Genomic DNA, 72,089 nt, shown 5'->3' with positions numbered 1-72,089 from the left:
TTGTGGTCTTAATTTGCATTTTCCTAATGGCTGGTGATGTTGAGCATCCTTCATGTACCTGTTGGCCTTTCATAAATCCTCTTATGAGAGATGCCTATTTAGGTCATTTGCTTATTTTTTATTTGGGTTTTTTTTTTTCTTTTCTCACTATTGGGTTATATGAGTTCTTTATACATTTTAGATCTCAATCTTTATCAGATGTATGGTTTGCAAATATTTTTTACAATTCCATAGGCTGTCTTCATTTTGTTGATGGTTTCTTTTGCTGTGCAGAAGCTTTTTAACTTGAGGTAGTCCCATTTGTTCATTTTTTATTTTGTTGCTTTTTCTTTAGATGTCATATCCAAAAAATCATTATCAAGACCCACATCAAGGAGATTTATTTCTTAGGAGCTTCATGATTTGGGGGTCTTATATTTAAGTCTTTAATCCATTTTGATTTTTTTTTTTCAAATGGTGCAAGATATGGGTCCAGCTTCACCCTTTACACATGAAAATCCAATTATCCCAGCACTGATTACTGACGAAACTGTCTTTTCTGCATTGACTATTCTTGGCTTCCTTGTCAAATATTAGTTGACTGCATATGCTTGGGTTTATTTCTGGGCTTGTGATTCTGTTTCATTGCTGCATTTGTCTGTTTTTACGCCAGTACCATATTGTTTGATGACTATAGCTTTATAGTAGAGCTTGAAATCAGGAAGTGTGATACCTCCTGCTGCATTCTTCTTTCTCACAATCTTTGTTGGTTTGGGGTCTTTTATAGCACTATTTTATTCAGTAGTCATCTGAAACCTTATACAGGCATATGTAAACATAATTTTTATCCTACTCAACCCCCCATCTCTCATATCCACATTTCTGAGAATTTTTAATGTGATTAAATATCAAGTTTTTTCATCTCCAGAACAAAATATTATTATATATATATAAAATATTATATTTTCTACACTGAAGGAGTCCATACCTAAGGTTAAATCCTACTATGACACTGGCATTCCAAGAAAAGAGGCCCACATTTCCTTCAAGTTAACACCATCTTTTTCAACTGTAGCTGAACTGTCAGAAGTCACCAACTGGAGTCAGCAGAGGAGTGAGCACAGTAAGCACAGTAGCAAAGACACTGAGACTAGACTTTATTCATCTTCATTATTTATATATAGGTGGTCTCATTATAAATATGGTGTATTGGCTATTTTTTAATTCACATGTATAAACAAAATTAATGTACCACTTCCCCTTCTCTAACACATACCCATAGTTTTTTTCTGTAAGGTGAAAAAGATCCAAATATAAGTAAGATGCATTCCCTGATTTTCTGGAACTCATACTTAGTAAGAAAGGTAGACATATAAAGTAAGGTAATTTGGCTTTGCTAATGGCAGAAGATGTGCATGTCACATCTCCTCAGTTAGACTGCAAATTCCTGAAAATTAGGGCTGGTATCCTATACTTATATTCATACTCTATGCCATGGACACAAAAGGGACTCGATAAATTACCTTTAAATTTATTCATATAGCTCACAAACAATTGCATCTTGCGCTTTCCATTGGTTTGTCTTGCTCTGTGAAAACTGTTTAGTTATTTAAAAAAAAATACTGAAAGATGTGCCTCACTGGGGATATTTTATGTCCACAAGCATTATGTTTTAATTCCACCAACTCTATAATCCAAATGAAATATCTAATATTCATGCACATATTAGATGACACATCCTTAGAGTCTGTCCCCACAAGGAAATTCTTCCCTATGAAGTTTAGAATTTTTCTCTCTTCCAACTGAAGCCTTGTTCCTAATATTTTTCTTTTAATAAGCAACTGAAGTCAGATTTAAGGTACCCACGTAATATGCCCCCCCAAAGAGACTTGGAATTATTAAAATGTTTCACATTATCATGTATAGCTGAATAGTGGCTGCACTAACAAAGGAGACACAGGACTTTTTTGTGTGTTCCACGCAATGAAAGGCATGTCACATTCTGCTTTTTCAATTGAAGCATGCCGCAGCCCAGAGGGTCGGTTACTGTCAGAAATCCGACTTGAGAAAGGCGCTCAGATCACTGGGAAGAATGCTACCTGCCAGGAAATGAATCAAACCTACCAAAAAAATTACTACAATTTGGTCAGAAATATCACTTTGGTGGGCCGCATGTAATTTCTGACTGCAGTAATCATAATAAGGGTATAGTAAAAGAGAACAGAGAAATACGCATGAAGTATAAATGAGAAAAAATTGGTTAAGTTCACTCTTAGGTAAAGGTTATTTTTTCCTTCTCATTCTCACTAGAAATAAGCAGATTCTCAGCTGTGCCCATTTCCTATGCATCAGCCTACACAGCTACCCTAGCAAACCAATAAAAAACAAGCAAAAATAATAAACCACAAAAGAAACTGTGTTCTTTAGCCTGGAAATGAGAAGGGCGAGGCAATTTCATAATGTGTATGAATAGTTGTAAAGTGGAAGCAATCCAGATACGCTCCATCTTCACAAATGAAAGACATATGGGATTCATTTTGTAACAGATGAGATACAGAGAGATCTTCCTATTTTACAGGTTTTTAAAGTAAATATGTTCCTGAGAGAAGTCATGGAAAGTGTTTTAAGGTTTTTTGTTTTTTTTTTTTTAAGAGATAATTCATGCTGGTATTTAGGGGCAAAATTAATACATAGATGAATGGCCTCACACACACAGACTGATGTGATGCCCTGGAAGGAAACTTGGCAGTCAATACAGAGAGGTAGAGTAGAAATGTTCCTAGTATGGGTTCTAGCCATGTCCCATATGGTGGCCACCCCCTGCACAGGTGGCCATTAAGCACTCGAAACATGGCTAGTCTGAACAGAGATGTGCTTGTAAGTGAAAAATAACTTTTTCATAATTGATACATGCTGAGATAATATTCTAGATATATTAGGTTAATAAAACACACTCTTCTTCAACTTCAATCCCTAGACTACTAGGGAATTTAGAATTGCACATGTGAATTGTATTTGCAGCTTGCATTCGATTTCTATTGAGGAGTTCTGCTCGTAAGCTCAGACTGCCTGAGCGCAGATCCTGACCAGAAGCAAGGCATTTACCATTTCTGCAACTCTAAAGTGGGAGGAAGAATAATCCAATCAGATTTAAGCTTTTTTAGAGGATTTCATAAATTAATATATGTAGAATAATATCTGGCATGTAGTAAATGCTCAATAAATCTGTCATTAATGTCCAATGCAGAATAAATACCCTGGGATGTCTTTGCTTCTCTGGTTTGAAAACCTTCAAAGATAGGGAAGTCATATTTCCTTGATACAGTCTATGGCATTTCTAGGCATCTCTGAATGTGAAAAAGTTCAATCGTGGAATAAGTAAAAATCTCTCTTTACAACTTTGAATCTTCTGAGCTTCTTTATATATGATTGTGCCAGAGGCAAAGAGAGAAACTGGTCCAATTCCAACACTGTATTTCTATGAAAATTGTTAAGAGACTTGGGTATTGGAAATGGGATATTATATATTCCCATGGAAGTTCACGTCAAGAGACTTTATGCTGACCCAACAAAATGCTGTTAAGGAACCGATCTTCAGAAATATGATTTGTCCGTACATGCTTACCCAAAGAACCAGCCTCCTCTTCTTAGCAGTATTGCCTCCTTGCAACCAAGGATGCATATGGACCAAGGAGAGTAGACACAGGCTCTCACCTGACCAGACTGCTCAGGCTGATCACAGGAGTGGCCAAGGCTACTGCCAGTCCACCCACACTTTTTTTTTTAATTTTTATTTATTTATGATAGTTAGAGAGAGAGAGGCAGAGACACAGGCAGAGAGAGGGAGAAGCAGGCTCCATGCACCAGGAGCCCGACGTGGGACTCGATCCCGGGTCTCCGGGATCACGCCTTGGGCCAAAGGCAGGCGCCAAACCGCTGCGCCACCCAGGGATCCCCACCCACACTTCTACGTGAAAACTAGTCGTCCCTCTTTCCTGCTCTCTGTGCTAATTTTAAGAGCCAATATTTTGCACATTTGGCAGAACAATTCTGTCGTAATGATAAGCCATTAATGAAAAGGAATATGATGTGGATGTCCTAAATATGCCTGGATCTTCTGAATCTTCCAGTGGCTCCTCAGGAAGCCCACACTTTTACATATGAATGTCTTGAGTTCTTTACAATTCTGAGACATTACCATCTTCATGCAGAAGATCTGTGTCAAATCAAAATGCAGCCTTTCCCAATATTTCCAAGTGACACTTTCACCTCCAGGTAGAAGTAATTCAGCAATACTCTTCCTGTGAGTCACCTCTGTTGTGTGTGGCAACTGGCAGTATGAGTGTGCTCTTGCCTTGGGAGAAATATCAGCTGAGGTGAAAGCTACATTTGTTGACCTGAACTTCAGGCTCTAGGGCAATGTAGTGTATGAGGAGCAGAATAGGCCATGTAGTCCAACAGATTGGGATGGGAATCTTGGCTTGGCGGTTTTACCAGCTGCATTAGCCTCACACCAGGTACAAAGGTCCCTCAGCCCTGTTTCCTAGTATGAACAAATGATACTAAATAAAAAAACCCATGCTGCAGCATTATCATGAAGATTAGACCTACTGAATCTAATGCACCTAGTCTGGTACACAGTAAGTTGTAAATAATCAATAATTAGGAGTCCCTCTTGTTGCCTACCAGTATATTATTAAGCCGTGCCTCAGGGATGCTCAAAGGGCTGTTACTATGGACAGCCCTACCTTCTATCACACCCTGCTCTCCAACAGTTTCTAGAATTCTCAAAAAAAACAGTGCCCTTTCTCATTCAAATCCTTTACCATCAGACCTCCACGAGTAGATGCTAATAAGAAAACTGATTCAATCAAACATTAAAATTAGAATTTACCACCTGAGTTGCTCGGACAGGGAGAGGGCTTTGTGAATTGGCAATCAGAGAAAGCTCAGTGGAAGTATAATTAAAACTGGGTCCTGATTGATAGGTAGAATCTGGATAACTGGAGTTTGGGAGTGGAGAAGGCAGCATTTGGGGTCTTTTTAAGCAGGTGTGGGTCTTGTAGGTGACTTAAAGTGGGCAGACCTTATAGAGGAAAGTGGGTGGGAGGAAGTTAATGGCTGGCCTGAGTATATTTGTCGTACTACCTCAACACTATTTTTTCTGTTCAAGAAGGAAGCCTAGTTTGAGTCGTGTTTTTTAAGGGCCCAACTAGCAGTGTTTGTTTTTACTTTTAGCTAGAAGAGATCTAGAAGAAAGTCCCCCAAATTTTTCCTTATGGAGTTTGTGAAGTCGACAACAGCCTATTCCTCTCTGTGATTGGCCAGAAGACATTCCAGTTTATGGAATGGGTCAAGTCAGGTGAGATTAAGCTGATTAACAATTCTGAATCACAAAAATGAATGGAAGTCAATATGAAATAAATTGAGTTAATTCTGAGGACTAGAAATGGAGATGGAAAAAAATAATTACTTTTTCTCCAAAAGAAAAAAAGCCTGTTGAACTACTCCCACATACATACTTTTTTTTTTTTCCACATACATACTTTTTAATTAAAAAGACTGAGACGGTTGTGTGGTAGCAGAAAGTACAGCTGTAGCAGACAAGCTGGGTTGAAAATCTAGTTTGGCCCCCTTAACTAAGCTACAGTATGACTTAGAATGTGTGGTTTATGTTTTGGTGGGAAACAAATTAAATTGAAGGCACAGTGGCTTTATATGCCATGGCAACTCAATTAAAAGGGATCTGGGTACCTTTGAGCTCTTTGGCAATCTAAATATACGCAGATAATACTTAAGTGTTTTTAACAAGTATAAATGTTAGACATAAAAAAATTAAAACGTAAATTTAAACAGAGTTGAACTTCAGCTACTTGATAGTGCCAATGGTTACATTTATTCATGTTATAAGAAAAAATATCAAAGGATGATAAAGAATGTCTGCTAAGTGCTAGGGCTCAAGCACCAACTGATTACAATAAGCTCGGACAACAGCCCTGGAGCTGGACCCAAGGCCTCCCTGCCATACGTACTAAGTGGTGACTCTCTTAGTGACTAAAACAAGAGATAACTTAAGAGGTGTTAGGGGAGTGGCCTATAGGCCTTCAGGGAGCTTAGAACAGTAACCATTTACCAAGTGGTACAGAGGTACTTCAATATTTTTACTACCAGTAAGGCTGTCTCAGTGTACACTGACTAAATCACCTTGAATACATCTAATGTAAGCATACAGGGTAGAAATCAATAGAGGAGAGCCCAGAAGGAAACTCTGCAAGGAGAGATTAATGCAAGCTTTAGTCTTATTATAATTAAAATCTTCCATTTATATGTGCTACTTGGTATGGTTTTTAAAACACCCACTTGAAAAAAATCCTTAAATACACATTACTACAAAACGATAGTCTAAGACAAGGAGATGGTGCCTAACTGCTATGAAGCTGAGAGCTTTTCTCAACATTATGATTCTTCCAGAAGTAATGAGCTGTTCGCTAATATAACACTACGGTACAAATCTGCACCCAACCTTCATGCAGGCAGGTGGAACATGGCAGAGTTTCTCTCCAGTCCAGGCACTGAAGAGTCATTTGTACATTAGTTACTTAGGATTCTGTTTTTAGCTACAACATATTTAATTACAAGAGGCTCATAATTAAAATATGTCTAGAGAGGCAAAATCAAAAGCAAGCATCGTGTCCCTTGCTACAAAATACCTACATTCTACAATCACAGCCTTTTGTTCTTCATAGGAAACAGTTCCGCATTTTACAGATCCTTAAGTGTAGGTCAAATATCCAAACTTTCCTGATATGGGAACCTCTCCTTTTTTTAACTTCAAAAAATTCTACAGATTACCCCATCACAGCAAAAAGTTGTACTTTTAGAATCCACAAATTGCAAACATACCTAATGACCAAAACCTAGGATGGATAGTGACGCCTTTAAATGTGCTAGGTTTTACTTATCACCAGAGCAGACACACACTCTTAAAATACAGTAGTTCTTATATATCCTGGATAACTTAACTGTCAGATTACAAACCAAGACTTGGACTGAACTCTCTACCTTGCAAGAACTCTGAGTTCCTACCAGCACTGAAACTCTATTCTGCAGCACCTCCAGATCTGGTTTCAGAAGCCTAGCAAAGGACATGGAGAAAGATTTCACGAATATTCTATTTTCCCTTACAAATGAATTCCTTGATCTAGTAGCTATGGAATGCTAATAATAAATCATGGGTGGGTCAACTGAAAAAACTAAGTATTTCTATCTTGTATAACTGGTCCACTCCAGGTAAGATGGCTTAGAATGAAGGCATCATCCTAGGAATTCAATGACTGTAATCCCTACTTGCTCCATAGCCCAGAGCTACATACAAGCTGACCGGGAACTGCACCTAATCCCCTTTGACTTGCTTTCATCAATAGCCATTGTTAACTATTGTAAGTAACCACCCATGAGAATACTAGTAAAAACATCAACAAAATAATCCAATTAATGGAGAAATTTTAACAGGTGAATAAAATGTTTATCACTGAAGCAAGCATGCCACAGATTTAACATCTGCTAAAACACTGATCCCACTCAAACTCACAATCTCCAAAATTTCTAGAATTAAGAGTTTAAAATCTTTCTACTTTCACAGGTTTAACGTGTTAATTATCACTTAGATATTAATCTTGTTAACAGCTCTATATTAAGGAACTGTGTTATATTTAGGAAGCTGCCTGGTGTTCAAAGTCAATGCAGCTGCTTCTTTTATAGCTATAGACTGGAAAAGTGTCTCCTTTTAAAAATGTAAAGCATTTATGTGTAGTTCATATTCAATAATCCAGAAGTATATCTAAACAGCTCACATAAATAGTTCTGAATACTGTAATACCCGCTAGTTAGTCGGAGACCAATCCTTCACCCTTTGTCTGTAGAGTATCTCTGAAGCTGTGCTGTTAATGGTGCTGTTCTTTTCTCCACCAAGTGGTATAGCTGTTACTACTTAGGATCCTTTAATCTGTTTGTCTTGATCGTGTACTTAATACATTGTACCATTTGTCATTTTGACTCTTAATTCAATAGGACCAGTCAACTATTCTTCATCGTTCTATTCAAACTTCTGAAGCAATGTTATTACTTTCACGCCTAATCTTTATAAAGGTGTGCAGAACAGTGAAACTGCAGTTTGGGCAAGATTGTTTTCCTTTGAAGAAATCACACGACTTCAGCTTCAGTTTGTGAAATGTAATTAAAATGCGCTGATGTGCTTTGGAATTTTTCATGTTTGAACACTCCCTTCCACTAACTTAGCTCCTTTTCATGCTGCTTTGTCAGTCTGTTATTTAAGGACAAACTTTTCTTTTATGGGTATTAATAAAAGAATCATTGCTTCCAAAACAAGAGCTGCAGCAAAGTAGACAAGGTTCTTAATAGCTTTTCTGATAAGGTACATTATAGGAGTAACATCTTTCTTTAATTCTTTGCTTTCTTTCTCTTGAAAGGCACACTAAGCAGAGACCAGAAAGGTGCTTTATTTGCCAATTTATTAACATTAATACTCCAAGGGTGGAATCTGTGTTCGTACTTTTATTGTGATCAGTAATTTTGTTCACCTGCCTCAAACTTCCTGTTTCTTAGCCCTTCAAACTCTTTAACAACCAACCAACTTTGACTAAAACAATGGGGGGGGGGGGGAGTGGTGGCACAGAGGAATAAGAAACCTTGTAAAGATCATTTCTCAAGTATTGATATAAATAAGGTAGATATGAAGTCTACTTGTTCTGAACCCTCAAAATCTGGACTACCAGACTCCATCAGCAGTAGGCAGTCCTTTCCTAGATGATACATCTCCAAGCACTTGTCATGGATTAATCTCAAAACTTCAGAACTCTGAATGGTTTGCAGGTGTTCAGCAATGCGAGAACTGGTTGGTGCTAACGTGCGAGACTATGCCACAATTTTTAAGTCAGCAGTTATATTTGTGTGTGTTGTTACATGTCAGGGAGATTATCTTCACAATTATTTTTTTACTTAAATTTGAATGAAGAAGAGTCCTTAACTTACAGCAGTTAGGTGGGAAAAAAACCATAATGCTCGGGCATAAGAAGTCAATTACAGGGAATCTGCCCAGTAGGCTCATCTACCCAGAGAAAGCTGAAAAAACTGGTCACATTAAGTTTTAAAAGAAGATTACTGGTATTAATAGCATTGAGGTTTAAAAACAGCAGTCCTTGAAAGTGAAGTCTCAAGACAAGGACTTTATATAGCATTCAACCCACAAATACATGAGCTTTTCACTCACTACTATATAGGACTTCTTGATTTGGTTAGTAATTCTAAGGGGCTTTCAGGAAGCCTTAACCAATGGCTGTAGTATAGACCAGAGTGCAAAAAGGCTTCCCTGGAGATCACTGCCTCCCAGTTACCTAACAAACGCAGACTGTCCTGACAGTGCCTGAAAGATAAATGTATCATCTTGACATCCAAAGACTGTCAAAAGGAAATCCCAGATGCACATGTGCACAACTATACACACACACACACACACCACAGCCTAGCTGACATGCACCCTACCATTTGCACGATGACAGACACCCACAGGTGCAGTCCTGAAAAACACCAACAAGACTCCTCCAGCCAGGCTGTCATTGCAAGAGCACAAATGCACTTAAAGCAGACCACCTGGCAATGAACAGCACACCGAATAATGCTAGCATCTTCCACAGAACACACCCAAGTACTATAATCTTAAACCAAACTCCGCCTTGACCATAGGGAACCAAATAAAATTGTAATTGCTCTTAAGACATACTCAGAATATTTCCAAGAAAACATACCAGACACATCACACACTTTTCCCCTGAAATAAAGTGTTTTTCCCCTTGTATTTAAAAAGATTGAGAGAGCTTAAAGCTCCCTTCCCCAAACATGCACACCCCAAGCTTTCCAACTTCTAGACTCCAAACTCTGCAGACTTGGAAAAAAGGGGAGGTTCATTTGCATATCCGAATAACTTTAATACCTTTCCTTTCGAAAGGAAAGAGGACGGAACACACGGGTGATGCTTTAGGAATTACTTGAGTCCTCTTTCTTGTCCCTCATTCTCACTGTCTGTTCCCAGTTTTGTCTTGGTAAACTGCGAGATGACACCGGCGGACCCGGGAGTCCCATTCTCCCCGGCTCGCCCCCGGCCCCCAACAGGGGCAGTGAAAATGTAAACTGTTGCTGCAGCCTCCTGACACTCCCCTGAGACATCAGAGGAAACTGCAAAACTTCTGGCCTCGCTCAGCCGGTCCCCGGGCACCTGAGCGCCCCCGCCGACCTCCCGGTCAGCACCATGGAGAGGGACCCGCAGCCCACCTGCTCCCGATCAGCACCACGGAGAGCGACCCGCAGTCCACCTGCTCCCGGTCAGCACCACGGAGAGCGACCCGCAGTCCACCTGCTCCCGGTCAGCACCACGGAGAGCGACCCGCAGTCCACCTGCTCCCGGTCAGCACCACGGAGAGCGACCCGCAGCCCACCTGCTCGCAAAGCCCGCAGGACTCCCCGCGCTCCGAGGCTCCCGGCGCAGGACCGGGACCCCCGGTTCCCTTCACCCGTCAACCCTACAGCAAGCTGGAGAGGGGCGTCCACGGACCCTGCCGGCCCAATCCGACGGCTCGGTCCTGTGGTCGAGGTCTGTGCCCGGCTCTGCTCTCCGCGCGGGGCATCTCCGACCGCCCCGCACCCTTCCCGCAGCCCCGACCCGGCCGGAGGCGACGCAGAAGCTCCGCTTCCAAGTTCCCGCGTCTGGCGGGGAGAAGGGGCGGGAGGCTGCCCCCCGCCCCCCGCGCCCCCCGCGCCCCGCGGCCACCCCTCCCGCGCCGCCTGGAGGGCCACCCCGCCCGGGGCGCAGCGCAGCCGCACTCACCCGCCTCGCCCGCGCCACCGCCGCAGCCGCCGGGAGCCGCCGAGCCCCGAGCTTCCCGAGCGCAGGAAAGATGGTGCTGCGCGTCGGGAGACCACCCATTCCAGCGTCTGGCAACCTCAGCACTGAAGGAAGAGGAGGAGGACGAGGAGGAGGAGGAGGAAGGAACGGCGCAGTCGGACGCCATCTGCTGTACACCTCTGCGCAGCCATTGGCTGGCGGGTGCGTCCCCGGGAGCCGCGGGCGCGGGGCGCGCGGAGCCACCTTGCGCCTCGCCTCCCCCCCCCCCGCCCTGCTCCCCCGCCCGCCTCCTCCCCCTGCTCCCCCGCCCGCCTCCCCCTCCCCGCCCGCGCCCCCGCCCGCCCGACCCTCCGCTCCCTCCTCTGCCCCGGGCCGGAGCCGCCAGCGCGCCGGCCTCGACCTCAGCAGCCCCCGGCTCCCCGCGACTGTTCCCCGCAACTTTGAAGCTCCGGGGTGCAGGTGAAGCCGGGTGACGGGGACCTCCCCGCGGGCCTGAGCCCGGGGTCCCCACGTCGCTGATCGCCTTGGACAGGGGCGAGCGCTTTGTGCCTCGGGATCCACGAAGTAATGGGGGGGGGGGAGGAAGAAAGAGTGGGGAGGGGGGAGGCGTTACTCATCATTTATAGCCCCCCCCCCCCCCAGTACCGAGACGCGTGCGAACACGGACACACACACCGTACAGCGCGCGCACGGAGAGCCAGGCCGCCCGGTCCGATGGCCCGGGTTCCTCCGCAGTCCCGGGCACGACACGGCTTTAGTGTTACGGGCAAAAAGACAAAGAAGACCCCAGCGGGATATGCAGAAAAGAGAGACAGGAAGAAATTGGGGTGACTCCCGGGGAACGCCTGAACCCGGGTCCGCACCTGCCTGGACGTCCCCTCGTGGTGGGGCTGTCAGAGGCTGTCAGCTCCTGCAGACTGGAGTCTGGAAGAACCAGCCTCTGTTTTAAAGGGTTTTTTTTTTTTTTTTTTTTTACGCCTGGAGCTTGGGAGGAGGGAGGGCGGGTGCCTCGGAGGCAGGAGGATCTCGGAGGGCAGGTGGGAGAGTTGAGTGGGTCCAGGTGAGCGGGGCGCAGAGCACGTGGGCAGGCCAGGCGCACAGGCTCCTAGTCATTTGCTTACTCTCCGACACTTGTTCCAAACCCTACTGGTTTTTGACACCTTTGATCTAAAAAACTTCTTAGGCTCCTTCGGAGAGAGGAACAAGTTTCTTCAAAAGGGAGAAAGGGGGGAAAGCACGAGGACCACCTATTGCCAATTACAGGATATTTTGCCTGTCATACCTCTTTAAACGTGTGAGCCCAGGGACAGCAGGGATTGTATCTTTCCGATTTTATCCAATGCTTGGCACACCATGGGTGCTTAAAAAGAAGCAAAATAATCATGAGAAAATTAAGGCTTGGTGTCATAGCGCAAATTAGATTAAAGAGATAAATAGAGGAGCTAGGGTTGTCACAGGAAAAGAATCAAAAGAATGTAAGTGCCACTGATAAGGGAACCGTGAATGTTATGGATGTAATGGTGAGGGGTTCTGATCCATCTTGCTGGAATGCATCAGATCCCTTCAGAAAGTGGAAGAGGGAACCCACCCTACTTAATATTTTAAACAGCGATCTCTATTCTCCCAGTGAGCACTGCCGTCACACTCTGGGTTATGCTTTTCTTTTTGACATCACTGTCTTAAAAATAAATCAGCTGCCATCCAGATCCTAGAATATTTCCTCAAATCCAAGACTGTGATTTATTACTCTCAAGAAATAAAATGCCAATTCTGTGAGCCAGGGGAAAGAGAAACGGGTCCATTATGTTTTATTGTAATCTCAATATATACAGATCAATAGCCAATGAGTCTCATTTAAGTAACTTCAGGAACAACAGCCAAAGAAAAACATTTCTGTTTTCCTGAACTGTTACATCCAGCCTTCCCAGATTTCGGTCTTCCCAGAATCAACGAAGCGTTTTCAGACCACATCCCATGTACGCACAGCCATATGGTGGAAAGATCTGTGTTTGCAATCCTTCTGGAAAGAGGCCATCAAGGATGACTTCTGAATATGTCATTTATGGACATCTTTATAGCTATGTATCCCCCTCCCTCTTCGGAAGTAGTGATATGTATATTTTTCTTTAGGCTGGCAATTTGGTTTCAACATGCATTCTAATTTAATGTTAGCCGATTCTCACTAGACCTGCCTGCTCTAAGTCAGTGATCACTTGCAGTACTCATAAGAATACTTTGATTCCTAAGATATGACTTTCCTCCTCTGTCATTAGTGCTTGCCTGTGGTCCCCTGTGTTTTGAATCTAGATATAAGAGATAATAGCTACAAGGCAACTATGTCTTAGACATTGGGCTTCTTAAAATCAAAACCAAGTAATTCAAGAATGAAATCTAAATGATTTCTAAAATACAAACAGCTATGAGCTTTAAACATCGCTAGATTTTGCTAGCTTACTGACTCCTTTCAACTACTAAATACTTTTTATTAAGGTGCTATGCCAACAACAGGTTATTTCAGTATAGTCAAATAATACAAGGTGCCCGAACATTCTCTAACATTCAATTGCATACAAATCTAGTAAAAAGAAAAGGCTGGCATTTCTAACCCAAACTCCCAATTTATGTCTTATATACATATATTACTAATAATATGAGTTTCTTGCCAAGGTAGTCAACTTTAGTCCTTACTAAAAGCACTGCCCTTTAAATCTAGATCAGGTTATAAACATTAAGAGAATAACATAGGCAGGAAAAGAAACATTGTCAGTGAAGACTGATGGGGGCTGAGAGGGAATTTTACAATATAATTGACCAAAGACAAGATTTGGAAGAAGTGGCCATGAAAAATAGGTGACATTATTATATGTAAGGAATAGATCAGTGTTTTAATGTAGAAAAATAAGCTAGAGATTATTAATACCCACAACCCCACACACAGAGATTCCAAAAGCTCCAATCACCTCCAGCTTCCAGTGAATAGGGAACAAAGCAATAGAACAATGGAAGAGGAAAGGGGGTGGGAGGAGAAGGTCTCTTGGGACCAAGTCACTAGTGAGAACCAAGAGGGAGCCACAGAGGAAAGTAACCCTGTACTATCCAAATACTGCTGGGGTTTAAATGTTCATTTTTGTTGTTGTGTGTGTATTTGTCATTATTCTTTCTGAACATGATATTCTCCATACAGCCTAACAAGCTTAGGATGGGAAAGTGCTGTGTAAATAAAAGAGAGAGGCATTGGCATTAAATAACTAAGAGATAAAGAAGGCATATAGATAAAGAAGCCCAAAGTAAAATAGGAGCAAGAAATGCAAGCCTGAACCAACATCTTGGGCCAACTAGCCAGAAGTCCTTGGATCTACACTCACCCAACCATTGAAGCAATGAATTGAGTCAAAAGTTCAGTCACTTTGGTAGGCAACACCAGAGTGGGGTGAGGGGGAGTATCCATGATTGTCAAAATGTACACAATTCATTCAGGCCAATTCCAGGTTGGGTGAGATGCCATGGCAAATCTGAACATTTTTTCAGCCAAAAAAGAGCATTTAATCCTGGCATACAAATGTAAGTTTTGAGCTTGGTCCAGTAATTTGATTTTGATGTGTCAACATCTTAAAATACAATGTAAAGATAATGTATTGAAAAGTAGTGTAGTGGAACTCCACTGGCTTCTGGCCCAGCCCAGTCCTTCTGAGGTGCCAATGCTTTCCCAGCAGACACTCAGCATTCACAAACTTAGTCCTGAACCATTAGCTTTAGTCATTCATTTAGCAAGATATTTGTTGAATGTCTGCAGCACAACATTCATTATACAGTGATCTAGTAGGCTGGGTCCTTGCCCTCATGGAGTTTATAATCTAATGGGGGGAATCAGACAATAAATAGACACACAAACAATTATAAGCATATAAAATGAGAGTGACAAGTTTTATGAAAAAGAAATACAGTAGAAAGGAATTGAAAAGAAGGATCAGACTCAGTTGAGTTCTCTCAGAGGAAATGATGTTTAGGCTGAGACCCAAAAGATAGTAAGAAGTAATATTATTTATTGAAATTTTTCTAGCTATTAGGCATTGGGTTAAGTCCTTTACATGTATCATTTAAACCTCACAACTAGCCCATGAGGCAGGCATTATTATCAACTCCAGTTTACAAGAGAGGCAGCGGGAGTATAAGCAACTTCTTCATCACACAGCTGGTAAGTAGAAAAGGTAGAATTTGGCCATGCAATCTGTCACATGTACATGTTTAACTGCTAAGATGCATTGAATCTCATATAAGTAGACATCAGCCAAGAAAAGGAGAAGGGGAGAACATGACCAAAGACCTGTGGCTAGAAGACTTTGGTACATAAAGAACCTATGAGGGCCCAAAGCAGATAGAGACTAGTGAGCCTGGGGGGCGGGGGGGAGGGCAGTGATATGATGTGGGGCAGGAGGGAAGCGAAGACCAGAACTTGCAGGTCCTTGCAAGCCAATGGCTGGTTTTAACTCTGTGGAGCAATATGATCTAATTTAGACTTTTAAAAGATCATCAGCATGCTGTACAGAGACAACAAACAGCAAGACTGGAATAGTTGTGCAGGTAAGAGATGATGGGGTTCTTAATGGAAAGGGAGAGAACAGGCTGATGGATATTTGGAAGACTTTGTTCATCTCCTCATTTCTACTTCTGCCTTCCCAGATCTCCCCAAGTCTGACATGCAGTTTTACCTCAGGATCCAAAATCCTAAATTCTTTATATCAGTTGCTGGATCTTAGGTCTGTTTTATTGTCGTGTGTATTTGTATTGTAGATAGGATGAGTGGCAACGAGCCCCCTCATTTGCCCAGCTCTGGGACCTTTGCTTCTGAGCACTATCATAGTATGCCCCTTCCAGACCCAGTATTATCTGAGTTCTTTGTTCTACTGTTTATCCGCCAACAATATTTATTGACCAAGAAATCAAGAGTATGATGGCCTCTTTATGATGGCATCTTCTTCCCCACTGCTCCCTAACATCACCAAGCCATAGCAGAATCAGGGGAGGCAGTCACACAATCCACACTAAACAAGAGAACTGGGGCAGGCAACTTCAATATATATAAGAAACAACTCCGACTAATTTGAAAATAATAAAACCCCTGGAGTGACAACTTGGATCACATTCATAATGACTTGGTTTGTAAAGACCAGGTGTTATGTAGATTGGAGCTTGTTATTATCCAAAGATTTGGCAACCCTAATCCTCTTCTACTGGGCACAAAGCCATGCAATACTCACAGGCCTAAGTTTGACAAGATGGGCATGAGAGCCTATATCTTCTATTTTGCTGTTTTTCAAGGACACCAGTATATCTAATGGGCAGCAGGTCCCTCTGTAATTAGGAAGGATAGAAAACACTGGAAAATGACCAGATTGTTAATAGATCGCAAGCTACTGTGTTTGTGAGTGTGAGACGTGGTGTAGAACAAATAGAAGAGGTTTTTCTCATTTCTTAATCATTTAAGCTATAATATCCACTTATTTAGATTACAAAAAGTCCCCAATACAATGTAGAAAACAAAATTTATATAAGAGAAAATTTCTTAACTAAAGCTTTCTAGCATGTTCTTCATAGATTCTGAATTATGCGATTTTTCTTGCTGCTTCTACATTGACTTTCCACCTTTCTCTGTATGATATGTTATCTTCCTGAAATACCTTTTGCCACATCACTGTGATTCCCAGGAATCTACTATTCTTTTCATCTTCTCAGTTGGTCTCTTCATAAATATCAGCTCCTCAGAAAAGCCTTCCCTGACCCTCCCCTATAGAAAATGGCATGTTCTATCTCTCTGTATCTCCTTAATCTGCCCGACTGTGCTTCATAGTGTTTATCACAATCTGAAATATAGCTAAATAGTTGTTTCAATGTTTTTATCATCCTCTCATCAACAAATGTCATCTCCATGAGGTCAGAGACTACCCATGGAAACACACACACACACACACACACACACACGCACGCACACCATACTTACAATAGTGGCTGATACATGGTAGGGACTTAAAAAACGTTTCACAAGTGAATGAATATGTTAATAAATGAATTACCAGTTTGCTGATTTTGAAATCCTGCCTAATCTGACCCCACTCTATCTTTCCAACCATGGTTGTGGCCACTGCCTGCCTGATAAACACCCTTTCTCTGGTTTCAGGGGTCTCCTCACTTGCCCCTTCACAGTCATCATCTCTGATTCAGCACCTCTCTCTGTGTCCCTCCCCAGCCTTGCAGATCTGACCTGCCCTCAAAGTCCCACCTTCTCTATGATATTTTCCTAGATCTAATTTCATTTCACATTCATTTATTTCTTCCCCTTATCAAACTCCTATAATGCTCATTGCCTGTGGCATTCACTTTTTCAATTAACTCTATATCATCTCTTACTATTCTCTGTTGCGTTCATAGCCATTAGCCTCATCCTCTCAACTGCACTGTTACTTCTTTGAGAGTAGAAGCTAAGATAGATACTTTCTATCTTCCCTTTAATGCATAATTTTTGGTACCCACCAGGCATTTGGTAAATACTTGTTGATGGACTAGGTATGTGAAGAATCTGAACAAGAAAGTTAGGTTTCCTTTGGTCATAGGACATTAACAAAAATACTGCCTTACGTTTGTGACAACCAGCACCCTTACTTATCACCTCATGTTTGTAGGAGATGACCTTGCCAGGTGCCAGGAAAGACTGTCCATGCATTGAACAAACACTGACTGAGAATCTGCTTCTTTACAGATACCTTCATGAGTGCTAGGGGGAGTCCTAGAGGAAATGATTATCTGAAAAAACAAGACACCTAAATTGTAATATAACAAGCCTCAGAGACCTCCTGTGGACCTGGTGGAAACCTCAGGAAGGAGCTTCTAGCATCACCTAGTGTGGGATGAGTCAGGAAAAGCTGTCCATGTTGGATCTATCTGCATCTGCCCAAATCCAGAGCCAAGAAAAAAAAAATCCTCCAATCTTGTGACCTGCTGGCTTGAAATAGTGTACCAAGGTAGCCTTTTACAGTATGCTATGCCCCACTTGGATTGCATTCCAAGCAATCACAGCCCAGGCTCTCTCCTACAACCAACAAAGTAGAGAAGACACAACTCCCATTGCAATGTCTATGCATACTGCAAAATCATTCCTTATGCTCACATGCTCAGGATTCAGACTCCTATTTTTACACTTCATCTTCTCTTAGCTCTCGAGATACCACACAACTCTGGCTTCTCTGCTCTTGTTCAAGCTCATTGCGTTAGAGTACATTAGAGTTTTAGATTGGACTCCCTTTTCCTCTTCATCTGCACTTTCTCCTTACATGAAATATATATATGTTTTTATATATATAATTTTTTTTTTTAAACTGGGCAGCTCGGGTGGCTCAGTGGTTTAGCGCCACCTTCAGCCCAGGGCGTGATCCTGGAGACTTGGGATTGAGTCCCACATTGGGCTCCCTGCATGGAACCTGCTTCTCCCTCGGCCTGTGTCTCTGCCTCTCTCTCTCTCTCTCTCTCTCTCTCTCTCTCGCTCATGAATAAATAAATAAAATATTAAATATATATATATATTATTTTTACTGAAAATGCCTAAATGCATTTATCTGGCTGTCCTAGTCAGTACAGGCTCAGCTGTGCTAGAATAACAAATGAACCCCCAAACCCAGTGCCTTAACACAAGAAGGTCACCCCTTGTGACCAATACAGATTAGCAGAGAGAATAGTGATTCTGCTTCAACATTCATCAGGGACCCAGACTGAAAAGCACTCTTCCATCTGGAACACTGCTGGTTACTCCGGCAGAAGTAGAGATCACAGAGAACTTAAAATTCCCTCTTCAGTGCTTCAGCCCAAGGTGACATAGCCCGTTGACCAGAGTAGTTACATGACCCTCACCGAAATGCAAAGTAGTCAAAAATATAGAAACGCACATGCATGTAGAGTGAACAATAACTCTTCCTGCCATACTAAAACTGAGCATCCTTTGTGCTCCAACTGTACATCCAAGTACTTGCTTTATATCTTTTTTGACATCACCGGTATACTTCAAACTGAGCATTGGTTTTTCCCCCAAAACCTGCTTCTGTTCCAGTCTTAGTATATACAACCATCTGTTAAGCTGTTCAACCCAAGCCCTAAGAATTACTCTTCATTCCTTCTTTCTCTTTATCCACATGGAAATAACTAATTATGTTATTTCTATCCTCAAAATAAATTCTACATGCATCCACTTCTCCTCATCTCCACTACCAAAATAGTGAGCTAAACCATCAGAGTCTTTCAGGGTGGGTGACAGTAACCACTTCCTAACTCGCCTGCTTTCTTACAGTCTTGTCCTTATGCATTTCATTTTCTACAGAGCAGCCAGGGTGATCTTTAAACAGTACATTGATAAAATCTTTTCCTGGCTTAAAAACTTCCAATAATTTCCCAATACTGTTAGGATGAATTCTGAATTTCTTATGTCTGGCTCCTACTTTTCCCTTAGAAGCCATCTCTTACTTCTCTGTCATCACTAAGCCACAGCCTTTAATGCCAATTTCAGTGCTGCCTTGGGGCCTTTGAGCCAACTCCGTGCTGTGCCTGGAATGCTCACTCCTGGACCTGCATGGGCTGCTCCTCTCTTGTCATTCAGATCTCAGAATTAATGTCATTTCTTCCAGGAGGCTTTTCTGGGCATCTAAGTAAACTAACCTCTAGTCATTCTCCATTGCACCCACCTACCTCTTTCGTTGTGTAGTGTTTGTCACTATTTGATATTTTTCTATTTCCATATTTGTTTCTGCATAGGAATATAGGCTTGATGGGAGCCAAACTCTCCCTTCCCACTTACCCTTGTACCCCTCAGTGCCTAGAGGCATCCACAACAGGTGTTCAATAGACATGGACTACAGAAACGCATTCATCAATGCCCTTAGAAACTCTGGCGCCATTGCTAAGTCTCACCTTCATCTTAAGAGTGAGCACTGGCCTCTTTTCCATGTATCCTTTTGATACAAAAGACTCAGGCTGAAATCCTTATTTGAACTGATGGAAACAAATCTAAAGGAATAAAATAGTGAAGTGATCATCTATGCGTTGGTGATTTGCAGTCTTCTCCTTGCCAATCAGAAGGTGGAAGTTAACTACAGAGCCAGCTACTTGTCACATCTAGAGGTCCTTTTGACCCCAGTGATTAAGATGATGTGCCTGATGTGGTGAACTTATATATTACCTTGCCAGAGAACTGTGAAAACAGCCCTTTTGTCACACTGAGTTCTCAATTTTGGTGATGGCTTGTCACTGTTCTGGAAGGAGATGGCTCACCTAGAATAGGGGGTGGGAAGTGGGGACAGTGACGGGACAGGAGACAGGACCCATCTGAGGGTCTGTTTCCAAGCCCACTGAAATAAATAGAAAATGAAAGTGCCATAACACACAGGCACACCTTAATTTAATACCACAACATTATAGAACTTTGGTCCAATTTCTAAAGCCCTCAAGGAAAGAAAGATAACATCCCTTCTTTAGTTAGTAGTGTCCTCTCACTAAAATAAGGATGCCCAGAGACCAAAAGCAGTTTATCTTCTAGTGTCTGGTTCTTTTTTTTTTTAAGATTTTATTTATTTAGTCATGAGAGACACACAGAGAGGCAGAGGCAAAGGCAGAGGGAGAAGCAGGCTCCCCATAGGGAGCCAGGGAGGCCCAGGACTTGGGGATCCTGACGGAGCCCAAGGCAGATGCTCAACCACTGAACCACCCAGGCGCCCCCTAGTGTCCAGTTCTACCTGGATAATAGATATCTATGGGTAAATCCACCTAGACTATGGTGTTCTGTTATAGCAGCCTGAGCTAAAACGATATTCATCTTTCCTAAAAGTCTGTGCATTAAAAAAAAAAATTCTATTATCTTGAAACCTTTAGAGTCAGTCAGGGAGAAAGGAGGTCTTCCATATTTCCAGTCTAAATTTCTCAGGATTTAATTTAATTAGAGCTCATACCAAAATGAAGATTTTGACCTCATGAAAAAAAAAAAGCTTCTTATTTCATTCCTATAAAGAGAACTTTTTCAATCTTTAAGGAACCTTATTTCAATGGTATTTGATCTATCCCTGATTATACAATTATTAGCCTTTTGGTGATCTAACCAATGACATTTAAATGGCATTTATGTGCAGGGCTTGAATTATAGAATCCCAAAACTTTTGAGCTGAAAGATACCTCAGAGAAAATATAGTCCAATTCCTGAATTTAAAAGATAAGGGAAGTTGAGCCCTAGATAACTGAGGTGTCTTGTACAAGGTCACAGCTTGTCAAGAAATAGAAGAGGAGAAAACATGTGAGATGGCCTTCTTACCACTCCACCTGTAGTGGAAGAAAAGTATTTAAAAAGATAAAAAGGAAAAGAAATGGTTTTAGATTCTTATACAAAAAAAATAAAAAATAAAATAAAAAACCCACACTGAACGGATGTCTTCCCAACATACTTTATCACACTTCAAGGATGGTATGTCATTAACACAGAAATTCTTCTGAACATAATTTTGAAAAGAGGCTAATTCCCAGATCACTGGGGTGGAGGGGCAGGGGAGGAGGTAGGAGAGAGGTCTTAAGAATACCAGCTTAAATCAGAGGCCCTGGAACCGGTTTCCCCTGCTCCTATCCTATTGGGAGCCTGTTGTAAGAGAAAACTGGAAATTTTCAGCTGCACACAAATTGCTTTATTTAGCAGACAATCTCAAAAAAACAACATGTCCTCTTGTGATTTGAGGCTTTATTATCTAGTTTTCTCTTTGTGGTGTTCCTCCACCAGCAAACACCTGCTAAATGGCCAGAACAGACATGACTACTCTGTTCATGGTCCTGGGCTCTCTAGGTTTCTCGTTCTTCATATTCTCCCTGGGAGTGTCCATCCACTCCCACGGGTACCACCAGATGGGCCCAACCTCAGTCTCCAGCTCTGAGCTTCCCTTGGAACTTTAGACTCATTTCTAACTGCCCATGGTGTATCTCTGCCTTGATGTGGCACAGGCTCTGCAAACCCAGCAAGTCTAAAGATATATTACTTTCCACGCGACACCGATTCAATCTCTCTTTTATAATCTACTCAACCTATCTTGGTTAATAGTGTCTCTAGACATTTGGTTGCCTCAGAAGCTTCTCTGATTCTTCCTTCCACCTCACCCACTACATCCAGCCAATCACCAGTCCCTCCTGTCCATCTCTGGGATCTGCCTCCTATTCTCTATCCCTTCATCATGTGCCCAAAGTCCAACTCCATAATCTTTTGCCTAGACTCTTATAATAATCTTCTCACAAGATAATCTTATTTTCTTTGCCTTCTCCAATTTCAGTACATTCCTGCTGAAAACCCTTCTGTGGCTCCCTACTACCCAAAGAATAAATTCCAGACTCTTTAGCATGGAAAAATAGATGATTTTAAATTTACTTACTTTACATTTAGTTATACTAAGCCATATAAATATGCCATACAGAAAATTTTATCCATTAGAAATACATCTGTTCTTAAGGGCCAAATGTGGCATAAGAATATCCAAGCCCTCACTCACAAAGAAAACTATGTATGAGAGAAAGGGCACCAAAAGAAGATAGAACTAGATGAAGTCGTGACTATGCCATGAACCTCACTGTGATCTATTTCCTTATTTGTAAAATGGGGGTGATAATAATTCTTCATGCTTTGGGTTGCTGTGGGAATTACATACAATGTGACTAACACCTAGAGGTATCAATATCATTATTATTACTAATATTATTAGTCGGTATTGTTACTAATGTCATCGTTACTACAAACATAGCATCTCTTTAAATATTTTAGGATAATTATGATAGGCTCCTCATTATTCTCTTCTTCAAATGAAACATCGCACTTCTTACAAAACAGTCCCAAAATCATGTTGTTTTGAGAATGGCTCTCATTCTGGTCACCTCCTCTGGGCCATTAAGAAACTTAATGACCTTACCCTAAGGCTTGAAGATAAAAAGGAAATCATCCTTCTGAACAGGTGAAAGGTAATTAATAAATACAAAGTCTCTTTTCCAAAGGTGTTTTCTCTTTTAATCATTATGATTCTAGAGGCTTAAGCTCCTCTATACTTTAGTGTATACTTTTGCTTCCTAATTGAGGCTTTCAAGGAAATTTTAGAGTGACTACCTCAGACCACGAATTAGTCTCTCCTTCCTAAAAATGCACCCTCCAGGTTTTGGTCAAAGATTATTGGCAGGAAGTGAGGGGAAGGTTTGCACTTCCTTTCTGTGGCTTCCTAGAGCAGTACTATCAATCTCACACTTTTCATCCGCTCTGAATTTACAGTTATCTTCATAAGTAAAAGAGGATAGTTGGTAGAGCAGCAAATTGGTCTTCCCTTGCTGTGAAAATGAAAACAGATAGCAAACACAATATCCTATGAAAGTAAGAGAAGTACTCCCAAGAAGTCAAGATATTGTTAGAGATGTCTTCAAAATATCCACAGATAATGAGATTGGGCAATGAGCCAACGATATCCAACCAGAATATATTTATTTGTTTTTTATGTGAATTAAATGATATTTCAAAAGTACCAGGGAATTTCCATTTAACACATTCACAGAGTAGTTATTGTCATCCTGGGTGTGAATATTGAAGTCTTACAGCAAAATCAGTGCAATAAAGCTTGATGGAGGTAGCATCATGGGAGAGAGTTCTTAAGTCTAAATATTTCAGTCTTAAAGCCATTACTTACTAGCCCTGTGACCTTGGGCAAGATACTTAATCTCTCTAGACCTCTTTTTACTTACCTATAGAATGAAGAGGGGGAAAAAAGAGGACCCCAACACATTGTTTTAGAATGTGGACCAAGTCAGATAATGCACATCATGTACTAATACAGAGAGTACCACACAGTAAGTACTCAGCTGTTGGTCAAACATGACTGTGATTGGATAGAACTGCTATTTGGATAAAACTGCTATGAATCTCACTTCATTTTTGCTTAGAGAACCAATGCAATGATACCAAGTGAAAAATTCAGTCAACAGTTTTAACTTTTTTCCTCTTCATCCAATTGTTTTCAATCTACATAAAATCAAATACCGGTGGCTCTTATTCCCACTAAAATGACCAGCTATGGGATCCCTGGGTGGCACAGTGGTTTAGCGCCTGCCTTTGGCCCAGGGCGCGATCCTGGAGACCCGGGATTGAATCTCATGTCGGGCTCCCGGTGCATGGAGCCTGCTTCTCCCTCTGCCTGTGTCTCTGCTTCTCTCTCTCTCTCTCTCTCTATCATAAATAAATAAAAATTAAAAAAAACACAACAAATAAAATAAAATAAAATGACCACCAGGTAGAAATGCCCTAAGTGAATTTTTCCTCTGACACACTGCACTTTCTTGTTCTGTAAATTTAGGTGCTTCATAGAAACCGATAAAGTCTACGAAATTTTATTCCTAAAGTTCTGTGCAAGGTCAGGGAGTAGCATTTGATTAAGAAAAAAATCTTTCAAATATCTTGATTGAGAGTATTCTGCAAAGTAAACTATTATCTTGGTGTTGATAATGAAAGATTCAAAAAAATTATAATAAAAAGTCCACCAAGCACACCAGTGGCTTTAATTAGGGTTGAATATAGCAACATGAGTAAACTGAATCAAGTCATACTCCTGTCAGCCTGGAAAATATTATTATATTTATTGCAGCCAGGAGAGGTGTGGGCAACAAGTTTTAAGAGATGTTTGAACAACTGCAGGACCATTATACAAGTCTCAGATTTCCTTGGATTCCATGGTGATTAGGTAAGCTGCTGCTCTGTTAGGAGTCCGATACAGAGGCACTCTATATACACTCCTTCTTGTTAGATAGTGTTCAAGTGATATTCCTAGGTGCCAAATATGAGATCACAATTAATTACATTAAATCAACATAAAATACCACAATGTATGTTTAATAAGCTGTTTTCCCAGTATTAATCTAGTTAAGTAAACAAACCACATTGTCTTAACTCAAGAATATGTAAATTTTTTTATTTTTTTTTGATTGAACAAAATATGTTCATAGATAGTAAAATAGCATCCCTTAATGAAAATTCCAGTGCAGAGCAAAATGTGAATAATATTTGCTGACATTTATTGATTTCTAGACATACACATGCATAGAGTTCTAAGCACTTCATAGATATTTAATCTTTTAATCCCCATAGTAATTATATGAATATTTAATGTAGACACTATTATTAGCCCCATTTTATAGAGTGGAAAACTGAGACACAAAAAATATTAGCTAAATTGCCCATTGAAGCTCATCTAGTAAATTGGTAAGCCAGAATTTGTTTTTTTGTTTGATTTTTTTTGTTTTATTTAAATTCAATTTGCTAACGTATAGTATAACACCCAGTGCTCATCCCATCAAGTGCCCTCCTTAGTGTCTGTCACCCAGTCATCCCATCCTCCCACCCTCCTCCTCCACAACCCTTTGTTTCCTAGAGTTAGTTGTCTCTCATGGTCTGTCTTCCTCTCATATTTTTCCCCACTCAGTTTCCCTCCTTTCCCTTATAATCCCTTTCACTGTTTCTTATATTCCACATATGAGTGAAACCATATGAGGATTGTCTTTCTCCGACTGACTTATTTAACCCAGCATAACTCTCCAATCCCATCCACATTGAAGTACATGGTAGGTATTCATCCTTTCTGATGGCTGAGTAATATTCCATTGTATATATAGACCACATCTTCTTTATCCATCATCCATCTGTTGAAGGACATTGTGGTAAGCCAGAATTTGAATGCAAACAGTCTGGTCTAGAGTCCTTAGTAATAACCTCTATATCAGTGAATCTCTGACCCAGGGGTGATTTTTACCCCAAGGGATATTTAACAGTACCTGAAGATAGTTTTGACTGTTACAACTAGGAAGGGAGAACTACTTGGCATCCAGTAGAGAGAATCCAGGTATATTGCTAAACACCTATAATGTACAGAACAGCCCTACAACAAAGAAGTGTCTGGTCCAAACAGTCAACAGAGGAGAGGTTGAATACACTGTTCTATATCATACTGCCTCTGGGGTTAGTTATACCCTTCCTACAAAAAATACCGTCTGCAGACCAGCAGCATTTCGTCACCTAGCAGCTTGTTAGAAAAGCCTCAGATATACTGAATTAGAATCTGCATTTTAATAAGATTCCCAGGTGATTAATCTGTACATCGAAGTTTGAGAAGCCATGAGTTATTACTATTAGCTACCGTACTGCAGTCTTTAATAAGACAAATACACATTTGTCCTATACAACAACCTCATTTCTGTGCACAGGCATAGAGTGGGAATGCTAGGAAGATGACGGAGCAAGAGAAGAAGGGAGGAGGATGGACAGACTCAACAGGGATGTAATTTTAGGGGCTGGAATTCAGCAGATGTTTACCTGAAATAGCAATCCGAAGACAAGAAGTACAATCTGAGTTTATAAAAGATGGACAAAAACAACACTCAGAATCTAACTTCGTCCTCAGGACTAAGAGTAGAAGACATAGGCAGATGGCCAGGAACCATCTGGAGGGAAAAGTGGGACATGGGGGTGAGCTGCAGGAGAACTGTCACAAATACACAAGCCAGCCAGGATGCCATCAAGCTGCCATCAAGCCAGCCAGGATGGCAAAGTTCTTCACATCTGGATACCAACTATGTGGACTGAGGATTGGCCTGGTTTAAAGGCAGTAGGACAAAGAAGGCCCATTCACCTGATGAGATTTGGATGTATTTCCACCATGAAAATTAATTCAAGGAAACCCCACAAAGTGAAGCCGGGAGGACAGAAGAGAAGGCTACAATGAGGAGCTGTACCACTCAACATCTACTACAGGAAGAATTATCATTTATAGACCACAACAGAACAGTCAGCAGGGAAGTATTATCAATCAGAAGCCTGAACAGGGCAAGATGGAGGTTGCACCTCCTATAGGAAATTAACCAGCCCCACAACTAAGCCAATGGAAAACTGTCATCACCCAGAACTCCTCCTTTCTTCTAATGGACTTCCATTTAAAACAAACTTGTCCCTACTTCCTCCCCCCTATCCATAAAATATCATTCCTCACTTTTGTTATTGGTCTTGCCTGTGCTTTTGCCATAGCTTGCATGTCTCGAATTGCAATTTTCTGTTATTCCCACATAAACTCATTTTTACTGGTAAAAGACGGTTTTATTTTTAAGATTAACACCACAGAGTGAGACTTTCCCAGAGTATGTTTTTAACAGTCAATAAGGTAAAAGCGCTGCCGAAACACAAAGCTCCAGCAATAATGCATCATTCTTTTAGGAAAAGCAAAGACTCCTGTCCTTTTAAGAAATACATGCACCGCAGCTAATGAAGAAGAGATGCAGAGAGAGCTCCTGCTCCCAAGTGGCCCGCAGAGTTGACCACAAAGTCTTTTAGAAGGACATTGATGCATAAACCCTTACACAGTTTCACATTTGGAGATTTAAGACGATACTTTTGTCAAAATATGTTTCCTCCCCCACAGGCTTCTCAAAAACAATAAGCAAAATAACAATGTTTTGTGAACTTTATCAAATGTTAACTGGGAAACCCTACTGTTTTTAATTGTGCTTGAATGAATACAGACCAGGATCTGTGAATGCAAAGAAAGTGGTTTCTTACCCCCTGCCCCTGCCCTCGCCCCCACCCCCTCCACTGCCCAGCCTCTAGAATCAGCTTTGTACTGATGGGTGGCTATTCCCAAAGGCAAAGGTGAGGTAAAGGCAAGATTGAAGTAGAATCCTCAGAGCCCAACCACTGTGAAAACCATTTCACGGTAAACCGAGAATTTAAAAATACTATTATTGTGGTTATCCAAATAATTTCCCTTGCCATCATTCTCTATTCTGAAATCAGCACTCTCGCTATTGCATTAAAATCAGAGGATTTGGAGATGAATGGATTGGAAAAGATTTTCTAGCAAATTGGGTTCCAAAAGTGGGGTCTTCATACTTGGGGAGAGAGGGCTACATGAGCATCAGCCAAGATCCTTTCCAAAGTCCACAGTTGCTGGGCCCCACCCCCAAGAGCTCTCCTTCAGCAGGTTTCAACACAGCCTAAGGAATTTGTGCATCTAACTCCTCTTATCATTCTGATGCTCAGCAGGTTTAGGGAGCACTGTCAAGTTTAACTTCCCCATTTCACAAATCAAGAAAGTGAGAACCAGACAATGAATTCATTATAATGCCAGAACTAGCATCTTGATCTCCAGGCTTAATGTATTTTGATGACCTAATCCTATCTTTTTTTTTTCATTTGATCAACACTGCATCATAGTAAAATACAATGATTCAGAGTATGATCCACCAAATGCAGAAGAATCCAGAATTTGGAGCTAGGATCTCTTCTATTTTTTTCTACTTCCCATTCCTACTCATTTTAATCCAGATGAAGATGAAGCAACCTCCCTGATACTACTAAACACCAGCCTCCGGGACTTCACAGGATGAGGAAAGGAATGCTTCTTAAGAAAGTCTGCAAATTTGTTGTGTAATCAATGATGTTCCATAACTGTATTTTCTCCCTTTTGATCTCTTATGGCTTTATTGTTCTTGAATTCTCAAGGAATCTCCAGTTATACCCCAAAGGAAAAAACCGGCATCATTATAACTTGGGGACAAAGTTACCTCCATGGCCATATTGACTGGTCAGCTCCAACTATCCTAATTGCCTTTTTACCTACATATATACATACTTTTCAAAGAGAAAGTTGATTTTAAGAACATATCCACTGTTTTCTTTCATTTCCCTTCATGATTTAAGAAGCGACTCATCTAACTTATTCACAAAACAAATAGCATTAAGAAGGAAAAGGTGCAAAAGTTAAGATAGTGGTATTGTTTTGTCTTCTTTGAGAAGCAAAGGATAAAACAAAGAAAAACCCTAAAGAGGTTGTGTGTGTGTGTGTGTGTGTGTGTGTGTGTGTGTGTGTGTGTGTGTGTGTTTAAGAAAAGGCTCACTCCTGTTTGTGAAAATATGTCCAAATTCTGGCTGAATTATTTTAGCTCACTGCTTTGCTCTGGGATACAGGTGCACTGTCATTATGTCTATTTCTTTTTCGGGCATTAAGATTTAAAGAAGGGCAGGTAACCCTATGAGCCATGGCTTCCCTGCACAATATGCCTGCTGTTTAGTCCAGAAACTTTATACTCTCTTTTGGTATCTTAATCGCCACATTATTTTCCCTGGTATTATCACGTTAAAAATGTGTTTATAAAACATTCAAAGCATGTAATACCTTGTTTTCTCCATCTAGCAAAACTGTATAAGCTGTAGGGGCTACACGGTGTCCTGCCACCTCTGGGAAGCACTCTAGAATCTTCCAGATTCTATTCTTCCTACATATCTGACATCAAACTTATCTATGCCTTTTCTACACAAAGTGTAGCATCAGCCTCACCTGGACACTTGTTAGAAATGCAGAATTTGGGCCCCACCTTGGACCTACTATATCAAATTCTACATTTTACTAAGATCCCCAAGTGATTCATATGTTCATTCAAGTTTGAGAAGCAGTGCTCTATGCCATGTAAGTCTTTGTTAGAGTCTGCTTCAAATCTTTTGTCTCCTCCAACTCAATTCATATACCTTACAGAGAGCAACTTTTGTGTTCTCTCAGCATTTGGTACCATGTAAGTCTATGATGGAGTTTCAGATAATACTTGTGTAGCAGATACAGGTGGGGGGCCTCTCCAGTAGCTCTTTCTCACCTCAAATCTTGTTAATAGTACCTAGACTTCAATCAGGTAAGCATGTTCAGGTGCCCCTAAAGTAAGTGGGGTCCAGCCCCAGGCCCACTGACAAATCACAATTCATTAATGCTGATCATGGTAATCCCACTTCTTTTCCCAGGGACTGGGGAGCAGAGAGTATGGGAATGAAGTGTAATTCTAGCCAAGGTACTTTTGAAGAATAGGCCCTGGGAAAGGTTTTATAACAATGACAAGGGATAAAGTATTAAAAAGCCCCATTTTCTGATTCGGGATATTTCTTGATGAAGATGTGCTTAAAATTAAAGAAACCATCTTGTGAAGAGGGTTAGCCCAAGAGAATACTCACAATTGTTGAGTGGGAAGTTGGAAGGACCTGGATTTCTACTGCATCACCATGCCACTCAATTCATCAACCTTAGACTTGCTTTACCTCCAGACCTCCTGTCATGTGACCTATAAATCATCTTATTAAGCCATCTGAATTGGATTTTCATTACCTGGAATGCTAAATATTCTAACTCATAAAGCTATTAACTAAAATAATGACCAATAATTAGGCATGTACAGTAACCCTTTACAATATTATCTCATGTGATTATTATGTCAGTTTATGCTAAAGACACCATTGTCCCCAACATACTGACATGGAAACTAAAATTCAGAGAGATGAAGAATTCCAAGGTTTAGAATTTGAACCCAGGTTTGCCAGATCTAAGAGCTCAGGCATCTTTTTCCATTCTCCTTCCATGGTTTGACTGGTTAATAGCCATGATAATGTACCATGATCTTTGGGAGGATTATGTGCCAGCTTGGATGGGAAGGGGAGTCCTTTATAGGTTTTCTTGAGAGTGGTTTATTATTTGCTTTACTGATGACGCTGCATGGGTTATTTAAAATGGGAATAGTCTCATTCTACAAAACTCTATTCCCAAAGAATCCTGCAGCATGCCAAGCAGGTTCAAGATGAATAAAATGAAGCTCCTAGTTTGCAGAACTATTCATTGCAAAGAGATGTTGTGTTATAAAATTAATGAATCCTTCCAAGAGAGTTGATAACAATGAACTGATAGCCAATTCCTGACATGTACACATGGGTCTGAAGGGAGATGAAACCTCTGCAAGTAGAGCCAGAGGGAACCATAAATACTGTACTTCTTTTAATCTTCCAGTTCACTTTGAAAGTATGTGGCTCAGCTTTCAAATTTGCCCAATTTAGGAGAGCATCTGCATTCATTTGTTCAGATGTTTTGTCAGAAAGAGGAGATAAAAAATATCCAAATATGTGGAAGCTTCCAAAAACACTTCCTAAATATTTCATTCACCATTCCCACATGATGGAGTGGTAAAGACACAGTCCTTGAAATGAGGCCAACAGTTTACTCAGGCTAGACTCCAAAATTATAAAAGATGAAAGGCCTTTTGACCATTCCTTAGCTCCCAAGGTAGTATCTTATTCTTAGAAATGTCATTTCCTGGGTAAATACAGATACATTATGAGCAGCAATGTTTTTGAAATAAAAGGAGAATACATGCTTAGACACAATTACCAACATTAAAGGGAAGCAGCTACCTTTCCACCAGAACAAGGCCCTGTCCTCACACAAAATGAATGTCTTGGGACACTGGCCCTCTACTCTCCATGCGCAAGCTATCCTTGGAAGGTCACCCTATGTGAACAGAACACTAAACCTAGCTCTTAATTAGGTTATTTAGTCAATACAGTGGAAAATTCAGTCCCTGTGGTTACATAATGCATGTAAACAATGTTTGTCTTTTTTTTTTTTATTTTGATGTTAAAATCTCTCAAATTTGTTGTTAGAAGTGACCAATTATTTCAGTTAAAAGAAACGAACTAATAATTCTGTGCAGACACAGGCATTGCTAATTAACTCTGGAAATGGTGTTAATTCACTCAGCATTTTATCCAAAAATATTCTACTTGAGCTTCTTAAAATAAGGATTCCAACTCATTATTGTGAGAATCAGAAAACTGTGTCTCTATCTCAAGTCAATAGAAAAGAATGAGAAGGACTTATTTCAGTATTTCATCTTCTGATTGAATTTCTGAGTTTCACACAGGCATTTCTAGTAATTAGGAGGAAGACAAAAGATGTCCAGGAATAGAGGAAAATGAACCACCCTAATTGCTAAAGTTGATCATGGACTACCAGTTTGTTGTTAATGCAACTAAGGAATTTTAATTTTTCTTCCTAATTAAAAGTTGATTTAAACCCATCTTTTTTGATAGGTCAATCTGTCCAGTTTGTTAAAGAAAACCTATGATATGATTGATGATTTTTATATATTTTTAGAAGAGAATCTCCAAAATATTAAGCAATCATATCATGGTCAATTCTTTTAAACTATAGACATTTAATGAAGTTAAAATCTTGAATTTATAGTCATTTTTTAAAAATACTTATTCATTACTGTACTGAAATCATACTAATAGACATTTTTACTTAAATAGAATATAAAAATGTATATTTTTTATAAATGCATATACTGCATTTATTTTAAGTATAAAATAAAAGTATTTTAAGTATAAATGCATCTTATTGAAAGTAAAGCATGTTATCTTTAACATACACATACCTATGACATTATAATAAAAATGTAACTGTATGGGAATTAAGGAGTACACTTGTTGTGATGAGCACTGGGTGATGTATGGAATTGTTGAATCATTACATAGTACACTTGAAACTAATTTAACACTGTATGTTAAATGGAATTTAAAATAAAATATAATTCTAAATATAATTCTAAATACGTTATATGTAAGACACAAAGCAACCAAAGAATTAGAAATCCTAAAATCATAATTTCTGTTCCTTTTGCACAGATTATATCATAACAACAAAAAAATTTCAACGGTGGCACAGCATTAAAAAAAGAGACAAAAGTTTTTACATGCTATTTTCAACCAATCTTTAGCTCTTATTCTCATGAAATAATGACAGCCTATCACCTTAAAATTTTTCACTAAGTAGTATAAGATCATGACTTTTTCATTATTTAGGTAATATATGCTGCTTTCTCAGACATATGTAATTATATGTTTGCAAAGATTTTTTTTAATGGTGAGCCTATCATATTAGAGTGAATCTTTATTCTCTTGATACAATGGTCAAAGCAAAGCTGAAAGGCAGTTGGGTAACAGTCTCAAATTTTCCCTCATTGTGAATGTTGCTTCCAATGCCTACAGCTTCTGGCAGCACACACTTACAGACTTTATAGAAATACAGAAGTCCTTTATAGCAGCTTACCAGAAAACCTGTGAAGGCTAATATTACATTGACTATTCTTATAGGTGAATAAAGGTTATCTTCTGGAGAAGACAAAAAGTGGCTATAAATGTGAATTCTAATAGCTATGGAGGTAGGAGAATGGAAAGCATCTCTCTCTCCTTTTAAAATCATTTTCCATCAGTCAGTAAAGATTAAACAATCTTTTGGTTCAAAAAAATTTGTAAAGAGGGCTCTTTTCTGAAGAGACCTACAATTCAAGACATCTATATTTCATTTTCCTCCTCTAGTTAAAGATTTGCTGACCAACCTAAACCCAAGAAGCTCTGTTCTTGGAGTTCTGCTTTAGGAGAATGGTTTACACAATATTAAAAAGTGAGAAGAGACAGCAAACATGATCTACTCCAGTAGTTTTTATTACATTTCAAGGTTGGGAACCTTCTGGGTTCTTTTTATTTCCCCAAACCCTGACAGCTGATGTAATATGAGAACAAGGTTCAAAGGATGTGCAGCAGGAACAAGTGAAACATGCCTGCTATGACCAACAGATCCTTGAATTCTCACATGAAATTCAGTTTATTGTCTTTTAAGTACATTTTATACTTTACTGATGTGCGTCTCTTCCCAACTCAGCACATGGTGTGACCACCTTATTCAGCTCTCATGGACATCCTCCAGCCTCTCAGACCCCCCTGTGTGCCAATGCACTCTCTGGTGACCCTATCCCATGCCTGAGCCACTGTAACATCTAGTTTTCTGAACCATCAGCTTCACTAGAATGCAACCTGACAGTGCTGCACACCCCAAGCCTAAGCCCAAGCCCCACACCCCTCCCTTCCTGCCCACCACAGCCTGTGAGCCATTAGTGGTGATGTCAACCACATATATATCAATTTGACTGGCCAAGAAGTGTCTGGATTAAACATATTTATGGGTGTGTCTGTGAGGGTGTTTTTGGATGAGATTAGCATTTAAATCCATGGACTCAGTAAAGTAGATTACCCTCCCCAGCATGGGTAGGCATCATCCAATCCCTTGAGGACTGCACAGAACAAAATGCAGAGGAAGGAGAGTCATCTCTTTTTTTCCTGTTTCAGTGTTGAGCTGGGGCATCTCATATTTTCTCATACCCTCAGACTTGGAATTCCATTATCATTGCCCTGTTGTCAGGCCTTCAGATACTTACCAAATTATACCACTAGCTTTCCTGAGTCTCTAGCTTATAGATAGCAGACTGTGGGACTTCTCAATCTCCATAATCATATGAGCCAATCCCTCATGCTAAATCTCTTTTATAACCTATTGGTTCTGTTTCTCTGGAGACTCCTGATAGCATGCTTCCCTTCTTAGACAAATTTGAAACACATTTCATAAGGCTCTCCAGAAGGTCCTGACAAGACTGACTATGTCACCTGTAGCAATGGCCCACTCAGCCACTGATATTAGTTTTCCTCCTTCCCTTTTTCATTTTCCCAGTCCCGAGTGCATTCCCTAGACTCACTTCCCAAATCATCTACCCATACCCAAAGGCTCTGACTCAGGCTCCATTTTGAGGAGGACTCAGTCTAAGACATGGAGAACTTCATGATCATACCATGGTTACCTGTGAACAGCAGCTCGCCATGAACTAGTTTATTTACTCAAAAAGCTGACAGACTGAAATAAGAAAATTACATGAGTAATAGAGTGGGGATGTACATAGGATTCAAATCCAGATCTGCTAGAGACTCAACATTGCCTTTCATGCAATACTGTTTAGAACAATATTCTGCAGACAAAGAGAATGTGGCATCAACTAGACATTACAGTTCAACGTGCTCCAAAGTTGTTGAGGTATTTCCTAATATAGACAAAAATAACTACTATCTATTGAGGGATTTCTATATGCCAAGTTCTGTGCACATCTGTGATTTCATTTCATCTTTACAACAAACATGTGAAATAAGCCATTTTTCCTCATTTTTGAGTTACAATGCCTGCCAAATAAATAGATAGTTAGTACTTGTTTACTGAATTAAATAGAACTGAAATAAAGTTTGGAAACTATAGATATGTTGCATCTTTTCACTTTCTTTCAGAAAAATGAAGTGGACCTCATGCTCACAAATTTCCTGAAAGTTTCCACTTTGTTCTTTGACAACATATTCTGGTGCCTCCAGAACAAAGAGAGACATATTTTCAAAGCACAGGCTAGTAGTATCTTCAAAGGAGGAATAAAAATGTTGGATTCACTCAAGGAGATTAGTATCGTAGAATTATGGAGTCATGGTGAACCTCAGGAGGTTATCTAGTTTATAACCTTGCCTCCAGGCAGAACTACAACAAAGCTAACAAGAACACATTTCTGTCTGTGTTTGCAGGTCAAATCTTATTATAACCAGGATAATCCCAATCTCCAAATGATTAAAAGATCCCTCTGATCCAACAATTGGCCAGTTTATTTCACACAGTGCTCGATAAGGCAAAATTTTAACAAGAAACACTGCAATGGGCCAGAAAATGAAAACTTAAATGGGAAGAGAATTTCAAAAAGCTACATGAAGGCAAAAGATTCATTCTGGGCACCTAGATTTGCATCCACATGTTCATTTTACATTTTTGAAACTGCAAACCCTGGACTCTAAGAGAAATTAAAGAGCAAAGAAATCCTGAAACTATAAAACTTCATTACACCAATAAAATAAATATCTATTTCTTATAGGTCAGGAGTAAACGATCATCATTACATGTACTCCTTTATTGGATTAATAAACATGGTCTTGTTCAAGAGCCTCTGGGCAAATGTACAATAAAAATGTGAACAAGAAAAGGAAGAGAAGGATAATATCTTTGAGCACCTTCTAACCCAGCAAGTGAGTTACTTTGTACACTTTTTCCATTAAAAAAAAAAGCAAAGATCATTTATGAAAATAGGATGATAACAACAGGGCCTGAAGTGCATGTGTCAGAATTTCATTATACTCTAGCTCATTATTAGATGCTTTCTGCATACAGCAGGGGTCAAGATATCTCAACTGCATCCAGCAAAGCACAGCATCAGGTTTTCTCACAGTATCAGGCTTATGAAAACACAGAGTCAAATCTCTTCATTCACTACAAACGAAGGAAAATAATGAATTAACTTAATTAGCTAATTTATTAAATAAAGATATCCTAAACTACTGCTATGTTGTCCATCGAGGATGAAGATGCTGATTTTGTGGAGAGTCAGCTATACAGTGATAGTAGAGATGGCTTTTCCATAATGAACTGGCAGAAAAATAGCATTAGTTTTCCCATTCCCCCTCATGCTTGGATCCCATGGGCACTTATAGTGCCGCCTCTCTGTTATACAAGACACTGGTGTATCCAATATCATATATTCCATGTGTCCTTAGCCTCTGCCCTTTCTATTTGTGACCATCCCTGCTTGAGCCACATACCCAATTAAGGATCAGTGCAGGCTACAGGGCTATTCTGGCTTTCGGAAACCCCTAGGACATGTGTCCTCTGGAAAACTAAACATAGTTGTTATTGCTGGTGTTATTGTTTTAATTTTAATAATTTCATTTGGACATCTTCCTTAAAAATGTGTTTCTACTTTAATATAAGATATAGTATAGCATTAGTATTATAGTACAGTACAGTATTAGTATTATAGTATAATATAATGCAGTATAGTATTAGCATAGTACAGCATATTAACATCTTCTAGAAGAATATACTGAATATATTTCTGTATTAGTGGGGTAAATAATGCTAGCTGCTGTGACAAATACCAGCAGACAAATCCTGGAAGCTCAATATAAAAACTGTTTAGGGCAGCCCGGGTAGCTCAGCAGTTTAGCGCCACCTTCAGCCCAGGGCCTGATCCTGGAGACCCGGGATCGGGTCCCACATCGGGCTCGCCGCATGGAGCCTGCTTCTCCCTCTGCCTGTGTCTCTGCCTCTCTCTCTCTCTCTCATAAATAAATAAAAAATTTTTAAAACCTTTATTTTTCAGGACTATCCCATCTAATTCACGACTGCAGCAGGTAGGTTCCCAGACTCATTGCATGTTGTGCCATGTGTTGTCAGCTCCAGTCAGTGGAAAGGGAAAGAGAAGGTAGAAGGGGTACAACAGCTTCTAAAAGTTTTGAATATATCATCAGTTAAGCCTCCAACTCTTAATTTCAGCTCAGGCCATGATTTCAGGGTCATGGGATTGAGCCCCACATGGGTCTCTGTGCTCAGCATGGAGTCTGCTTGAGATTCTTTCTCCCTCTCCTTCTTTTCCTAACCTTGATTGATTGATAAATAAATAAATAAATAAATAAATAAATAAATAAATAAATAAATAAATCTTTTTAGAAAATCCTGAATAGAAGTGCCATTCACCACTGGGAATCAGGATGTGACTGGTATAACCAAGGCCATATCTAGATGCCAGGAGGGTTGGAAATTCAGCCCCTGATTACACAGTCATTTCCAGCTAAAATTCTATCATTTGGATGATGCAAATGAACTGCATTAGGCAAATAGCCATCTCTCTTACATTGTTCTAGAGCATACCTGTAAAAGACTTTCCCTCTTGGTGTTTTTGTTTTGTTTTGTTTTGTATATTTCCCTCTTGTTTTTTTTTGGCTGGGTTTCAGATAGGTGAAATTTGCTATGTGGCTGATATTTAATGAAAGGGTAATCTCTCTACTTACTATGTTTGCTTTATTCACAGACACACATTCATGTCTCAAGTTCTTGTCTACCTGGTAAAATTTTTAGCCAATATCTTAGTGGCTACTCTTCTTTCTGCTCCTAGATCCCTAGCTACATAATACCAAATGATTAATATTGAAATTTCCAAAGAAAGTTGATCACTCAAATGTGGGCTTATATGGAGACCCACCCTGTCTCTAATAAGATCTATGTCTTTTATCCCCCTGAATCTATCATAGCTTCCAAGGTTGAGACAATTAACTTATTTATTTAACAAATATTTATTGAGCACCTACTATGCATAGGATACGGTGCTAGGCTGTGGGATTCCTAAACCTATGTAAAATGCAGTCCCTACTCCCAAAGCATTTATTAGTAACATAAAGAATAAATACAGTCCTTCCTAAATTTTCTTTCTCCTTTCTCTTTTCCCTCAAAGAAACAAAAAACAAAAAACCCTCCCAAATACTTATTTAGAAATCAGGTCCAGTAGAGGGCAGCACACACACATATACCCACGTCCACTAGCAGCCCTGCACCCCAATAAATCTAGCTAAGTAGATAGAACAAAGTGAAGTTCCTTACATAGTACCCAGTGCATGGTAGGTATGCAATTGATTCTCAAGGAAAAAAAAAATGGACATAGAGTAGCAAGGAAAAGAGCATTTACAAACAAGGAGACGCACCTTAAATAAAATTAGTATTCTAAAAGATAACAAAGAACAACCTAATTTATTCCTCATGTCTTAGTAATTGTTGCAAAAACACAGGAAACATAGAATGCAGTAAAAATCCACTTATAGTGAAAATGCTCTATAATTCAGCTCTATTATCATATTACTGTTTGATTTGTTTTCTCTGAACTCTGATACAGCTATGAAAATGAGAAAATCAAGTGTAACATTTTTTCATCAGTGAAAATAGAGATAGATGCAACCTAATTATTAAAACTGTCATGTACCTTAGTCACCTACATGCTTAGATAAATTGTCCAGTTCTCCAGTACATTTTAAGCATAAAACAGAGCAAGAGATAAGCACTAACTCATTAACATTGTATGAAATTATTCAGTTTATTAATAAAAGAGTCACTGTAAGAGAGCCTTGTGAGTACATAAGGGAGATTTACAACTGACATTTGCAGAAAAAAAATGTGTAAATTTGCTGTTTATAAGTTGAGAGCAAATTTTTTTCTCCCTGTAAAGAGTCTATATACATAGGTTATGTATTGTGATGTAATTATGGTCTTCAAACCAGAGAATTGCTAAATTAGCACATCTAATGAAATCAATATGTTCTGAGGCTCAAAGAACCTTTGTGAGGAGGTCTGCAAGGAAAAGTACTGAGCATGGCATAGCTGCCTTTTGTATCCATAGATTGCTGATTCATCACCTCTAAGTAGATGCCTACTGATTGAACATCTATTACTGAGAGAGTAAGTATGGTATAATATTAACAAGTTTACTCATTCCTACTTTAATTAAAAGGAAAAAATCCCTTTCATTTGAGAGTAGCAAAGTTTTGTTGGCAACATTAGTGGTAGAGATGGCTTTTCCCTCCTCTTTCCTAGATGAGTGCAACTGAGAGGAACAAACAAAAATTAGAAAGACAAAAATGTCGGATAGAGAAAAATAAGGCAACTCTGGGTCATATAAGATATTTTATCCTTCTTCCACTAAGGTTGTAGCCCACCAGATTTTCACCCTGACATTTGGGTTTTTTAATACTGTATTGGGTGTCAGAGTAAACATTTGTCATGCTTTCAGATCAATTGAGAAAAAAAAAATCAATACTTTAAAAGAGTACGTGTCAAAATGCCCCTACTCCTTTCCCACTTTGAACTTTCTCAAGCTCTAAAAAGTTTGTCAATTTCTCCCTTCTGAAATCTAAGTGCTCCTCCCACCCTGCCCACAAGCCTTGCATTTCATCAATTCTTGAAAATGAAAAAAAAAAAAAAAAAAAAAAAACACACACATACACAAAACAACAAAAACCACTAGTCACTGTAAGTTGGTTGGTAAAGGGAAGAAGAGAGGTTCTAACAGATTGTTTTCCCTGGTAATGATAATTTCCTGAGGTGTAATTCTTGTAAATATATGCATTTTGGAAGTAGGTGCCCTGCACAGGGAGGTCTGAGCTGGGCCAGGAGGACACATTCATAACTACACTCATTTGTATGCTAGAAGGGAGAAAATAACTAGGAAGTGCTGCTCCCATAGCACTTTTCCTTACCAGACTTAGTTTAAACAGTGGAATCTACGGAGTTTGATTTTATGAATGTCCTATAAAGAGTGCATTTCCCCAAAAGTGATTCAAGAAAAGGGTGGATTCTCACTGGCTCCTGAATTTGCCATGTTCTCACTTGTGTTGGAAGTCTGAGGAAGTTAAGTTTATTGCCCTTGCTAAAGATCTTCATATTAAGGATTCTCAAGCTTTATGGCTTTCTCACTGGAAGCACAGATCAATTCTGTAGAGTTGCCTACCCTTGCCCTGCTTCCAGATAGTGATAGTAAATGAGTATCAGTCTATAGTATGCACACTACTTCCTTATATGAATGCTTGTGTGAGGCACAGAAGTACTGTGACACAGGCATGTTATCTTTGCCAAGTGGTGAATTGTAAAACATACCAAAAACAGATCAACCTTCACTCTGCCAGTCGTTAGGCATGTCGTTACATGCTGCCTTGTGCTTCTGCTGGCTGCTTTGTGTGTGTTTTTTCTCTCCAACTGGCTTGTAGAATCTTTCAAAGATCATATCTTTGATATATTTTTGTATCACCCTCAGCTCTAGCACAATGTCGAATAAAAATAAATGTTCAATAAATGAGAGAATGAGGAAAAAATGAAAAGATGCATGAACAAAGAATGACTCATTAGGGAAGAAGCCATTACAATTTATCCTGAGAACTATAAAGCCAGAACTTTTGACTATAAAGTAATGTGGTTCCATGTCTAGGCTGAATCCCTGCCCATTCAATTTTGGGCCTTAATGGCTTTCACAATATGAAGTAGGGATGGAGCATAACTGATATCTTTTTCCTCTGTTGGGCTTCTCTCCTTAACTTCAGGATACCTATTTGGCAACTTTCTCCACTCTCTGTAAAAAGTCCTCCTTGCCCAAGCTTGAAGATCAGTCCTTCCTCTGAATTTCCATAATATCTGTAGTCACGCCAGCACTCATTCACTAGATTATTTTCTTAATTCATTTTTGGACAATTTTGTTTCTCAACTTAGACTGCCTTCTATTTCCTTTTCAATCTCCCAGGGTAGTTAACATAGTAGTGGAGTCATGTAATGGACATTTAATAATATTTTTATTTGGATAATGGTTTTATCCATTCATGCATTCAACAAAGATTGTCAAATACCTACCCTGTACCAAGGATTGTTCTGAGCATAGAGATACAGCGGTAAACAAAACAAAGCCATTGCCTTCATGAAGCTTATTTTCTAGTGGTAGGAGATGTACATAAACAGATAAGCAAATATCTAGTAGGACAAATGGTGAGAAATGCTTACTTACTTAGAAATCAGATGTGGAATGGGAGGAGCAGGAAAGGAGTGAAGGAAGATGCGGAGGTTTTGGTCTGGATGACTAGCAGATGGGATTGATTTTAGCTAAACTGGAGAAGACTGTGGAAGCAATAGCATCAAGGAAAAAAAAAAACACCAGTGAATTTTTATTCATATTTCATTTTAGGTGCTTACTAAATGTAAAGGACAGCATCCTACTGTGTTTCCGTATCGAACTTCAGACTATAAATACAAATATGAGGATCCACAGTCTATAATGTTATTTTAAGCCATTAAGAGTAGATGAGATCATTTAGGGAATCAGTGTAGCTAAAAAGCAGAACTGAAAAGACTGAGCCTTGAGGCCATATTTATTTTGATGTCAGGGAGATGAGAAACAAGGAAACAAGCAAGGAAGAGTAAGAAGGACAAGGAGATAGGAGAACTAAAAAAGACCAATGAAAGTTTTATCAGAGAAAGTGTTTCAAGAAGGAAGAAGTTATCAGCTGGGTCGAATCCTGCTGATAGATGGAGCAAGCTGAGGATTTAAGACTGGATCAGGCAACATGGAGGTCATTAGTGACCCTGACAAAAGCATGTTTGCTGGAGTGGTGCCACGCCTGGTCACAGTGGGTTCAAGAGATAATAGGAAGAAGGGGATTGAAGTTAAGGAAGGGAAGAGGTTGCTGGATATAGACTATAATTTATGATTAATCTTTCTACAGAGATAACCAGAATGGAATAATGCTGTGTGTGTGATGTGTACTATGCAGTCAAGGAGGACTTTTTAAAAATATGTAGTACATGTTTACTCGCTGATGGGAAAAATCCAGTAGAACAGGAAAAATTGATGACCCAGAATAAAATGTACATATTCTACAAATACCCATTGGCTAGAGAATGTGCAATATTTAGCCCTTTGTGTAAATAGGGCAGGGGACCTAGCATTGTGCCTTAAAAATTGTTCCTCAGTTATTTATTCTCATTTTGGTATCTGGGTTTTGTTATTGGTTTCCATTTGTTTGGTACACTTGATAGAATCAGGACATTCCTTTTCATCACTTTTGTTCCTTTTTGTGCTTTTATTTTGTGTCATGCTGTCTCAAAACATTGCTTTTCATAAGAAGGAGAATCAACAGGGTAAAACACAGGCACCAGCTCTATAAGACTGTTGATCGAGCTGCTTCCTAGACTACTGAGGCTCTCACAGACTAGTTTCAGTTTGAACAAACTTTGTTCCGGGTTGCCAATAAAACTTTTCTGTGTCCTAAGAGCCAGGCTTTGAGAGATTGTGTTCTTCCTGGGTTTATGGATTGTTGGGTTTGCATTTGGAGAAGGACAAATATCAGGGTGGGTGCACAAGTTGCCACTCCTCTTGGGGGTGTCTAAGTCTCAAGGTTCTCCTCTAAGAAAAACTCTCATTGTAATCTGAATTCTTATGTCTATTTTTCTAGATGGCATAACTTTTCCAAGGATGATTTGGGCCTTTGGGGGCAGCTCTAGGAAACACTTCAAATGGACAAAATTGTTCATATGAGAAGCATTTTAGGAAAGAAAGAGAACATAGTCTCAAATGGCAGCGGTTTTTTTTATTGGTAGACAGAGGCCTCCAAATTCTGATCAAACGTAGCTTCACTAAAATATCTTTGGCCAAGCTAAGGAGCAATTTGACAGACTTAAGCAACAAAAACTAGACTCATTTCCTAGTAGTTCCTCCCTCTACTTGCTTCCCTACATCCAGCTCTCCACTTCCCTCCTGGCCTCCATTCTCTCTCCCCTACCTCTATGAACGCCTCTCTTCTTCCCCTTGCCCAGACTTCCTACTTTTTCCCAGTGTTTCTCCTAAGATTCCAAAATGCTGACTGCCTCTGAAGATCCATCTTCCTGGGATCCCTGGGTGGCGCAGCGGTTTGGCACCTGCCTTTGGCCCAGGGCGCGATCCTGGAGACCCGGGATTGAATCCCACATCGGGCTCCCGGTGCATGGGGCCTGCTTCTCCCCCTGCCTGTGTCTCTGCCTCTAAAGATCCATCTTCCTATGAGCTAGGTATACAGGCCAACTACAGAACTTAAACTTTGTACCCAAGCCAAACTAAGAGTTATAATTAAGGATTTCTCTATACTCAGAGAAGTCCAGAAACTATCCAGAAGAGAACTTAGAATTTTAGGGAATACATGAGACTCAGGGTTGCCTGATGTATATTGAATTGTACATTTATTAGACAGACCCTCAGAGACTAAGCCTTGAATAGCAAAAGCCTATTGAACTGACTCAGAGAGGGACCTACTGAAACTCTCTTCCCATAAGCTTAAGAATCAAAAGAAAACAAAATAAAGTCAGAATGTAAGTCAAAGTTTCCTAAAACTCACACCTAAAACTTTCCAAAAAAAAATTGGTTGGACCATAATATAAATCATGTAACCAGATAAAAGATGAAATATGATTTTTTCAAGATACACCAGAAAACACCATCAAACAACACTTGGGATCTAACATAGGTTTTGAGGTAAGAGCAGCTGTTTTAATTCATTTTGTCATTGAGATTAAATCTGATGTTAGAGACCTAATTAAAGAACAGAAATTAGGATGTGAAATAGCCCCTTTTCCTGACAGAACATTTTGAAAGACCTTAAGAACAAAAACCAGATAATACCCCAAATAAATTAATGGCCCTGCAGACCAGACAGCTAGATGACCCACTTCCTTACTAATCACCTATTGACAAGGACAGTTATAGATATCAGAAACAGAAAGGACTCTGGAAAAAAGATTGTCCAGTTTTGCAAAATAGAAACCAAGATGTAAATAAAAAGCAGAAAATTCACATCAGTGAACATGGTCTAAGGAAGGAAAAAGTATCCAGGACCTTGTCTCGTCTTTAAACACTGAAGGTAAATTAATTGAAAACATAGATGGTCAACTTTATCAATTCCTGGTAGATATGAAGGTTACTCTTTCTACATGAAACTCTGCCACCTTTTCTCAGCTTCTTCTTTAGAATAATCATACCACACAGGTGTTAGGTATTTCAAATAACCCACAGATTTCTCTATGTCCAATGCCTTAACTTGAGCCCTTAACTGAAAAACATTCCTTCTGCCTTCTGATATCACCCCCGAAATTTAACAAGGAGAGTCAATGGCTTTACTACAGAGATTTCTGCATTGTTCAGTGTGCTTCTAGGCCAAGACAGTAACCATCTATTTGCCTTCACCCAGGAATAAAAACAATATTCCTGGACAGGCATGCACAGCTAGTCACTGAAAGCCTCTCCTATCTCCCAGTTCCTCAATCAGACTTAAATTATCTAAAGTCCCTTTGTGATTCAGTATCAATACAATATGTAGATGACCTTTGTTAATCCTTGTTCAGTCAACAAGGAATCCTGTAAAGAGGATTCTGTTTTCTTGTTCGCAGCCTTAGCAAGAAAGGCACATACAATTTTTGTCAAAACACAGTCCATTATTTAGGGCATGATCCATCCCAGGAGGGAGAAACACTCCCATGATATATTTAAGAGTATCTTAACTTATCCTAGATACCTTACAAAATGACAGCTGAGAAGATTTCCAGGTTTAACAGGATATTACAGGTAAGGAGTGCTGAATTTTTCTGAGATTGTGACATTTCCATATGAGGTGACAGTGTCCTGAGTAAGAGATCCTCTCCTCTGGAAGCCCAAACGTAAACAGACCTTCTGTAACTTGGTGAAGGCTCTTCCTCTGCTTCCTTCCCTAGACATCCTTAACTACAAAAGATCCCTCTGTCTATTTGTACATAAGTGTTCTAGATAAGCTCTTGGGATTTTAATTTAACTTCACGTGAACCATCAAAAACCCATCACCTACAATATCCCCATTCTTGACCCTGTTGCAAAGGCTTATCACCCTTGTCTTAGGGCAATGGAACCTCATGGTGCCTCATGCAACACAACCATATTAGTACTGGGAGAACACATTTTTCAGCCAGCCAATTAATCTCTTAGGACACTGTTATTCTCTCCTTCACATTACTATTCACTGCAGCCACACCCTGAATTCTGACACTTACTTGCCACCACCAGAAGGGGAACCTCATGATTGCCTTACCTCAGAGAACTTTTCTGTACCTTACTCAGATTAGTTACAAACTCCACTGAGAATCCTGACCTAATATTATTTGTTGATGGAAAACGGAAACCAGATATTATGAAGTAGGATCTGACATCACTAACTTAAGTTCTATTTTAGAATATAGTACCCCTACTGAGATAAAATCAGCCCAGATAGCCAAAGATTCGAGAGTAAACAAATATACAATAGCAGGTATGCTCTTGGAATCATTTGGGGACATTTTGGAAACAAAGAATAATTCTGCTGCTGGAAACTCCATCAAAAATAGGGATCATATGGAAGGTAAAGAAAATGTCTTAAACTCATTATATCAAACAAGTAGCCTTAACCAAAGTTGCAAGAGTCTATGCAAATCCTCAAAGCATAAATGTCTGAAATGATTCAAAGAATTCATAAAATATTAATATTTAGTCCTTAACCTCAAAAAAGAAAGAATGGGAAAAATCTAGTTTCACCTTTCACTCAATCTCGGGTGCTCTCAAGGAAACCACATGATGGCATCAAATGATTTCAAATGGATGGATATTTGCTAAATTTCTCCACAAAATTACTCATCCTGGTGTAGACAAATTGGTTACTATCTTAAATCAGGATTGATGAGAAAACTTTAAAAAGAGAGTTGAAGTTATTTTCAGGTCATGTGTGAACTGTCAACAACATAATCCTGGAAAAACTATTAAGGTGGAACATAACCAAGAACCAAGAGTTCTAGGGGTCTTTTGAACATCTTCAGATGGTTTTTACTCAACTTCTACTCTCCATGAGATTTGAATATATTTTAGTTATTGTAGATCTACTTTCAGGATGAGCTGGAGCATTTCCTTGCAAAAAGCTACATTCCTTACAGTTGCATAAAGAAAGCTGTTTGATTTTGGTTTCTGATCCAGAATAGACCAACTTTTATGCCAAGTGACTAAGGAATACATTTTATGGGAACCATTATCGATGAACTCTGTAAGGTATTACCCTCTTATTCAAAAACTATATTGCCCTTATCACTACAATCTTCTGGAGAAGTTGAAAGAATCACTGTAATATTTAAATTAAAATCACCAAAACTCTCAGAAACCCTTAAACTCCTCTGGCCAAAGGAAATCCACAAATGCTTATAGCTATATAGTCCATTCCCTTGAGGACACATCAGTTATCATCCTATAAAGTGTTAACTAGTCCAGGCATTTTAGGATTTCACCTCTGATACTAGGCTTGCCCTACTGTGGGCAATTACGGCGAAATATTGTAAGGGACTCATATATTCTATCCAGTCCTATCACTGAAAGTTTAAGGCTGCCTTTCCACATCTTCTTATACCCATCTTCATGATTGTGAGCCAGAAGTTTTTATCTACTGGAAAAGACTTCAAAGAAAAACTGCTCTTTACACATTGGAAAGAACCTTATGAAGTTCTGTTAATAAATTCAGTAGAGAAACTCCAGGTAATCCATCATTGGGCTCATATTTCACAACTTAAAGAAGCAATTTCAAATTTGACCCAACTGGAAGGCTACTCCAATACACACTTTCAAATTGAGGATTCTCAGAGATCCACTAATAGCAGCCAGTCTTTGGTAGTAGTCAGCTCACCAAAGATCTTCAAAACAAGCTAACAACCTCATATAGTAGACAGCTTTCACCCAGTACAGACTAAGACCCCTAATTCCCGTTTTGGCCTTTGCTTGCTTATAATAATTTCTCTTCTCATTTTCTATAAACATCTAGTTGTTATTCCTATAATGACCTTTTGCTCTTTTCTTTCCTCCTTCTTAAAATTGTTAGTTCAGAACATACTCATTTTAAAGCCATCTTACATTATCCCAAATAGCAGCCTCTGCCTTCATTCTTACTGACTGCTGGATATGTCATCAATTGCCAGACCCCCATGGTAAAAACCTCTGGCAAATTCTAGTCTCATCAAATGAGACCATAGGGAATTATATCTGATGGCATTTACACCTCACCTGCATGGACAAATGACCTTAAACAAATCAATCTGACTATGCTAGTGTCCCTCTCTCCCAGAAAAAAAAAATAACCAATTATTACAATCTATTGATCAGACTCTAGGTAATTCTAAAATTGAATTCAGCAACCTTCATATTGATGGGTCAAATAATTGCCACCTCTAGGAATCTAGGTAACACAGTTAAGGTAAAGTTTGTTCTTGTTTTTTGTTTTAAAGATTTTATTTATTTATTCATGAAAGACACAGAGAGAGAGGCAGAGACAGGAGCAGGCTCCCCACAGGGAGCCTGATGAGGGTTTCCATCCCAGGACTCTGGGATCACACCCTGAGCGGAAGGTAGATGCTCAACCACTGAGCCACCCTGGTGTCCCAGTAAGGTTGTAGTAAGGTTGTAGTTTCGACCTTGTCTCATAAACCACTTCTTCATTCCTGATGCCAGGATTACTAGAAGATACCACTTCTTTTGTGGCTAGGATATCTGATCTTGTTTGCCTCATACTAAAACCTCATGTACTTTAGGAAGAGTATGCCGATACTTTTTATACACAGAGATCTCAATTCTATAAATCACCAAGGCTCAAAATTTCAACTCAGACAAGAGCTCCAAAATGAAGTCCATCCTTGATTATTCAGGCATTCTACCTGGGTGTTCACAAAACTCATTCTTTATGTCAAAAATCAAAGTCATATTCTCATTGGTGGGAATTATACAAATAGAAAGGACTGTAATGAACTTATCAGTGGCTCTGGAAGAAGTCATTAACAATACCATCTCTGCCCTAAATGAAACAGAAAGCAATCTAATCTCAATGTCACAGGTATTGATGAGCATTTGGACTGCTCTAGATTTCTTGTCCAACTATGGTAGTGTCTGCACTGTTCGTAATACTTCTACCTATATTTGGATCAATGAAACAGGTAACATAGAATGGCCTATATATATTGCAGCCTATCAGACTTGAACTCTTGGCCTGGGTTGAGCAGTTGGGATTCCCAGTTTCAAAGAATCTTACAGGGATTAATTCTTCTTATTCTTATCATAGTGATAATGATGCTGGACAGCTGTATTCTATCCAGTGCCTTAAAAGCTTCTGCATAAGTGCTCTCTCCACAGATGATCTCAAAGCTAGTAGACAATAGTGGATAGAGTCAAGCAAACCTCATGATACTGTTGTCTATGGAGATAAGAGCACAATATTCAAAGGAGAAGATCTGAATCTCTAGAGCTTGGTGACACAGTCATCCTCACAACTGAGAGAATGATCAAAAGGGGGAATGAAGAAATGAATATACATTGGACATGGCCTATATATATATATAATATATATTGGATGGACAATGGCCAGACCACAGATGACAATAGGTCTCTGGCCCACAACTTTGCAACAACCACCCTGAAAGTGAAACCACAGACTCTGCAGCAATTGGCCTATAATGGCCAGGAGTTTGTCACTGACTGCCAGCTTCCCTATTGTTTTGTCCCCTCTTCCAACATAAGAACAACCAGAGAAAACCAAATACACTCCTCAAACCAATCACATATGACTGCACTCACCCTCTAGTTAGCCTACCACAGGCTTCCTGAACAACTTCCCATCAGAGCGTAGACAAAACCATCTCCTTTAGGCACCATAAAGCTATCCCATCATTCCACCAGCCTTTGAGTCTCTGCCAAACACAAAATGATGGTGGGTGACTTCTTGCTTTAGCAAGCTCTGGACAAATGGCCTCTATCCTTATTTGGATGATTGTTTATTTAAACCCAGGATAGCTGAGAGGCCAGACCCTCGCTGACCCCTGAGAGAAAAAGCCATGATCTGATTTAAAGGGTTATTAGAAATCAAGGTTTGTCCCTGAATATCAGACCCTTCAATACAAATTCATACATTCCAAAGTGCCTATGTTCAGGTTCTTTAAGAAGAAAACCTATTCAATAATTGTATATCTTTTAATTAAAACACACACACACACACACACAATGTCCATTATCCAGTTGTCTTCAGCAATATAGAAACTATTAAATGGTACCTCTGTAGGCAACATCCCAGTGAAAACGTTGGTTTGTTTAATTGGTGGCTAATATGACATTGGAGCCTGAGAATATACAAATATTGTGTTTTTACTATCTATAAAGGTGATAAATCGTATTTCATTTGGGACTGGTGTCTAATTTACAGTTCCTGTGCTTTTTATGTTACCTGTTGGAATACTAAAAGAGGATGCAATAGAAAGCTAAATAAACCATACAAATTGTTAAAAATTTAAATATTCACTTAGCAGGATCCACTAACTACTGAGTTTGGTGAATATAAGCAATAGATATGCAGATTCTTTAAGGGAAAGTGCTATCTGGGGGACGTATGCTTCTATTGTGTTTTGAATTCTCTTTTCAAAAATATTCATTATCCAATTATGTCTACAACTGCAATGCAACTTGATGCTCTTGCTGTACAAAAAGAAAAATGCAATCCTAATTTAAATTTTTTGTTTTAGGCAAGTGTATCTAGAACGAAAGAAACCCTAGAACAATTCCGAGGACTTGGTCTGTCTCCAGATGGATGGAAGAAAGAAAATTCTGCAATCTTTCAGTCTTTCAGGGCTCAGAAGCCAAGCAGCCCAACACAGAGACTGCAGAGAAAGGCCTGCTGAGCTGGGAAAGTGGTTGGTATGATAAGTATTTTGATGAAGCTATGTACATCTGAAGTGACTATTTAAAATTCAGGATAAATTTTAAGCCATTCCATTCAAAAATATAGCTTGTAAGATCACCATAAGTTGGGGGTAACCTGTAAGAAAACTAGAGAGAAACACATTTATTAATGGCCCCTTAAACTGGAGCTGATGACCAATAAAGGTTTTGGCAGAATCGATATCTAAAGCCAGAAAAATCTCCTGTTAGACCTTTGATCTCCCAGCAACTGGAGGGATAAAGGTTTGACTCACCCACAAGTTTTACAAGGCTGAATTCTATGTTAAGAAACTCAATAGAAATGATTCAGGGATTCCCTCACTATTACTTCCACTTGGCAATAAAACTGTTAATATCAGCCCGGTTTTATAACTTTGATCTGTGACCCTGTTTTCAAGGGCATTGGGTTCCTCTGAGACATATTTGGGCATTTTTTTCTAGCCCATCATGGAGTGGCTTAGGAAATGGTGGGTGGCAAGTTTCTCCTCTAAGTCCGCTAATCCATTCCTGTAGTGAAATCAAACAGAATAACCTCATTACTTCCTCAGAATAATGATTACACTTCAGAGAATTTTCACATGTATTAGGGTACTGGCTTTGAAAGTGTGTTCCAAAGGCCACCTGGGGTATGAGCAAATGGAGGTGTAGGGGGATCTCACGCCAGACCTACTGAGTCAGACTCTCTGGGAATGAGATCCTATAATTTGCATTTTAACAAGCTCACCATGTGAATCTTATACATACAAATGTTTCAAAACCATTGCTTGCGATCTTCAAGCCGCTCTTGGAGAGCTAGAAGCCAAGAATCTGGTCTTACTTGTCCTCAGCAACAAATAAATAAATATGAAATGGATAAATGAGTGAGTGAATTGCTAAATAATAGAAATTATTTGAAGTATGAGGCGAATAAGTATCAAAGATCACACACACACACACACACGTCATATATCTACTACATTTTGGTGAAATCTTAAATTTTATGACCCACTTAGTTTTATATTACAGCTTCCTGGAGTGCCTGTTAGATTCCCTAGCCCCATTCTAGACCTACACTTCCTACTCCCATAACAATGAGGCATTATTTGGTATTCTGAATACCAGCCACTTTTCATTATTGACAAAACATAGTCAAAATACTGATGGCAATTAAATAAAATGTAATATCATTTATTATCACAAATGCCTGGAATAAAAGGTTCTGTTGTCCTTATTTTACATATGGAGAAACAGAAGGTAAAGAAGATGATTTCTTCATTACCCAGTAAGAAGGAGATCCATTAGCTTAATTTGTATCACAAGTCCTCAGTGTTTCTAACACCGTGGAAAAGAAAGCCTACACATAACGAGTGCATTCACCTCCAAATCTTAAATGTTGAGATTAAAGGATAGTATGCAAAGTTATCATTTCATAGCATTTCTTTCTATAAATTTTTTTTTATTTTTTATTGGTGTTCAATTTACTAACATACAGAATAACCCCCAGTGCCCGTCACCCATTCACTCCCACCCCCCGTCCTCCTCCCCTTCCAACACCCCTAGTTCGTTTCCCAGAGTTAGCAGTCTTTACGTTCTGTCTCCCTTTCTGATATTTCCCACACATTTCTTCCCCCTTCCCTTATATTCCCTTTCACTATTATTTATATTCCCCAAATGAATGAGAACATATAATGTTTGTCCTTCTCCGACTGGCTTACTTCACTCAGCATAATACCCTCCAGTTCCATCCACGTTGAAGCAAATGGTGGGTATTTGTCATTTCTAATAGCTGAGTAATATTCCATTGTATACATAAACCACATCTTCTTTATCCATTCATCTTTCGTTGGACACCGAGGTTCCTTCCACAGTTTGGCTATCGTGGCCATTGCTGCTATAAACATCGGGGTGCAGGTGTCCCGGCGTTTCATTGCATCTGTATCTTTGGGGTAAATCCCCAGCAGTGCAATTGCTGGGTCGTAGGGCAGGTCTATTTTTAACTGTTTGAGGAACCTCCACACAGTTTTCCAGAGTGGCTGCACCAGTTCACATTCCCACCAACAGTGTATGAGGGTTCCCTTTTCTCCACATCCTCTCCAACATTTGTTGTTTCCTGCCTTGTTAATTTTCCCCATTCTCACTGGTGTGAGGTGGTATCTCATTGTGGTTTTGATTTGTATTTCCCTGATGGCAAGTGATGCAGAGCATTTTCTCATGTGCGTGTTGGCCATGTCTATGTCTTCCTTTGTGAGATTTCTGTTCATGTCTTTTGCCCATTTCATGATTGGATTGTTTGTTTCTTTGGTGTTGAGTTTAATAAGTTCTTTATAGATCTTGGAAACTAGCCCTTTATCTGATATGTCATTTGCAAATATCTTCTCCCATTCTGTAGGTTGTCTTTGAGTTTTGTTGACTGTATCCTTTGCTGTGCAAAAGCTTCTTATCTTGATGAAGTCCCAATAGTTCATTTTTGCTTTTGTTTCTTTTGCCTTCGTGGATGTATCTTGCAAGAAGTTACTATGGCCGAGTTCAAAAAGGGTGTTGCCTGTGTTCTTCTCTAGGATTTTGATGGAATCTTGTCTCACATTTAGATTAAATAAAATCTGTAAGTATTTAGTGATAGTTTCATAAGTATATCAAAAGTTAAATTGTAATGCTGGAGTTCAGATATCACAGCAAGTTAATATAGAAAAGCGTCAAACAATGTTCTAAAATGAATGCTCCCCTCACCCCACCCAAGATCAACTATGAATCCAATGGTGTAAAAGCAGATCATGGTTGCAAGGAACTGTTAGGGTATCTGGGAAAAGGGATTCATACTAGACTCTAAAAGGGAGACAAGATTTAATAACCAAATGGATGAAGAGGTATTCATCTTTTCATTTAACATTTACTGGATTATCTTTTAGATACAAAAACTTATGTTAAATTAGCAGGGTGACTGTTTTCCCGAAATCTAATCTTTTTAGGAATCATCAATCTCCCAATTCCTGTGGTTTGAGTGGGCTTACCACATCCATTTGCCTCAGGAGTACACACATGTCTCAAGCATGGGCAATGAAGTCCTCCATTCTCTCTGCCACCAAGGAATAAGCATGGCACCCAAGATGAACTGTTAAGAGCCCTCTGTGAAAGTATTCTATCAGAGAAATTTTAAGATACTAACTTTTCCATCACAAGGTACATGTTCCAAGTATGCAACAGCTGCGTGAGGCCATCTTCTCTGGTTAATATGGGGGAGCCTTGTAGGAGAGAAAATGTGGCTAATATGCCATCTGTAGGAGAGGCAGAGAGATTGCTAATAAAAATCATGTGGCTCCCTGAGCCCAGGCCTGACTGGAGCCTCGATCTTTTCGATCTTTGAGCCAATAAATTTCTTTTTATGGTTAAAATGGTCTGAGTTGGGTTGCTCTCTTTTGCAGCCAAAAGATATTCCAACATTGAAAGCAATGACACAAAGTAAAAAATATTCTCTGTCATCAAGAAGCACAGCTAACCAAACAAGAATACTAATAATTATAAGGCAGTGTGATAAAATCTTATAATAAATGCAAACACTAGATGCTTTGCTGGCACAAAAAAGGGCCACCTTATTCCTTATCTGGAGTTAGAAGTACCAAACTTCTGCCACTGAAAGATATCAGGGATTTATTAGCCTTTATTAGCCTCTCTAACTAATCTTTTCCCTCTGTTCAAACCAATCGGTAGATATTTTCTTCTAAATACATAGCATATAAGCATTTAAAAATGGCACAGAAATCATTGAAAAGAACTGCACACATCTCCCGGGCTTATTAATAAAGTTAGAGTTTACAAAGAATTTTAAATATGACCTCTCTTAACTAGGGAAACTGTCTCAAATTCAACATCAAAGGACATTATTTACATACTCTTAAAATCCCTTATTTTCTAGCTCAGTAGCAAATGCCCAGTTCAAAGATGATCTTCAGGAGTTAGATAAATACCCACTGAAAAGTGTTCTGATTTATGTTTAGTTTCAAAGGGGTATACTTAAGGACAGAAGTAACACAAAATTAGGGAAGGTAAGACCCGGAAGGCAGCTAACTCTACGTGTGTGGTTAATCACATATATGTTATGTTAACTACAGTGACAGAGAGAAGGTAGTCATCAGTCATGTCAACGATAGTTTGACGTTAAGTTAGAGCCAATATTAGTCAATGGCAGAAAAGAAAAAGCAAATTTTGCATAGGATTGTCACAGGGAAGAAGCATCAAGGTTTGGTAGATTTCACTGTAATTCCAGAAAAGGGATAAGTCCCAGCTCCAAGAAACACAAGAAAGTCAGTGTTAATCCATACATCAAAAGGTAAATGATGCTGGGAGGTAGAAGGAAAGAGGGCTTTAGAAATACGTGGAGTAGTGGGACACCTGGGTAGCTCAGTCAGTTCAGCATCTGACTCTTGATTTCAGATCAGGTCATTATCTCAGGGTTGTGAGATTGAGCCCTGTGTCAGGCTCTGTGCTGAACACAGAGTCTGCTTAAGATTCTCTCTCCCCCTCTCCCTCTGCTCCTCCCTTCCTGTTTCATGTGTTCTTTCTCTCTCTAAAAATAGAATAAATAAATAAATAAATAAATAAATAAATAAATAAATAATAAAAAGAAATACATGGAATAATGAAATAAATTAAGTTCTGTCTCATGGACTAATTGAGATAATCTTCTATGTAGAGAAAAGAAGAGGGATAATAACCCCCTATGATTGTTTTCTGTTTGCTAATTCCATGAAGTCTGAAGACTTTTGGAGAACCTGAAAGTTAGCCTTAGTTGGTGCAAGAGAGCATCAACCACTTATAGGCAAATTCCTAGCAAACTCTAGAAACAAAACTCTTATACTAAAGTTGCTCCTCCAGAAGGAAGGGGGAGGGAGGGGAGAGGAAAAACACTTTTATTTAGAGTGTATAACTTGCTATTTCTAAAAGAGGGCTTACAGTAAAGCTTACAGTAAACAGTAGACAGTAAATTTCTTAAGGATGGGCAACCCCCTCATCTCCATCTGTGTATCTCCGCCAACACCTCTCTCAAATCTCTGCATGTGGGAGAAGAGTAATATGAATCTAATGGATGTAGATGGATTAACTAATATTCAGCAAAAAGGACAAAGCTGAGAGCCAATATTTGATTTGTTCTATTAAAATAACTGAGATCCTTCTAGCCAAATCTATTTAAGAGAATTTCAGGGCCTAGCATGTGCTTGCCTCACAATTAGATGTTCTAAATAACTGACGTTTTAATAAATGAACAAATGCAATGGATTCCAATTGCTATATTGAGTTTTCAGATACACCCCCAAATCACTACTGCAGCACTCAATGCAGACAACCACTAACTGAGGCAGAATGGCAGGAAGGCCAGCTTCTCCCTGCTGTGGTCTCACAGTTTTGACAGTGTTAGATGAATTTTGGATACAGCAGTCAGAAACTCATCCTTCTCTAAGGAAAAATGCCCCAATTACCAAGATAGTTTCTTCAGGCCCCCAAAATGAGTTCACAGAGACAAAGATGGTGACCTTGAGGAAAGGCTATTTTTTCTCTAACTGCTCTTATTCAAATGCTGTGCCCAAGCCTGTAACTTTGTAGTTTATTTGCAGAAAGGCTTTCACGTACAGGTATGCTGGCTGTTTAGAGAACACATTGGGTGCCTGGCTCAGGAAGACTGCACACCGTTTAACCAAAGGATCTAAACCCATGGTTACATTTCATCTCTACTTCTTCACTCTTAATGGAAGAGGCAAGACTTAGATTTTTCCCCAAGCAACTGATCTCTGGTTTTCACCAAGAGACCCTTTTGGTGTGGATTGCACTGGGTAGGATTAGACAACCACCTTCTCAGGGGCAGGGGAAGCATACTTGAAAGTGGGATAAAATGGCTTATTTGAAATTTTTCTTCAGGGCAGGTGGTAAAACTAAGTGACACTTCAGAGTGCCCTATCAGTTCTAAAAGAATGTAAAATCCCATATAAATGACTGTGTTTAAGCCACCCTGATCCTGATGTTCCACTTGTTTACTAGAAGAGTGTTAGAATCACATTCCCCACTGCCCATATGGAAGAAATATCAGCTGAGACCACCATTCCAAGGAAGTTGCCTCCTCAAACTGCCTATTAAGCAAGAACAGAAATAATTTTTTCCTTTAGGTGCAAATGTGACAAAAGCTTCCAAAACAGAAATATATATATAATGTATATATAATACATTATATATATGTATACATATAATATGTATATATATACACACATATATACATATATGTGTGTGTATATATATATACTATTACATTTCAGGTGGTCTGCAAGGCCCCCATGAAGCTCATTCATGGAATTTCTAGGAGGTCCTTGTGCTCCAGATTAAAAATTCATACTCCAAACTTTGCTCTTTTTTCCCCTATAATTCCTTGCATTGTTCAAACTAGGGGAAATATACTGTGGGGATATCAGAAGAATTAGGAATCTCTGATTCCCTCAAAAGTGTTAAAAAAGAATCACTGTACCTTCCAAATACCTGAGCCAAATTCTTGACTCCTAATCTAGGCTGCAGGGCTTTCACAGACAATAAGAATACGGCACATCCTTTCATTCAACAAGTGCTTCTTAAGTGCTTCCTATGTGCCAGCCAGCTGCAAGAGTAGTCATCGGGGTTAAGGATGAAAGGTAAACTGTTGGTCTATAAAAAGCTCATAAAAATATAGACAGGTGGGCAGCCCGGGTGGCTCCATGGTTTAGCACCGCCTTCAGCCCAGGGCATGATCCTGGAGACCCGGAATCGAGTCCCACGTCGGGCTCCCTGCATGGAGCCTGCTTCTCCATCTGCCTGTGTCTCTGCCTCTCTCTCTCTTTGTGTCTCTCATGAATAAATGAATAAAATCTTTAAAATATATATATAGACAGGTAATGCAGCCTAACAGTATGAGAGATGCTCCTGTGGTTGTGAAGGTAAGTGGAGAGAGTATTGGGAATGTCTGGAGAGTGACAGGATGTCTTCTTAGAGAGGAAGGTGTCTGTGCTGTCACGAATGAATCGGAGTAGGCATGGAGAGAAGAGGCTCCCGGCTCACGAGCGAAGGTGATTGCTGGATTGCCAAGCAGTTCCCAGACTTTGTAGAAGTGTCAGTTACTTCCACTCTAATTATTCCAAAATAAATAGCAATCAGGGCATTTAGACAGTCACACTTCCTAGAGACACACTTAGCTTTACATGGATAGACTGTATTTGACTTTGCTGCAAGTCTCTTATAGAACCACCATATTCTCAATAAATATGAAAAACATTTTCATAAACATATTTATTTTCACTGTATTCTCTAAAAAACAGTATATTCATTTTTTTTGTTGTTGCTGTAACAAATTACCACACAGCAGCTTAAACACAAACTCATTATTTTACAGTATGTCAGGAGTACAACGTGGGTCTCACTGGACTGTAACCAAGGTGTCGACAAGGCTGCATTCCATTCTGGAAGTTCTAGTGGAAAGTATGTTTCCTTGCCTTTTCTAACTTCCAGGGGCCATCCAAATTCCTTGACCTGTGGTCATCTTTCTCCGAATTCAAAGCCAGCAAGCTGAATCTCTGACTCTTGTTGCATAGTAACGCTGCCTGCCCTCTGACCACAGCTGGGAAAGGTTCTCCAATAAACACTTGTGTAATTAGGTTGAGCCCATCTAGATAATCTGAGATAATCTCCCCATCTAAAGGTCTGCACTTTTAATTACATCTTTAATGTAAATTAACATTGTCAAAGGTTTGGAGGGTTAGGACATAGGCATTTCCCGGGGAGGGGAGCATTGCTGCCTACCACAAAGGGACTCGACAATTTCTCCTGCCTTTAGTTGTTATTGTTTGACGCGTGAAAGACAACAACAAAATGTAATGTGATTGTTCTACCTTTTTCTTTCATTTTTAGCTCACTTAAGGTATTTAATAAGATGCATATTCATGTCTAAGGATGTTTAAGACCTTGACTGTGTTCTCAATATCATCAACCACTGCACAAAAAAGAAATCAATAAAGGAATCAGTGCTGATAGATCAGACCAACAGAGGAGCTTCACACCCGGATCTCAAGCAAGTAGAAGCTGGAGAAGTGGCTGATAAAGGCCTTTGAAGAGCCACCTGAGTAACAGTGCTCCCTTGAGATGGAGACAAGCTATAAAGATGAAAATAATATCAAAGCAATGAAACACTGTAAAACAGGACTATCTGTATGCTTAAAATAATCTAATCAACTTTGTCAATGGGCATTCCACATCTATAGTGTATGTCCCAAAAGCAAAGCTAATGTATGTGTGTATTTTACACAGCAACAAGCCTATTGTCAATACTGCACCAATAAATTATAATAGCTTAGTCTTATTAAGTCTTCCAGTGCCTAGAAAAGAAGGCTACTTTTCAAAGGACAGAAGTTCTCTGCCCTCCAGCCTTTAACCATTTTAGAATGCTAACATTTTCCAGAACAAGTCCATCTATTTCAAAGGACATTACCTTTCAACATTCACATGAGGAGAAATTAGCCAAACATGCATATTAAACAAATGTTAAACCTCCATAATCTAGCTCTATTCAATGTATGTTTCCAGAGCACCCAAACAGTCTGATCACATGCTAAATTCATCACTAGTTCAACTTTTTTTTTTTTTTTTTTTTTTTTTTTTACTTTTTGCTGTGTTGTCTTGAAATTCAGGCTGGGCTCTATGACGTTAATTCTAAAATAAATGAAAGATATTCTCTGCTTTGGGGAATCAGAGATATTCTCTGATTTGGGGAATGAAAGATATCTCTCTGCTTTGGCTAGAGAGATAGTGAAGTCACCACCATTGGGTGATGTTCTAATATAAGGATATATGTACTGTGATGCTCAGAGAGGACTCACACACTGGGTATAGATAGGAGAAAAACTCTTTTTCAAACCTGAGATCAGGGGTTCCATGATGTATGAGACATGGTCATGTTCAGAATGGATCTGGATATTGCAGACCAGTGCCAGAAAGAAAGACACCTTAAAAAGGTCCCCTGAAAACTTCACTCCAAATCAAGTAGCGCTGCGTGAAGACATATGATGCAGGTCTACAGAGTAGACAGCCAGTTCTGGGGTATTCTTTGAGATGCACCAAAGGTTGCCTCTTTCTCTGGTCTAGAAGAGTCTTCAAGAAAGGAAACATTTGAGGGTCCTAGGGAGCCAAATAGGATTTGTCCCAGCTGAGAGCACTGGGAGACGACTCTAGGGAGAGGCCATGAGCAAATGAGCTAGATGTGTTCAGAAAATGGTAGAGAAGAGTCTCCTGGGAGATAGGGACAGAGAAAATTGGAGGAGATAATTTTTTTTTAAGATTTTATTTATTTATTCATGAGAGACAGATGAGAGACAGAGAGAGAGAGAGAGAGAGGCAGAGACACAGGCAGAGGGAGAAGCAGGCTCCATGCAGGGAGCCTGACGTGGGACTTGGTGCTGGGTCCCCAGGATCACATCCTGGGCTGAAGGCGGTGCTAAACCACTGAGCCACCCAGGCTGCCCCTGGAGGAGATAATTAAGGTCTTTCAGGGCAATCCTGTGCATGAACCCTTAAGGTAGAGTCAGAATATGGAAGAAACTAAGTGAAAGTTTAAAAAATCTGGACTGACTTGACAACTGGAAAACAGACTCTGGGGACACATAGATGATCCAATCTGAAGCCATCTTGGTGGGAGTTTTCTCAAGCAGATTGAGAAAAAATATGGAGGAATGTTTATTAAATGATATCTGGAAAGAAATACTGGACATTCTCATTTCAATCATTTGGTGCTGTGTTTATTCCTTTTCATGTCCTTCTCAGTAATGCTGCTTTTGAAAAAAAAAAATCAGTCTCACCTAGCTGTACTGCGTGGAAAAGGGAAGAACTGTGTTTATAAATATATTCGTCTGCATGGCCTGGATACGTCTGGCTCTGAGGAGCATTGATGCTCATGAGCAGAGGCCCTTGAGAAGAGGCCCTTGGGCAGAAGGTCAGGTGCCAGAGGGAAAGAACACAAGGAGCAGGGGAGCAGGACAGCTCCTCAGTAGTTTGTTATTCCAAAGTAGCACATTTCCAAATACTTTGTCATGTCATATCTTGGTGTGACAGACATGAGGACCAGAAAAATAAGATATGAAAGTGACATACCTTAGAATAAAGCGACAATTAGGTCAGAATGTTTAATGTACAGAAGAGATATGGAGAAAAGATTGTCAAAGAGTGATGTCTTTGCCGTTATACCCAGGCCCCGCCATCCAGGAGCACAGGCTCTGCCCCCAGGCCCAGCGAAGGCTGATGTGCATAACTACTGATACTCCCAGAGGTCTGGGAAAATTTTAGGAGTGCCAGTATCTCCTGGAAAGTCAACTATGGATCTTTTACTTGCTCACCCTTACTTGCCACAATGCTTGAGCACGTACCACCAGTATCAGTGTGTTTATTTACAAATTTAATAAAGTCCACCCATATATAAAAAATAGAAATCTATAAAAGAGAAACAAAATAGGATAAACTATGTTTAAACTAATATTTGTATTACTTGCACCATATGCAGGCATTTGGCTAAGCACATTACACCCATTAACTTATTTAAGCCTCATAATAGCCCCCCAAGGTAGTATTATTATTATTCTCCATTTTACAAATGGGGAAACGAAGTCATCCATGGTCATACAGCTGGTAAGCACCAGAACGTGACTTCAAACCAGGAGTCTGGCTGTAGTATCTGGAACCTACCCTCTGCACCATAGGCTTCTAATTCTTCTGATGTTTTCCCTAATCGCTTTTCTGCTCTCCTGGTCCGGATGGCATAAATTAATCCCTCAAGACATGATGGGCATTTGGGAAGAAGCTTATTATTAACGATAGTGTCTGTAAACCCATATTCAAACAGTCTTCTTGGTAGTCATATCCAGTTAGATTGTCACTGTCTCTTACTCTTGATGTCGCTAAACAGGAGCTTTGAAAGAGCAGAACAATTGCCAGCATGGCCCTTTTCTTTTGCTACCTTGTGGATGCTTTTTAGCATTATTATCAACTCCCAGGTTCTTTGTAGAAATCTGTTTTAAGGCATTCACCCATATTGAAAGGGGTATGTTAATCAAGCAAGATCACTGACCCTTAAATCCACTTGCCAAGGCATTATAAATCTTACTATATCACAATAAGCAAAACTTAACTTCACTCCTACTCAGCTCATTCTGCACATTTTATCCAGGACCTGATCAGCTGATTGTCAGACAGGTTCAATGAAAATGCCAATGCCAATCAGCAGCAAAGTTTAAGAACTTTCTTTATAAACATAAGTTCTAAAATTTTGTTCTCAGACCATAAACGATTCTCGCCTATAGCAGGAGTGTACGAACCCTACTTTGGAGACCACTACTCTAATAGCATGTTTCTCAAAGTGGGGCCCTTACACTATCTATAGCAGAATCAACAGGGTTTGGTTAGTTTTTTTTTTATTTTTTCAAATTTTATTTATTTATTTATTTGAGAAAGAGAGAGAGAGAGAGACCACGAGCAAGGGGGAGGGGAAGAGGGAGAAGCAGACTCCCCACTGAGTGCAGACCCTAACCTGTGGCTCAAATCGCAGACCCCAGGGATCATGACCTGGCCTGAGGCAGAAGCTTAACTGACTGGGCCACCCAGGCACCCCAGAATCAACAGGTTTTTTAAGAAAATCTCAATTCCTGGGCTTAAGTCTATACTTATAGAAGGAGCATCTTCAGGTAGGATCCAGGAAATCTGTACTTTAAATGAGTTATTCACATGATTCTTTTACATATTAATATTGATAGCCAGTGCTGTGGTACTCCCAGGTCCCTGATACAGCAGTAGCTCCCAAAGTTTCAAAAGCCCTTCAATGACATCTACTCCAACCCTCTAGCCAATACTTGAATATTAAAGAATCAAATATAGTGACTCTGGTTCTCCTTCCCCCGCAGTGAGCAGAGTTGAATATAGCCTTTCAATTACTCAGAAAGATTTTGTCCCTTCAATTTAATTATAACAACCTGGGAAATAAATGTGCTTGATTTTTTCATAATATCTGTAGCTCCTGACTCAGCACTAGAATACAGTAGGCCACAACCAGCAAAGAGCTTTTAGCAATTCCCAGGGGCTACCAGGAGTTCTGTGTGGACAGGATTCTGAGACTGAATTGGAGCACAGTGACCAGTGCAGGATGCGTTGCCATCTCTGCGACGGAAACCATGTGGAGAAGTGGCAACTCAGGATAAGCACGTGGCAAACAATTAATAGTACATGCCCCAAATGAATGAATATAGGATGAGAACCCAAACAGTGCGTATATGAGCACATCGTCTCTCACTTAGGAAACTACATGCCTTTTTTCAGGTCTTCCTTATACTTATCCTGGCAGGTCATTCCAAAAATAAGGTAGCTAGATCTTCCAGGACTGAGGCAGTGGCCATTTCAAAAGGATATTTCTGTCATGTCTTTCATGCCCATCACATATGTGAGGCCTTAAGTCAGAAGCAGGTTAGAAGCTATTAGAGTCAGATCAAGACAGCTTAAAACTACAACTTAAAACAAGAAAGCAAGCTTAACTATTTAAAAATGACAGGGGCATATGGAGCAGTCTGACGTAGACTTAGATCTCATTGCATGCCACAGCATCTCTGTGTGTATGATAGCAATGACCTTGAATCATTAGAGCTGAGTGTGAATAATCTTTACGTATCCATGAAATAAACTTACTTGGAACCTTTAGGTATGGTGTATTTTTCCTCTGGATACCTGGAATTGCTAGACCGCCTGCTTAGGACAGAGCAAACGCTAGTGTGGTAGGGAACCATGCAAAGATATGGGCTTATGTACCTGCTACAGCTGCAGCCTTGCAGGGAACTTGGTCTTTGGGGCGAGCCACAGAGCATGAAGCAGACAAAACAAGAGTTAACACATCTGCTTGCTGTTTCTGTTTCTCTCTTAGTAATGTTTTGGGTAAAGATAAGCTGGTGTCAGGAAAAGGGGATGTTGAGACTTTGAATAGTAAACGGATTAAATCCACTAGATGTGTTTTACATTTTATCTTAAACCTCTCTGTAGCTCCTTCATTGTTTGTGATCTACTCTTAGCTTCCATGACAATGTGCTTACTTTGCTTCTTTAATACTTCTTTGAGCTTGCTTTCTGTCTCATCTCCATGGATTGTTTCCTTCCATCTTATCCTTAAAAGAAGGTCTTCCTCATGGTTCTGTATTCAGTACACTGTTCTCACTCTTGTCTCTCCCTCGTGGTTTTAACGTCATTTAGATGTTGATGATTTCCAATAGTTTATCTCCAGACCAGACCTTCTCTCCTAAGCCTCAGACTCAATTCAACTCTCCATGGGACGTGCTGACTTGGATACCGTCAGCACCTCAACTCCAGCCTCTGTCAAACTGCATACATTGTCATCTTATCACCTACACACAAACCAACATCCAGCCAGATAGACAGATAGACAGGCTGGAAACCTGGTTGCGGGGGTGGGGGGGGTGTGCATTCTGGACTTTTCTCATCTCCTCATCCCCTGTCAAATTCTGCTGGGTTTATCTCTTGAATAGGTTTTAAATTCCTATTTTTCTTACTTGTCTTTTCTTTTTCTTACAATCTAACGCTACCCTAGCTCAAATGTTATCAATTTTAACATGCCTGTTGGTAATAGCTTCCCAATAGTAGCCTGGCCTCTAGTCTAGCTAACAAGGTCCTCCAGGACCTTCAGACTCACTCCTCTCCTATGCCTGCCTCCCTAGCACTACTAGCCTGTGTACAATTCCTCCCTGCCTTTTTTTTTTTTTCCCCTCCCTGCCTTTGATTGGATTGTTCTCCCTACCTGGAATGCCTGACATCACTCTATGTGGCTAAGTTCTAGTCTTTAAAATTTAACTCAGGGATCCTTTCCACAAAAGTTTTTCTCAGAGACCAATTTACCTACCACTCTAATCTAAGAATGTTCTCCATAACACCATGTTACTCAGTTACTACTTTTAGTATTGTTTGAATCACTGTGTGTTATGATTATCTGTTTTCCTTAAGGGTAAGGATTTGCCTTACCTGTGCTGGTCCTCCATGTCTAGCAAAGTAAAATGCTGAATCAGTGTTAGGTAACTGGAGATATAAATGACTGGATAAGAGAAATCTGAGCACAATTTTTAAATTTCAATGTGTTGAATGTTTTTTTGGGTTTTCATCTCATCTGGGCCACAAATTGGGAAAGAAAAAATAATGTCTTCAAAGAGTGAAACTTGAAGTTATTTATACTAACATTGTAGATTTAAGAAAGAATGTTCTTCCTAAAACTTTTAGAAAGAGAAAGGCTCATCATTTCATCATCATTGACGCTATCCTTGGAAAAGCCCAGAGGACACTAGGGACCAACACGACTCTCTTTTTTTCTCTAAAGAAATCATTCAAAAGGAAAACTATCTTCTTCTACTAGAAACACACTAGGTATTGTGTGTTTCATTTTTTCCCATAAGTATTTGTAGTTGAATTATAAAACTATGCAAACCAAAAATCTGGAAGTGCTGATCTAGCTTTTATCGGCTTATCTGAGTTCTATAACTACAATACAAAAAGTGCTCAAATGAGACTGAGAAAGAAGAACTCATTTCCCTCTATCATGTCTTGTCTATTTCAAAAGTGAAGCCACAAAAGAGGAACCTCCCACAGTCATCAATGGCTCTGAGCATCATCCAGGGAACAGGTACCCACACACCGTGTTTAAACTGCCTTCAAGCCCTACCCCTGAAATGTCAGTCCAAAGTTTTCCATGACACTGTGCTTTTCACCCTCCAGAGTTAATGAGTGATTTAAGTAAAAAAGCTTCCATAGGACAAGCTGTTCTTCACGAGGTCCTGACTCCCATCACTTTGAACACTTGGAAGACAACCTGCCAGAAGGAGGAAACATGAGTTGACTCACTTCTCTATATCTGTATGTTAGTTGCTGCTGTCAAAGCATACCAGGTGAAAACTGTCCCACCCATTATCTATTTAGATGGAACTATCAACTGCCATGTCTGCCAACTAGGCCCAATTCTTGATTTAAATATTAAATAGATGACAGGAATGTTGCATTTTGATCCTACTGGTAACTTGCAAATTAGGATTAAAGAACAGTAGACTCTTGTTCATATCACTTTCCCTCCTCCACCCACTCCACCTCTACTTAGTCTCCCCATTCACCCTTATTTCCTTCAACTTCCCAGAGCAGTTACTCAATGTGCGTGCCCTCCACGGTCCCTGAAGGTAGAATGTGGCTGTGGATTCTCACATCCAGTGGGGATTGGCATCTGGGCAGAGGGTTCTCAGCAGAATTTCTTTTTTTTTTTTTTTTTTTTTTATTGGTGTTCAATTTACTAACATACAGAATAACACCCAGTGCCCGTCACCCATTCACTCCCACCCCCCGCCCTCCTCCCCTTCTACCACCCCTAGTTCGTTTCCCAGAGTTAGCAGTCTTTACGTTCTGTCTCCCTTTCTGATATTTCCCACACATTTCTTCAAAGCACAGAAGTTTCTCAAAGTTCTCTGAAGATGAAAGTACATTTCCTTGAATTAGGGTTTCTTCCTGGAACAAGGGCTTACATGGCAGGCCTCTCTGTCTCTTAAGGAGAGCTAAGCAATTCATCAATGAAGAGAAGTTTTCAACAGGAAGATTTTTTAGTTTGTTCATTTATTTGTATGTGTGTATGTTAAGTATGTGCGTGCATGTGTGTGTATGCACATACACATAAACTATACACTCATTTTGCCTGTGAATCCAGAAAGCAAGCTACCACTTCAGGGCCAAAGCAACATAGAAGAGTGAGAAGGAAGATGGAAAACTTTGTTCAACATTAGTAATGTTCTATCAGACAAAGACAACTTAGCCAGCTTTTTCACAGCTGGAGCAAAATGGAGCTTGTAACTACCCAGCACTTTGAGCTCAATAGAAAAAGCCTGCACAATTCTTAAGCCCAAGCATGGGATAATTTCATGCTTACTTTCCATATGCCATTGCTGTGCTGAGGGCTCCTTTGTCACACTTAGCAGGCAGCTTCCCAGTGCTGCACATGTGTTTGTATTGTGCTCTCTGACAGAGCTTGTCTGCTCTGCATGTCAGCACAGAAATTGTCAGAAGTCTTGAGGGTTGAATGTGGAATCCAGCCAGGAGGGCAAGGGAACCCAGGATGTCCAGCAATGGGGGGTCCATGGCCCTCTCCCATCCAGTTTCTGACTGTGACCACCTGTAGACACTAGCTCTTGCAAAAACAAACACTATGCAGACCTGGCCTTAGATTTTAAAGCAATACTCTAAAACATGGAGCAAGCTGTGACAGTTAAAGTCTAGTCTCTTTTGCTGACAGTCTTAACTGAAATGATCACAATTTGAAAGGACTGTTTTGTTCACAAGGAGGCGAATAGCTGCTGTTGCAACACGAATAGTCAATAAACAAGCAATCACCATTAAATTCATATAGATTTCTACTCTTGTGAAAAAATAATTTGTCCACTGTACTACCCTCTCCATATCCTTTGGAACCTGGAGAAATCTCTCATTTTTCCAAGTCTAGAATGTTTACATGATTGTATCATCTGCCCCCTCTTTCATCTAAAGAAAAAAAGGCTACCTTTAGACCTTCAGTTGACAGACAAAGCCTCACAGGCAAATGTTCATTGCTACAGGGGCATCCATTCTATCACCTTAACAATAAGGAAGTTAATTTCCCAAGATGGATTGCATTCTAAGCAGAAAAGAACTTCACTTTCTCCTCTCCTCAGGTTGGAGCTGACAGAAAAGGCTTGGCATGAAACCCCATCTTGACAATCTCAGGCATAGCTGTTCTGCTCTTAATGGGATTTGAAGAGAGGCAGTTTCAACTCCATGTGCTATCTGAAGGCTTGAAAGGAATCTTTAATAATTAGAATACTCATCTCTTGCCCCTTCCAGAAGTTTCCATTTTAACTTTCACTTGTCTTTTGTGTTAAAGGGAAAAAAAGACAAAGTGGCAGATGGACCAGAACATACTCCCTTCTTAAGAAAGTTCCGTCTGTCACCATCAGGGCACTTCCTTAAATAGACACTGCCTTAGCCACCAATCATACGATATCATTAAATCTGTTCATATATGTATTCAAAACACTTTCCTCCCTAAATTAGACTAAGTTACTTTAAACTGGTCTCTCTACTCACTCTCTCTTATAGCGGCCACAGAGAGTAAATTCCATCACTCATGATATGGGTCCGACAGGTTTACATAGCTGAACCACCACTGTGTTCCTGGTGTCTAATTTGGTGCCTTCAAAAGAAAAGGTTGAAATTTCCAAAAGAATATTTTCACAACCATCAGAGGAGATGTACAATATTGTCCACGTTCTGTTTTAAGTAAACTTAGGTTCTACAGCATTGCTAGTTTTAATTTCATCCCTATCCTTTAAGTTTCTACCTGTGTTATGCATTTTACCAACTTAGCAAAGTAGAAGTGACCTCTACTCTCTCAAGTATGGGGTTATTTGTGAAGAGTGAGAGGGATTGGAACAGAGCCTGGAGAGTCACATGCAACAATGAATTTATATAGCCTGTGATGCCAAGGACAAATTCCTTACTCTCTCTCAATTTGTCTTAACTCACTAAGTGAGCCTGATATTCCCAGTGGTATCTAACACAGATTTTCCAGTTCCCATAGATAAACCTCTTCACGATCACCCACTCATCTTGCTTATTCTTATCTTCCTGTGATTGACTGTTTCTCTCCATTTCTCTTGTGGCCAAAGAGACCCTTCAAGTATAGAGTCACAGGTATGGGCAGTTGCCCTTGCTTCTTCGCTCAGCTAATTTCTTTTTCATTTTAATAAACTCTTTAAGTTGGAGTTTCATGTGCACATAGAAAAGTATACATATCATAAATATGTACAGTTTGTGAATTAGCACAAAGAGATCAAGGTTGTGTAACCCTCACCCTGAGATCAAGAAACAGAACATCATCAACATCCTAGAAAGTCCCTCTTTTATCCCCCACCCATTTAAAAATTCTTTCGTCCCTAAAGTCATCTATTACTCTAATGCCAAAGATTATTTTTGCAGATTTTTAAATTTTATATAAATGGAATCTTCAGTATGCATTCTGCAGCATCTGGTTTCTTTTCTCACCATTATATGTGTGAGACCCAGCCATGTTCTTGCTTTTATTGCTGCAGTTTGCTTTCATTGCTGTATAATATGGCATTGTATGAATATATTAACATTTATTTATTCTACTGTTGGGAAATTTGGGTTGTTTCTAGTTTGAGGCCATTACAATAATGCTACTATTTATGTTCTTCCATGTGTCATTGGTACAGACATGTATACCCTTTTCTGAGTATTGTAGCATCTGCTAGTACTTCATCCACATCCTCTGGAGTTCACTTCCTGGCACTGTAGCCCAACTGCCAACTGCCTACGCTTGTGATTCTACACTCGAAGGGTGTCTCTGGCCATGAGAGTCGTCTCTGCCTACACACTAAGAAGTCCAGAAGTGCCAAGGAAATACCAAACCTGGGAAAAGTAATTATGGGATCGCCCCTTGGATGAGATAACTCTAAGATTCTTATTTCATCCTGGTTCCCAGTGTTTTCCAGTATAAAGAAAGCTCCAGCTCCTCCCACAGGTAAGTTTCCTGATAATCTGTGATTTACTGCTCCCTTTCCCATCCCTGTCTGGCTCCTTGTCTACCCTACTTTCATTGGGGATCATCTCCCAATAAACCATTTTCATTTATTTAAACCCTTGTCACAGGAACTACTTCTAGGTGAACTCAATGTATAATAAGTTTCTCCTGTATTCACTATTTTCTAAGTGGTTACCCTAGAGATTACAAGATTCATCATTAACTTACTAAAGTCTAATATAAATTAATTCATCTCAGAAAATTCAAAGACTTTAGGATATTTTAACTCCATCCTCTTTTTGATCTACGGCTGCCATGTTTTGAACCTTCCTTAAATTCAATGATATTTTATTATATTTGTTTTACACAGGGTATATTCATTTAGATTTACCCACATATTTATTCTTTCTATTGTTATTTCTTTCTGTATTTTCATGCTTCTACCTGGGATCATTTTCCTTCTACTTGGAGAAGTGCCTTTATTATTTCTTTCAGTGTGGTTCTACTGGTAATAAATTCTGCTTTGGCTAGTCTGAAATTATCTTTTCTTTGCCTTTTTTTTCCTTGAGAATATTTTCACTGGGTATAGATTTCTAAGTAAGCAGTGATTTCCACCCCCCCTCCAGCATGTTAAAGCTGTCAATCATAGTCTTTTGGCTCCCATTGTTACTATATGACATTCTTATTTCTTTAAAGGTAATATTTTTTTTCTATTGACTGCTTTTAAGGCCTTTTGTGTTTAAGTTTTCAATGGTCTTACAATGATATGCTTAAACATGTGTATCTTATATTTATCCTACTTGGTATTTGGAGAAATTCTTAGATCTTTTGGCTTGAAGTTTTGTATGTTTTGAAAAATCTTAGCAATGGCTCTTCCAATACTGTTTCTCACCTATCCTATCTCTCCTTTTGGACTCCAATGGCATGAATTTTAGACATTTTCACTACTTGCCATATATCTTATACGCTCTTTTGTGTATTATTTTTTCTTATGTTTGTCTCTTTTTTTTTTTACTCTTAAATTGTGCCTCATCTGCTGTTAAGCCCATATAATAAGTTCTTAAATTCAGTTGCTATATTTTTCAACTTTATAATCTCCACTTGATCCTATTTTATAATGTTTACTTCTCTGCCAGAATTCTCCATTTTGTTAATTTCTTAAACACAGTAATAACAGTTACTTGAATTTGCTAACTGGATATATATGACTTTTGTCCTTTTGATTTTTTTTTTTTTTTTTTTTTTTGGTTAATTCTTGTATTTTTGCATGCCTGGTTTTTGTTCCTATTCCCATCATTACCTTGAAGCTCTGACTATGTTATATTCCTCCAGAGAGGTTTTTGCTTTTGCTTGTGGCAGACAATTAGAGAGGAGCAGATCACCTAATCTGAGATTGAGGTGATTTAAATGGAGTTTCAGTTGGTGTGACAGTCTATATCTAGTTTGTTCTTACTTCTAGAATGTAGCCCTCTGGGGTTTCCAGCTAAAAGTCTCAAGGACTTCTGAGGGTTTTTCTCCCTTGATGGATGCTTAATTCCATTGTTCCTTCAACCCCATAAGAATATCAAAACTACCTTCAGCTACTACTTTAGCATTTTCAAATGCCTGGGGCATAAGGCAGTGCTAATTGTTACCTGTGCATCTCTGAACTTTCCTTTTCTCCAGGACCCTCAAGTCTGCTGCTTTAAAAGCTTTCTATGCTTTTAAACAACAATTTCTAAACCCAACTTTTCTAGCGGTATTGGTAGGACAGTTGATCAGATACAAACTGGTCTGCTAGAGCGCAGGGTGCCAGTCTCTGTCCAGCAGAAATTAAGCTCAAGTCCTACCTCTGAGATAGGAAAGGTGAAGGGACTCCATAAAAATCTACTTTTTGCTCCTTTTCCTGCTTCTATTCTTGTGAGAAACTGCACCCCCATCTTACATATGCCTCATCACCTATGTCCTCCTTGTAAGGGACAAGGAATTATGGATTTCTTTAGAGCCTTCCAGCACAAGAGATAACATCTAAGGAAGGACCAGGCAAGAATGACCAAACAAAGCCATCATGTGTAAATTCCAGACCACCGGTGCTAGACATCTTTATGCCAAGGGACCCTGGCTCCAAAGAATTAGTGACTTATGGAGGACACCTGTACCTTTGTCCTTGTTCTAACCAGTTCCTGGATGCCTGAGAAGACATGTACACCAGACCATGATCCTCAAAAAAAAAAAAAAAAAAAAAAAAAAAAAAAAAAGGCAAGAAAGAAAAAGAAGAAGAAAAAGAAAAAGAAAAAAAACCCAGCCCACAAGCAATGATGAAACTCATTCTTCTTTTCCTCTCCAAGTCTCCCGGATGCTCTCTACATATCTTCCCTCTGTTTATATCTTTAGTAAACTCTGTTCTCACTTCCTCTGGGCTCACATTTGATATCTATCCTGTGTGAAACCAAGGATCCTTTTGGCTGGTCCTGAGGAACCCCCATATGGGTCCATGGACCTGGTCTGGCTATATCACCTCTTTAAGAGTCTTCCCTATTTACTATGGTCCCTGTGGTTCTCTCTCATGTGTGAACTTTAAGAGCATGCTTAGTTCTGCTTCATGCATTTCACTACCTTATTTAATTCCCTTATTTTCCTCTACAAGTTTATAGAGTTACAGAAGTACTATAATAGCATACAATATAATGAATATATATATATACACACACACACACATATGTGGGCAGTAAATAATAATTGCATTATCATGATTATTATAACTATATAATCTATAGAATTAAAGAATTACAAATTGATACTTCAACGTACTTCTAAATTCCTCAATAACCAAGGGTCTAGCACTTACACTGTTTTATGTTTATTGGTGAACTCAGAGATCCAAAAAATTATAGAAGTGGAATCACGTATTATCCCTATTCACCAAAAAATAAATAAATAAAAGTAATTAAACTATGCATTAGTTATTGAATGGAAACTATGGGCAGGGACAGATTTGGGCACTACATAGTTGAAATACTTCTATATTTTATGTTTATTTCCCACTTCCTTTCAGTAAACATGCTGTCTGAATAACATATCCCACCAATGTTTAATTTTATGCCGTTATTCAATAGTGGCTAGATATGGAACAACAAATTGAAGATTTTGTTTTTAGAAGATAGTTCCTGCCAGAAAAGGGATCAGAGGCTAGCATGGCTTTGCTCTTTCACCAAAAGCAGGCTCATACTTAGAGACAGTTTGAGGAGAGTGTTTAGAGAAATTCTTTATGAAGTCAGAAAGCCTGACAAAAAGGAAAAAAAAATGAATCTTTTATCTTTTTTTCTTTAGTCTGAGTTTCCTTTTATTTTATTCTCCTAATGAACCTGGTCCCCAGAATTACAAAAACAAAATGTTTTATACCAATAATCATATAAGAACAAATGACCTCAGAAACACTTTCATACTTTATGGCATAATTTCAGGCCAAGGTAAAACATTAGAAACATGAATTTCTTTTAAAAAAATAAGTAAATAAGCTTTCAATTGAACATCCTAAATAAAACTTCTCTCTTCCTATTTTTCTTTATTATTTTCCCATTTATGAAAGTTAAACTTTGCAGCAAGGCTGACACTTGCTTAAAGGAATTGACCACTCTGCCACTGCTTTTCTGTGTCTTGCAATTTGGTTCAGTAGCTC

The 72,089-nt window shown here is 39.4% G+C and overlaps 2 long non-coding RNA genes across 3 annotated transcripts; one reads left to right on the top strand and one right to left on the bottom strand.

Annotated features, from left to right (window-relative positions):
* Positions 1-24,489: 24,489 nt before the first annotated feature.
* Positions 24,490-45,234, bottom strand: LOC102154415. Its single transcript, XR_005374216.1, has 4 exons — positions 45,141-45,234; positions 44,595-44,722; positions 41,063-41,172; positions 24,490-24,752 (listed from the first exon to the last, which is right to left on the bottom strand). It is a non-coding gene; the product is annotated as an uncharacterized LOC102154415 (long non-coding RNA).
* Positions 45,235-45,286: 52 nt separating this feature from the next.
* LOC106560058 lies at positions 45,287-58,151 on the top strand. Of its 2 annotated transcripts, none has more exons than XR_005374218.1 (4): positions 45,287-45,446; positions 49,621-49,792; positions 57,195-57,280; positions 57,710-58,151. It is a non-coding gene; the product is annotated as an uncharacterized LOC106560058 (long non-coding RNA). The 2 variants fall into 2 exon arrangements; XR_005374217.1 differs by having other exon boundaries at positions 45,289-45,446; positions 49,621-49,788.
* The last annotated feature ends 13,938 nt before the right edge of the window (positions 58,152-72,089 follow it).

Source organism: Canis lupus, chromosome 19 (assembly GCF_011100685.1).
Source record: "Canis lupus familiaris isolate Mischka breed German Shepherd chromosome 19, alternate assembly UU_Cfam_GSD_1.0, whole genome shotgun sequence".
Classification (NCBI taxonomy): Eukaryota; Metazoa; Chordata; class Mammalia; order Carnivora; family Canidae; genus Canis; species Canis lupus.
The sequence above is the reverse complement of the archived record's forward strand: the minus strand, read 5'-3'. Positions and strand labels throughout refer to the sequence as shown.